The sequence below is a fragment of the Vanacampus margaritifer genome, chromosome 6, assembly GCF_051991255.1.
Source record: "Vanacampus margaritifer isolate UIUO_Vmar chromosome 6, RoL_Vmar_1.0, whole genome shotgun sequence".
NCBI lineage: Eukaryota > Metazoa > Chordata > Actinopteri > Syngnathiformes > Syngnathidae > Vanacampus > Vanacampus margaritifer.
In genome coordinates, this window is record NC_135437.1 from 8,798,526 (window position 1) to 8,860,094 (window position 61,569).

The 61,569-nt window shown below is 40.5% G+C and overlaps 2 protein-coding genes across 5 annotated transcripts in view; both read left to right on the forward strand.

The window, feature by feature from the left end:
• The first annotated feature begins 4,135 nt into the window (after nt 1–4,135).
• rassf7a (Ras association domain family member 7a) lies at nt 4,136–45,495 on the forward strand. Of its 3 annotated transcripts, none has more exons than XM_077568180.1 (6): nt 4,136–4,249; nt 36,287–36,485; nt 38,090–39,006; nt 41,688–41,862; nt 41,937–42,026; nt 45,201–45,495. In XM_077568180.1, the coding sequence occupies exons 2-6, from the start codon at nt 36,383–36,385 to the stop codon at nt 45,230–45,232; spliced, it is 1,317 nt and encodes a 438-aa protein (XP_077424306.1). In that variant the 5' UTR covers nt 4,136–4,249; nt 36,287–36,382; the 3' UTR covers nt 45,233–45,495. The 3 variants fall into 3 exon arrangements, with proteins under 3 accessions (XP_077424306.1, XP_077424307.1, XP_077424305.1); XM_077568181.1 differs by lacking the exon at nt 4,136–4,249 and adding an exon at nt 7,433–7,518; XM_077568179.1 differs by lacking the exon at nt 4,136–4,249 and adding an exon at nt 18,506–18,836.
• Nucleotides 45,496–50,382: 4,887 nt separating this feature from the next.
• phrf1 (PHD and ring finger domains 1) overlaps nt 50,383–61,569 on the forward strand; it is a 12,433-nt gene continuing 1,246 nt past the window's right edge. The window contains exons 1-17 of one of the 2 annotated variants that reach the window (XM_077568682.1): nt 50,383–50,530; nt 51,107–51,162; nt 51,257–51,385; nt 51,489–51,599; nt 52,004–52,200; nt 53,203–53,286; nt 53,588–53,721; nt 54,081–54,172; nt 54,848–55,023; nt 55,291–55,423; nt 55,494–55,594; nt 55,693–55,886; nt 55,970–56,092; nt 56,249–56,403; nt 57,808–59,611; nt 59,699–60,909; nt 60,997–61,067. In XM_077568682.1, coding sequence (XP_077424808.1) covers nt 51,304–51,385; nt 51,489–51,599; nt 52,004–52,200; nt 53,203–53,286; nt 53,588–53,721; nt 54,081–54,172; nt 54,848–55,023; nt 55,291–55,423; nt 55,494–55,594; nt 55,693–55,886; nt 55,970–56,092; nt 56,249–56,403; nt 57,808–59,611; nt 59,699–60,909; nt 60,997–61,067 — 4,668 coding nt within the window. In that variant the 5' untranslated portion in view covers nt 50,383–50,530; nt 51,107–51,162; nt 51,257–51,303. The remainder of the gene's footprint in view (nt 50,531–51,106; nt 51,163–51,256; nt 51,386–51,488; nt 51,600–52,003; nt 52,201–53,202; nt 53,287–53,587; nt 53,722–54,080; nt 54,173–54,847; nt 55,024–55,290; nt 55,424–55,493; nt 55,595–55,692; nt 55,887–55,969; nt 56,093–56,248; nt 56,404–57,807; nt 59,612–59,698; nt 60,910–60,996; nt 61,068–61,569) is intronic. The other variant, XM_077568683.1, reaches the window with a different exon arrangement.

Below are 61,569 nucleotides of genomic sequence, written 5' to 3' on the forward strand. Positions count from 1 at the left end.
CTTTTACAATGAGAAGAAGTGTAGAAGAAGAAAGTTGCTTATTGAAGTCTTCATATAAAACGTTTTTCACACATTGGGAAGAATATGTGGTGTGTTTCTACAGGGTTTGTGTGTGAATATTTGTTATTTGAAGGAATATAATTCCCAAAGTTTGATGCTAATTTCTAATGAGATATTACATTGACTTTAGCATTAAGCAAGACAAAGCAAGGCAGCTTTACCTGTATTTATGTAGCACATTTCATACACACGGTGCTTCACATAGTTACAAAAACAAAAAAACACAACATTTTAAAGCATTTTAAAACAAAAAAAAAGTAAGAAATTTAACAGAAAATGGGAAAAAAACAAAAATTTAATACATTTAAAAGCACAGTAAAGAAATATAAAGTAGTTTACTAAAAGAACATACAGGGCAAGAACAAGATTTTGGATCAAATCGATTATAGGTATTCTTTAAAATACCTTCATTTTAGGAATTGGGGTAGTTTTAACATGCATTGAAAAGCATTTGCACGTGGTGCTAACGTGAATTCTGTTAGCATCTTACTCAATTTGCATGCTAATTCATCATATTTGCTTTGAACTCCGGGCTCCACTTTTGTTTAAATACTTCATTATCTGATTGAATCAATCAGGTATTGTTGTTTTTGTTTTTTCCCTCCCAAACTCGCTTATCGGTGATCGTCCAGAAAACTCTTGATCATGTAAAGCCTAGTTTATATATTAATTTAGCATGTCATTCATGTATTCAGGACCTAAACCATTCAGTGATTTACAGACTAGTAGCAGAACTTTAAAGCAACACTAAGGAACTTTCAGTTTATGTTGATTATGGCGGTCCTATATGGACAAAAGTGGTAATGTTATATCTGAAGAAGAACACATTTCCCATGAGGACAAGCACATTGCGTCGCTTTTGAGCTCACGCCAGCGAGTGAAAGCCAGACCAATGTTGATCCTTGACTGTCTTTTTATCCGGGTAGCTTACCTTTTTTTTTGTCTCCTCAGACAATACTTTTCAGTTGTTTTGCAGCTTCTGCCATGAAAGCAGTAATCGTGTGTCGACATTCAAATTGACTTCCGTCTTTGTAACAAATGGGTATAGGGGGAAGTGATGTATGTCATAAAGCAGTCAGCACATTTGTAGTTTTTTGTGTGGCAGTGTTCTTACCTTACTCTTCAAAGTTGCTTAGTGCCAGTAAAAATGATACAGACCCCCTCAGGCCATGGCAAAGCTACCATTCATCTAGTTTCAAGTCGATGCTTCATCACAAGAGATATGAAAATATTTTAAGATTGAAAAGTTCCTTAGTACTGCTTTAAATTCCGTTCTACAGCTGACGGAGCCAGTATAAAGCCTATATGATTGGTGTAATATTTTGTTGCCGTTCTGCACAGTAATAGTTTTTTCCTCGATTATGTTGCTTTTATGATCGTGAGAAGCTAACATCAAAATCACAATTACATTTCTATTAATTGCCCAGCCCTATAGTAGACTTTGTGAATGTGAACAGCAGCACAAACAGTCAGCAGCAGGGACAGTCTGTATGTAGCATGTATAAAGCAAACTATTCATGCATCAATAAATTGTCTATATGCAGTATGAGAAGTTGAGAATAAAATCAACACCCGGATTAATAATAGCTAACAGCAGTGAAGTAACAGCCGTATGTAAATAAATATATAAACAGAGTATTATACTATGCATACATATTGCATGTGTGAATGTGATTAAAAAGCATCAATAATTGGCAGTGGCATTGTATGTGATGAGTATTTATGGATGAACAGTGCTGTTCTTAGCAGTTGGGAATGATTCCTGCAACTATGACTCTCAGTAGCTAAGTGACAACTATATACAGTATGTATAAATAGTTGAGAGCAGTATTGGTTGTAAAGTCCAATAAAACAATTTGCCAAGCTAACCTTATCCGGTAACATGATTGGCAGTGTCTTCTTTCAGGGGGAAAGGTCAATGAGACTCACGAAGTTTTTATAAGGTAATGCTTTTCAACACAAGATAGTCTCCCAATGCTATGTTTGATGGCATCATAGCCATGATATCATTATATTGCAACAAGACGAGCTCACATTCTGTGACATCATCAAAGCCATGTGATGTGCGGTAATCCTAAATTAAAAAACTAAACAAAAAACTAGCTGTACTGTGTTTTGTAAGATTATTAGCAATGTCTCGTCTTTCAAGAGTGGATATTTTTCAGGCAGGCGCCACCTACAGTATGTAACCATGCTGTAATTCATGAGTCAAAAACGTGCCGTTGACTAGACATCCTTGAGGCACCCTTCTCTGTGGATAAGGCTTGTAAACATGTTCAGAACAGGAATGTTTGAAGTACAGTATGTGAATTGGTGTTGGCTCATTGCCATGACACTTGCTCTTGCTTAACATGGTGCATCTTTTCCAAGAACTCCTTCCATTGCTAAGTATACTTAATTAATTCATTTTACAGAGTGACTTCTTTGTTTGCCTATTTGGCAGTGGCTCTGACAGTGCAACAGGCCTTAAGACATTGAGCTGATATGATAGAATGAGAGAAGAGTCCTTATGGTTGAAAAATAGCTTTGTGTCTACCTACTTGCACATGGGATATTGTTATATCCTATACTCTAGTACAGTGGTGTCCAAACTCGGTCCTCGAGGGCCGGTAGTCCTGCAGGTTTTTGAGGTTTCCCTGCTCCAACGCACCTGTTCCAATCAACAAGGTCGTTATCATGCTTATGCAGAGCTTGCTGATGAGCTTCAGCTGTGTTGGAGGAGAGAAATATCCAAAACCTGCGGGACTACCGGCCCCCGAGGACCGAGTTTGGACACCACTGCTCTAGTATATTTAATGCAGTGGACCCCCACATACTCCTGCAGATTCACCTATATTTTTTACTTTTATTTTCTGTAACCCAGTTTTAACCCTTTTATACTATGTTTGAAAGTCCAGTTAAAGTATGTGTAATCCCCTCCAAATAGTTGCACGTGGTCTTCGATATCCGCAGAAAGCAAATGTATAGTAACATGTCATTGGGTTGGGCATAGCCAATCGTCTTGTTATAGTAAATTTAAGACTCAATGAAATACTGTAGAGGGAAATTTTGGACAAGCTACACATACTTTTCTCATATCATGAAAACAGATGGAATGTGTTTTTGTCTAAGGAAACATTTTTGTTTTGACTTCAGATGAGTCATTTTTATTCAGGAACTTAAAATACCTAGAGATACCAACAGAATGAGTTGAGACAGGTTTGGGATGTGCTGTTTGTAAAGTACTAGTGTAAGATCACAATTTCCCTTAAGGAGGAACATTCCATTCTCAGCCAGATGAGCTTATTTTCTGTTGGCACCTTCATAACTAAGTAAAAATGTATATTGACATTGCAAGTAGTTGTCTTATTTGTACCAGTAATATGCATTTTCTAATTGCAGTGCTGCGATCAAGTTAAAAATAAATAAATAATTAATTCAATGGAAAACTTTATTGCAGTGTTAAAAAATAAGTCACAATCAATTATTTTGTGCATTTTCCACACTGTCAATGTCAAATAATGTTCTTAAATAAAATAATGGATACAAAAAAAAAAAAAATCACATTATTCGAGCAATGGGGGGTGGGGTTAGTCAATCAATCAAAAATTTAAATAATCATAAACTGTAGCCCTATTTTATGCTCACAAGAACGGACTCACTGGATTTCTATGAGAAGATAAAAATTCCTTACATGTTCAGGAAGGCAGCAATGTAAGTAAATAAAAATAATTTGACATTAATAACGAAATTGTAATACATTTTATTTATTTGGGTTAAATACAGTACTCAATAACAATTTTAATTTGATATTTAAAAATACTTGAAATAACAAGGTTCAACTAACTGGTGTTTTAAAGAAACAAAAAATGTGGTTGCCTACATCTGTATGTCTGTATGTTGAAATTCTTCATACACTCTCAATCTTGCAAATTACCTTGTTCGTCAGATGCCGACCGCCTATAAACAGATGAAGAAGACGCTTGCACGTAGTTTAGGACAGGTAGACTAGAGTGACATTCTGTTCCTCGTGAACACATCTGATATTTTAGCCTTGGGGTGCTAGAGTTAGAAATGTTTTATTTTGAAATATCAAGCGGAAATCTAAAATTCACTTCCGGAAAGTCGTGACAACAATGGACCGTCCGGAGACAGCAGGAGTCGGCTGTTAATCGTGTTGTTCAAGGGTCCACCGTTGCTCGATGTCTCTGTAAGTACTTTAAACTTGTCTGCCATTTGGTGTGTTGTGTGTCACTAATATGAAGTACTGTACAGTACTGTTCTGTATAAGTAACTATCGCTCGGTGATGCAACAAGTGATGCACCTGCAGATTCCATTCGGTAAAAACTTGAAAAGGACTCATTTGGAAAAACTGCAGTTGCAAGTCTCGCTTGTAGACAGAGTTGGGAAAGTTTATTCTAAAGTGAGAGCAATCACGTTCAACCTGCAGTTTGCATCTTTCTTTGACTTGCCATGTGTTGATTTGCCATATTCGCTGGTTGTGGCTCATTTGCTATCACGTCATGTTCATTCTATGTAGTGGATTCATTTCAGTTTTCAGTTGCAATTGGAGATCAAGTGGACCGTTACAGGCAGTGTTCATGTGTGCCTTTATATTACAGAGGAAGTAGAGTATAGGCTACTGTAGTGTGTATGTGTGGCTTCAGAGTTCTGATAAGAATTCACACGGGGATTTACTTTTTTCACCGGGAATGTGCTAAAGTAATAAAAAAATTCTGCCCAAATTGTACTGTACTGTTAAGTCGTCTGTCACACATGCACCTTTTTATATTACCTGTCTTTATGTGTTCCTACAACGTTTCAGTGTGAATATTCAAAGCAATGTCGCTCCTTGAAGTCAATGATAATGTATGGGATTTTTCAATGGCTTTAGCGCTAGCACTGGCGATATTTTTAAAATGAAGCAAGTCTTGTTTTTGCAATAAATATACAATATGTTTAATTGTTTTACTGTGTGTTTAGTTATACAGTAAACTCCAACTGGGGTTTCTAAACATCTTAAAATTACACTTAGGGAGAGCAGAATCACAGAATGCTACACACTTCACACTTGCTGCACACGCACAACATACGGCACATTGAGCCCCCCCCCAATTATAATGTCTTTATGGTCGTGAGAAGCTAAAATCACAATCACATTTTGATTAATTGCCCAGCCCTGATTCTGGCCCCAAAGTGGTAGCACTGTCTGACTCACTGCTCCTATCCCATCGTGTCCTGCCCTGTCCTATTTGCAACTCCTTCTCGGTTCACATGTAGATAAAATTCACCCTTGATGTACATTTATTTTTGTATTATACTTATGGGTGGGTGATATGGCCTAAAAATTATATCACGATATTTCAAAGAAATTTGCGGTGACAGTATTTTTGACGATATTGGTAATAATTACTGAACAATAGATTTGTGATTGGTGCTTTGGAATGATAGAACTTTTATTGCAGCACATTATTTAAGCCACCTATTTACCACAATTGAAATATAGCAACCTTAATGGAATGGAATGAAATGGAATTAAAAACAGACCAGGTAGTGTTTACCCTGCGAAGACTAATTGTAACATAACTACTTAAAGCACATAAAGCACATTTACTTAGCAAATACAAATAAAATACAAAGCTTCAGAAGTCAGTGGCAAATTGCAAGAGTCAAGAAAGTCCATTATTTTCTCCTGTGTGGTTGATCCTCATGAAGAGGCAAAAAATAAAAAAATGATACGATAGCAGCCAATTTGTGGCGTCATGCTCTGTACATCGCAGGCAAGTTTATTGTGTAATGTTTTCCACTGCGATTGTTTAGGCAGTGGTTATTTTGCCGTAACCGGCAACCCTCCTGTGAGCGTTATTTTGCCGTGAATGTCTCTGATTGGTCAATAAGAGGAGCGAGACAATGCTGTGATTGTTTGTAGACATGACTAGCGGGTATGAATAACACAAATGTGCATGTTTACGCCGCTGCGCAACAGCAATGCGCACGCCGTCTCGTCGAGAGCACGTTAGCTTAGCGTGAGAGTTACTGTTCACGGTAAAATAACCACCGCGGATTGTTTATCTTGGCCAAACAATACGCGACTGCTTCAGTATTATCTAACCACTGTCTGTTTTTTTTTTCATAAGGAGTGCGTCTAATCACTTTGCTCACAGCCTCACACGCTCCGACATTGTTTATATGCAGCAGCGAGCGACGCATGTACGTCAAAGTGGACACAAAGACGTATGATGTTATGCATTACGTCATCACGTCAATTTCACGATATTTCACATTTTTATCACCCCAAAATATACACCGGTAATATTGTAGAAGGTATGATCTCAAATCTCGTTCTTTCAGATGGCAATTCCAACAAATATTGAACATAATACAGTGAGTAAATTAAACAATCCCGTTGCAGAACAATACAGTTCCAGAATGATAAGGCACACAGAGCCACTATTCTGCATGATTTAAATAAACAACTAATATTCTCTACCGATTATTTCTTTCTATCCTTTCTTTATCACACATAATCAAACATAATTGGCTAGAATTTGAAATGTCACGCAGAAGTGTGTACAAGAACAGTGATCATATCTTCAGTTTTTTATCCAAAAAAAGCTCAGTGGCCTTGTGGTAGTGTGTCCACCCTGAGACTGGGAGGTCGTGGGTTCAATCCCTGGCCGGGTCATACCAAAGACTATAAAAATGGAACCCATTTGCCTCCCTGCTTGACACTTAGCATTAACGGTTGGAATTGGGGGGTTAGATCACCAAATGATTCGCGAGCGCGTCTCCTGCTGCTGCTCACCACTGCCTCAGGCGACAGGTCAAATGCAGAGAACGAATTTCGCCCCACTTAGTTGAGTGTGACAATCAGTGGTACTTAAACTTTAACTTAAAAACTTGAATTATTTTACTGTACTTGACATTTTTGGTTCACAAAAATAATGTTTTACCTTAGTATCATCCTACTTCAATCTGATTTCAAGAATATAGTACTCACTGCACTCACTGTTGAAACAGTATAACGTTTGGCTGCATAAAAAGCTTGTATTCTAAAGCTGCACTCAACAATAATCTTTTCTGTTCCCTCCTTATTTTCATCTCATTTCTTCACATGCCACCCACAAGCATCACACTTGCCTCCCCCTCCCTTCTCAATTCTGCCATTTGGGAGTGGCATGGGAGCTGTCATGTGACTTTTTGTCTGCAAACAATTGCTTATGTTTGCCATTGGATGATTTCTTTGAAAGAGCGTCGGTTGCCCAGGCAACGGGGAATGGCGGCACCACTTCACTTTGCTCTTCAGCTGCCCCCTCCCCTCTGCACTGCTGTAAGCATGTCTGTGTCTGTCTCTCTCATAGGCAGTGGTGGATCAGGTAGCGCAAACTGTCAGTAGCAGGCTTGTTTCACTCTTCCTCCCGTTCCTCTTCTCCTTTTTCACTAGGCAGGCAGACACTCGCAGACATAGACTGCAAGAGGTGAGTGACAAAAATGACCACATTGTCTCCATAATTGTAACGCATTGTAACATGGAATAAAGTTCAGGATTTCTTTAGTTTTTTTTTTTTTAACCCCCGGTTTTGAATTGGACTGTTATATATTGAGGTTGGATTAATATGGAAACTGGAGGAGGATGTGTTATTTAACTGATGTTGTCAAAAATGTAAATCAATTATGCAAATTATGAGGACATGTACCCAGCGGGTGAAAATGGTAAATTTGGAAACTTACCTAGTTTGTGTTTGGGACAAATTCATTTGTTATGCTAAGGCTCCTGAACTTCATTTGACTTCAATGAATAAGCAGTAAGAAATGTTTGTTCTGTGGACTGTGTTCTTCTTTACATGTTAGAAAAGTGATTATAAGCATCCTGTGTTGGTTAATGAAAACACGTGCAGTGTGGATTTCTTTTGCATGGTAACCTAACCATCCTGAAGTGCTACCCTCTCTACTCCCCTTCTTTGGCTCCACCAACCAGGTGGTTCTGTCTGTATTTGGTTTCTATGGAAATGCTAGATGCACATCCCCTGCCCCTCCCTTTGCGTGCACTCTATCAGATGACCTGAAGGACCTTCTGCTATTCACATACGCAGCATCTGTCTGGGAAACACTTCGCCCTTTCATCAAAAGGCACATGTTGAAAGAAGGGTTTGTTACTGGCACAAGTCACAAATTCTAGTGCGAATAATGTACAATGTCATGTCACTTGTCTATGTTCGCTAGCTGGTATTAATTGTTTTCATAGACTACAGTGGACTCTCGGTTCGACACCCATGAATTTGCATACTTTTGGGTTAATTTTTCAGTCTTATGTTAAATATTTGTGTGGGCAACAAAAAGAAAATCAATGACACTAATTTAAAAAATGACTTGAATTTTAGGGTCAAATGCAACCATTTAGAGGCAGTCTGGAGCCCTGCCATTATCGCCCAGACTTATTTTCGTTATTCGTTATTGTTAGTTTTCAAGGGAAAGCAATGTGAAAAATCTACTTTTTTGAGCTTTTTGCCATGTTAAAATGCTAATTCATCACCAAAAACAACACTGAAGTGGTGTTTTCCTACATTCGCCCTTCTATGAGAAATTCTAGGTCATGCTGTTCTCCAAGCACCAGCCCCTCCCAACCTGTTGGCACTTTTTGATGTCATTAGGAGCAGAAACACCCCCGCACTGCCTCTGCGGACTAAACACACGCCCACTTTCTCTGAGACCTCCATGGGCTAGTGACAAAAGTAGCCTTTATCAGTAAACATTCTGTCCAAATGAATTAAAAGCAATCAATTATCCTTCACATTTGCAATGCCAAAGTGCAATGACAATTGGCCGTCTTAAAATCTGTCCGACACAAAAATCTTTGTGCTGCTGAACCTAACTGAAGGGATAGTGTAGCGGTAAGCAGCAGGTCGCCGGTTCGTGACCCGCTCAGGTTTTTTTCCCTCCTTCTTTTCCTTCTCTTCCCTCTCCTCTCCCCCTCCACAATTTCTTGTGGCAAGGAGCCGTTTTGTTTCAAATGTTGATTGAAGAATTGATGGCTTGCGGTGCGTGGCCATTCAGAGGAGTTTTCAAACGCAGATTGGCAATATCGGGCTGCAGCCAGCTCGCCGGGGGCACGGCAAGCACACGAGGAGAGGCGGGGTTTTACTGAACCGGGGGTTTTATTTCCGCGTTAGACAAATAACCAGCAAAATACCTAATATTTCATAAAAAATGACATCGCCATGGTGTCAAAAGTAAGATTTAATCATGATATGCCTATACAGTAGTTAACTGTGGAATATCTTAAAATACCATGGTGTAATCCCTTTAAGTTTCCATAAAATTATTCATTCATTCATTATCCGTGCCGCTCATCCTCACTAAGGCATAGTTTGTCTTTTGTATTTAGATCTCCCTACACCAGTTTTGCCTTCCCTCAGGCTATTGGAATCATTTTGCAAGCAAACAAATCATCACTGTCAAACTACTGACCTTAGACCACCTCAAGCAGGTGACGAGTCTGTTATTACTTTTTTGCAGCCTTCGTAAGAATTTTTTTCTTAATAGATTGTTTATACATTTATGGTAAAAAGCATACTGGAACATCAAATATTGACCTTTTTTTTGCATGTGACGTCAGAGCCCTCATGGGAACGCCCCCTCCGGGACGCTGGACGACAAAAGAGCCACTTGCCTGTATTGTAACTATTGAATCTCATACAGCGTAAAATCCTTTATCTAATCGATTATCTTACAAAATGGTCATATCTTGCTGTGCAGTTGGTTGTACAGACAGACAAAGGAGTCAACCAAATGTTGCTTTTTATTACATACCTATTAATGAAGACAAAATACATCGATTGATAGCAGCAATCAACAGAAAGGACTGGCAGCCCACAAAGTATTCACGGATTTGTAGCGATCATTTTTTGCGAGGTTATTAGATAAATGTTCATACATTTTACTAAGTAAACGTACACTCTAACAAAGATTGTAACAGAGGTGTTGAATTGCGTGTTTCAAATCACATTAACAAGCCAGATAGTTAGCGTCCACTCCAACTGCACAAACACACAGCTTAGTTTCAAAATGCACCTTCTTCAAAACTATTAAGTGCATTTGACTGTTTTAATAATGTGGGAGTTTTTCCACTCTGGAGCTCATATTCATGAAATTACTGCATAGCTTGCCACTACGATAGTAATTTGTTCCATGCTAGTAAACATAGTAACATAACATCATCGCAGCGTTTCAATATAGAACAGACTATTTGAAAATAAGTCAGTTTGCATGATAAACATGTTGTACCTTTTGAATTACGAGATATATTCTGCCCCGGCGTGAGCGTAGCATCTCGTCCCAGAGACTCAGCCAGCGACAAGCTTTTGAATCAGCCCCGGTGTAAGGAGAAGACACGGCATTAACTACATAAAGATATAGGTCGTGCACTGTGAATTCCGACAAAGTCAGCGATTTGATTAACTTGGTAAAAACAGCATGCAACAGAAGGTAAGGGCTGTTTTCAAACTAGCGATCTCCAACTAAAGTAAATATCGCGCTCTATGAGTCCCGACTAAATGTGCAACTTCGACTGACAGGCGACCTTCGGTTAACTTTTCATTTGTAAAATAACAGTCGCTAATTCACTAAGTCGCTCCAGGTCACATCCACTTCCATTCAACAATCATTTCCTTCCGCCGTCCGTCATAGGGCAGTCACGTGATCACGCGACGTCAGTACAAATGGTCAATACTTTGTAATTTGCTATTCACTAGTTTCTGTTGTACTTACTGTGCAACCCGAAAGTATACACAATGCTTCACTTTTTCCACATTTGATGTTACAGCCTTCCAAAATTGATTTATGTTTTTGGTGAAGTTTCTGCAAATATATTTAAAAAAAAAACTACAAATTAATTTATGATTACAACACATTGAGCTGGGACCTATGGGAAAAGTTTTTTTTTTTTTTTTTTTTTTTTTATCTGAACAATATGTTTGACATTAGAGGCCCTTTTTTTTATTAAACATTTTTTAAATAATAAACACTACCAACCCCTATGAATCAACATCAAACTCAATTAGGATTCGGCATTTTTATTCTGATTGAAGTGGCGCATTTTCATTCCATTTGATCATTCCGATTCATTCTAATCGGAATACATGGCTCCTTGTAAACGCATGCTACAGATACCAACTTCTTATTTAGATTGACATCTTCATTTGTGCAAAAATGTGTGGGCTACCGTGTCTGTGTTTAGTCACGAAAGATAAAAGTAGTCATAGTATGTTGTATAATTTTCTAATGAATAACTGAAAATATCTATATCATGACATAAAATGACCTATATTGTGATAGATCTGTTCCCATATTGCCCGGCATTTTTAAAGTGGCCTTCACATGAGCCTTAGTGTAAATCCTGTCGAACATCTGTGGAGGTACCAGAAACATTCCGTCTGGAGTAAGCACCCCTCAAACCTGAGAAAAGAGTTGGCCAAAACACTTGCTTAGAGGTGCAGAGGTTTCATTGAAAGATACACAAATTGTTTGAATGCCTCAAAAGGCTATGCAACAAAATATTAAGTCAAGGGTACATTTTTTTCCAGGCTTGGAAACTGTGGGGTTTTCTTTCAATTAACAGGGGGTACCAACAATTTAGTCACAAATTTAATCAGAGCCATACTGCCAAACACTGCAGTGATATAACATTCGCTTCATTATGAAATGAACAAAAAGGAGCACACTGTTGTGTGTTATTCAGCCAAAGCCTGTTTTCCTTTGGCTGATGTAACCAGGACAAAACTGGCACCAATGCCCATTTGACAAGCTGGCATCATGTCACCAGTGCTGGCCAGACAGTTCTAACATTAGCTTTTGTATGATATGTAGGCATGGCATGTGACAGAGAGCGGCACAAACCTTCACAGACACACATGGCCATTGTCTAAGAGTTGATTAGTAATCAGCATATCTGCTCAAAGACAAATCATTTATTCAGTCTCACGTACGCCCACTCACACACACACTCCAACTCTGAAGAAGATGGTGATGGGACTCTTTAAAATTCAACAGGTCTTTAAGCTTGTAGTTGGGGTGAATCTGTTTTGCATTCGTTCTCTGTTTTAAAATAAAGCATTTGTTGTGATCGTATGATTAGAGCGATCCAACTCTATTATGCACTCTTGTCATCATGTCTCTTTGCACGTGGGCAAACTGTAACAGTAGAAGTATTTTTTTTCACTTTCCCATTCCGTCTGTGCGTAATACATGAGTCAAGCTACGAAGGACTTTCTAACTTTAACACAAGCTACAGCTTGGCTTTGACCAGTGAAAGCTTTTAAATGCTGTTGTTCTTGCAGGTGTTTGCATAGTTCTTTTCCCCTGACACTCAGTGGCAACAATATTATAAACGATGTTGAGAGTAAATGGACAGACGACTGTCCTATGAAAGGACCACAATTGTAAGACCATTTTGACTTGACAAATTCATGCAATACCTCAAAGTCAAAACAAACACACTAAAGTGTGTGTGCAGAGGTAAATGGAGACAAACGGTGAGTGAGAATGTCCGGTGGCCTCTGCCTTGCTCTGTGTGGGGCTTATGAAGCTTTTGTTCACCTCTGACCCCTGACCTGTTACCACCTGACAGCTCCCAGGCCACGAACCCACGTTTCCTGTCTATTTAGCCCCCACCATATGGCTTTTGTTGTTGTTTAGATCATTGTGAAATCAGCATTACTAACCCAAACTCTGGCCACCATTTTGTTTTATGATAGCTGTCTAAGTGCTTGTAGTGCTTTTACTGTGCATTTGATACAAGGTTAGCATATCTAAGCTAAACTTTTACAGCGGGAATAAAAATATACTTAAAAGGAATGGCAAAAATGCCATTAGATTCTGAAAAAAAAAATTATTTAGTATCTGCGTCTGTGCATTATTTCATTGTGTTCAACCAACCAGCCATCTGCTCCCGTGGCTCATGTTTAGTTCTCTTTTGGTTACAATATATAATAGCTTTATATTTTCTTGCTGTATTTGGTCTGTGTTTTCCTTTTGAAAACTGAATTAGATTGCGACTCACCTAGAGTGATTGAAAAAGATGGAGGACCCCTGTAAAGCAATGAAGAGTATGAGTGTTTTATTATCTATCTATTATCTCTTTATATCTAGGTCAAACATTTAACTTGATGGCATTTTTTTCATTCAGCTTCTCAAAAATGCGATAGAATTATGTGGAAGGTAACTTTCCTGTTTTAAGTAGTTGTCAAGCCAGCCTGAACTGGTTGAACTGAAATGGCTTTGAGGAGAATGCCTTTAGCCTTTAGCCTTTAGAAAGTCTTTAGCTTGTGTTGTAAGAGTCGATTTATTACACAAGATTTACAACACTGTTGCTTTTGCCATCAATTATGTGACATGAAGCTTGAAAATGTACACTAAATGCTAAAACAAGTATAAATGTGTGACGTGTTGAGCTTGAGCATGTGTGAGTAGTACAAACAGTTCTGAGTGTTTCTTCAGCGTTGTGCATTTACATGACTAATATAGCCATCTTGGAGTCTGATTTACAGAACTTTGCAAAGTCTTCATTCACATAACATATTGTATATGCCAACAAAGGCTATTCAAAATATATATTTTTTCTGCTTAGTTTCTCCCCCCCACTGTAGGACACGCGGAGGCATGTACAGTCTCTTGACAAAGCAAAGGCAGAGGCATGTGCGGTTTCTTTACAAGTACCATCACTGTCTTGTCGTTCTTGCTTCCACCTCAATAGGGAGGATTTTCAAAATGTTTTTGTCTGCAAGAAAATCATTCTGTGTCTTATGGATTTCATTTTCATGTCCTCCAATTCACCTGCACCATCTCCTGGGAGGTCTTCATTGTGGAATGCACTTAATTTAAATTTCAACAGTGTAATTATCCTCTTTGGTGGAAGTCATAATGAGACACAAGGAATAACTGAAGAAGCAAAGCAATAGTCATGACCTATCTATAATTAGACCGCCATGCTATAGTGAGGCATTTTCCCCACATGAAGCGGCAAACATATTACCTCGCCTTCCTAGCTTAGAAGTGATGTAAACAATGGTTCTTTTGGCGTTGAGTGTTTTGTAGGATATTGCTACTACATTCACTGTCCAGGCTTGGCCGACGTGGGAAAGTTGACTAACTGAGAATGGGAGTTGGGGGTGTCAACAAGGAAGATGGTTAGAGCCGAAGTGTATTTGGACCTTGATGCTATTCATTCATGGTGTATAAAGGCCAACAAAGACACTATCAGCATGCATTCCCCTCTTCCTGCTGCTACTTTCCTCAACCAGTCTCTCACCATCATAGCCTTCTTAGTGGATTTATAGATTGGTCACCACTCTTTGGGCAGATGTGAATACATATCACTTGTTATGCGGCATTGTATTGAGATTAATATAATTCCTTGTGGTGATAAATAATGCAAAAACTGGAATGGAGTCTTACGAAAGCGCTGGTTGTAAAGCTTTTTAGGAGTTGGTTGTCGGTTTTCTTTTGCCTTTCTGTTGAATGAAGAGGGGCGGGCAAGTGGGAGCAAAGGAAGGGGTGTTGCAAGAATGTCTGAGTCACACAGAAAATGAGGGATGATACTTGGGGTTTGACAGAGGAGGGTGGACTGAAGAAGGCACAGCAGTAGGAGGTGCCCCGAGGAATGCCTGGAAGGTATCAGTAAACTCTGGGAGGCTTTGGACTGCTAATCCTACACGTTACTATACCCTTAGCAGCCCTGTTGTGTTTCTATCTTCAGCTCTACAAACCACTGATGCAGAATTTTGGGGAGTTTCACAAAATGCCTTTGAATGAATTCTGTGTAGTTTTGATGATTGACACACACATCATCCAGTTATCCTCTTATAGCCTGTCAGGATTCACATGTGCTTACTTCTCTGCTCCTTCAAAAATGTCACCCCTCAGTATCACCTGAACCTTTTCTCGCTTTGGCCTTTGGTACAGTAATTCCTCAGGAGACTTTTACTCTTGACTGTTCTTTAAGTGGTTTGTCTGACAAGTACAACTTAGATGTGCCAAAAGCATTGCTTCATAGACAACACTACAGTGGCCTTCAGAAGTGAAAGAATTGCCCATGGGGCTAGCTTGACTAAATGTGTGTCTAACATACTGCAGTTTATCATATACAAACATGTTTTGCATCACAGATTTATAGCAGGGTTATATGGTTCTTGTGTGTCTGTCTGGAATATTGCACATCAGATTTTGGGTCAGGTTTTGGCGGGATTTAATCAGCATCCAATTTGCACTACATTTGAAATAATTTAATTTTATGAACAAAAAAAGTCTTCCCATCTGGTTTAAAAATGTAACAAATGTCAAAATTTGCAGAGTAATAAATACAGTATAATAATAATAATTTCCAGGAAACTCTGGTCCTCCATTTACACAAGCATGCACAACTTAAATGTAATTTAGAAAAGTAGTTATAATTGCTCTCGTCTCGTGTGGAGTATGCGGTTCGCTCCATGCCAAATTACCCAGTGGGCTTTACCCAGATTTTGATTTTAACAAAACTTTGCACTGTTTTATCTAGGGCTTGGACGATCCACCTTTTGTCACGATCCAATCCGGATCCCGATACCTTGGTGGCGATCCGATACGTATTGCGATACTTAAAAAAAAAAAAAAAACTTTTATTTTTGGCCTTTTTTTTGTGCTACCTAAATATTAAAGTTATTAACCTTAAAATGTATGTTTAAAAAAGGGATAATCCTGCCAGGATTGCCCATTTTTCACTCATAAACTCATTGTTTGTTTGTTTTTTAATCAGGAAAGTGATATTACTCGTTTGGTCGAAAGTAACCCAACTATGGGTCAATATATTAATATATTATATTAAATTAATATAATTTAATATAATTGAGTTACTTTTGATTCAACTGTTTTTAGAGTATAGCATGCATTTTCAATTTCATCCATCTGTTTTAAAATTTCAGGAAAAAAAAAAAGAGTAAATTGCATGACTCATTGATCATCGACACTTGGAAGTTGTAACGCACCTGTCTTGTCTGAGCGTCACTTCCCCATCCATCCAGACCGGGGCGACCCACCGTTGCAGAACGAGTGCTGGCACGGCCCGTGCTCCTGCAGGGGCACCTCGCGGAAGCCGGTTGAGAGGACCTGTTCTCCCGCGTGCAGCCCGCGTCGCGGAGGCGGTCACCTCGAAGCCTCTGCCGCGCGCCAACCGCCTCTCTTTACTTATCTCCCGCGGGGCACAACGCGGCTGCTGGTGGAGGATGGTGTATTCCTTTGCACACAGCCCGCGGCCCCCCGAGGGCCACCTTGAAATGAGGTGGCGGCAACCGAAGGAATGCTGAATTTAAGCGGCGAGGAAAAGAAACTAATGTAGCGGTAGCGGCGAGTGACGAGGGAAAGCGCCATTCGTCTTTGGTTGTTCCCGGTCCAAGGCAAACATATTAGCTAATATCTAGTAGGCTGCACTCTTGTTCATCTCTTTTTTGAGTTGCATCTAAACTTTGGTGTTGCAATGCTGCTTCCCCTGGGATTAGCAGATTAACATGGCTAATTTTAATGCAGCCGCGCTCCACGGAGGATGCGCTGCACGGCAATGTATGGTATCAATTAAGTATTGCGATACCACTTAATGCAGTGGTGTCCAAACTCGGTCCTCGGGGGCCGGTAGTCCCGCAGGTTTTGGATATTTCTCTCCTCCAACACAGCTGAAGCTCATCAGCAAGCTCTACTAAGCCTGATAACAATCCTGTTGATTGAAACAGGTGCGTTGGAGCAGGGAAACCTCCAAAACCTGCGGGACTACCGGCCCCCGAGGACCGAGTTTGGACACCACTGACTTAATGGATCGATACTGCGGATCGGGTTAACAAGTATTGCGATATATTGCCAAACGTTTGTCCAAACCCTAGTTTTATCTATGGCACATATGAAATTGTAAATATTGTTCAGTGTTAACGCAAAATGTGTTTACTGTATATATTGTATTTTTGTTTTGATGGTGGCTGGCCGGCAGGTGGCTGTGTACTGCTGGCTTGAACCCAGAAGTTGATTTTTCGTCGATGTAAGCTTCTGTGCGAAATTCGGCACTCGTGAAACATTACGAAAGAACCCAACACGCTGCGAGTGCCCAGGCTTGCTAAATTCATTTGGCCCCGCCCCCCATCCCAACCCGCACTTGTTGTAGTGGAAAAGCAACAGAGGCCATGCCGTGTGGCGCGGGGCCAAGTGGAGTGATGCAGTATGAGGCTGTTTGGGGTTAATGGAACAGCAACATAATTGCACTCCATTTACCATTATAGTCAAATAAGATTTTTAATTTGTTGGAACTATGATGTGTTTTGTGGCAAAACTACAATTAGTAACCCATTCAAGTTGACCTGGGACTCACTGAGTAATTAAAGGTGATTTTGGGCATTAAACTATGATGTGGTCCACAATTCAAATGTGTTTGACCAGCGCTGCGATAAAGACTTATAATAGCCTTATCACGTACACTACAACTTAATGAATAAAATATTTAAAATTTGGCATAAATAATATGTACAATGGTGGATGACTGGTTAGCGTGTCCGCCTCCCAGTGCAGAGGTTGTGAGATTGAATCCGGGCTCCGGCATTCCTGGGTGGAGTTTGCATGTTCTCCCTGTGCCTGGGTGGGTTTTCTTCCACATTCCAAAAAAACATGCAAGGTAGGTTAATTGAACACTCTGAATTGACCCTAGGTGTGATTGTTAGTGTTAATGATTGTTTGTCTGCGTGTGCCCTGCGATTGGATGGCAACCAGTCCAGGGTGTACCCCGCCTACTGTCCAAAGACAGCTGAGATAGGCTCCGGCATGCCTAGTGAGGGTAAGTGGTTCAGAATGGATGGCTGAATAATACATATATCCACTATATTGTATACTTGTTCATTGTAAACTAACCCGACTAGTGCATCAATATTTTAGGTAATTCTCTGGAGCAGACATAATCAGTTAGGTTTTCATAATAAAGAAAAGTATTTTTTCCACAGAAAGTCTTGTTTGTGCAGTTCAGGTTTCAGTTTCCGGTTTGGTAGGCGGTCAGGTCCTACAGTTGTGACCTGGTTACCTGTGCTATGATGTCATTCTGGATCACAAGGAAGCAAAAACACCTGACGGATTCATTTGCGTAATCAGCTGCTTATTTCACACAAGGTCAGGGGTGGATATTTGAATGCCTCAGGTTACAGATTGTGTAACCAGTTTTAGCTGGTGTCATTTTTTAAAATATATACATTTGTTTGATACTAAACGAGGAGACAATATGAGGAAGCGGATACAGAGAAAAAACTTGATGCTTTAATAAACACTCTTACCTGAAAAAGGAGGACGTACCTAATCTGTCAACACAGCAGGAAAGGGTGTGGAGAAAGAGTGACAGAGGAGGAGTAACTGATATGGTGTGCTTCTCTGTGGGTGAGAGAGGAGGAGGGGTGTAGACAGCCAGAGAGAGAGAGAGAGAGGAAAGAAAACTCTTCCCGGCTCTCAATTCTTGACTGTGGCGGAGACACCCAAGAGCAGTGCATTCCTGAGGCAGGCAGCCAGACGGAGCGAGAAAAGAGAAGCCGCATCCTTGATATCGCTCGGCCACCACATCTGACTGCCTCGGATCTTTTTGACTGTCATCGCCCTACACGTCAAACACATACATACGCTCACACACTCATGCGCGCAAACACCCTGGACGGATTCTTCTACTGTGCCAGTTTGAAAGGATTTTGCTCCGCAAGGCAGTAAAGAAGTGTGGTCTAAGGAGACTAAAGGCAGTGAAAATCGATTCTTCCTGGTGAGTGGAAAAGCTTTTTTTTTTGTTTGAAACATGTCCTTGCTTGTTTGAATGTCATTGTGGGGAAGTTTCTCTGAAGTCAACTGATGGCTGTGTCGCTGACACTGTAAGCCTTTGCATAGGGAATATTGCAGAAAAGAATGACTACAGTATATGCTGTATATATTTTCAAGCAGATAAAAATAATTGACCCCTGACATAATTTTTAAATTAGGCCCATAGATAATTAAGATGTGTTTAGCTTTCCAGCTGTGTTTACGACAGTTGTATAAACGACTCAAACCTGTTTGGCGAAACTTCTCTTTGTGCTCTCTTGATTTTTTACTTCTCCATGTTTTTTTAGTTGTTTTTTTATTTTGGTCCATACTCCATAGTAGTGTCTGTGCTTTTCAACATTCACTGTTAGAACTATTAGTACACAGTACTACTACTTGTCACACACTGGCTGCTGCTTTTATCACCAAAGGATTAAAGATTAGTTCATTGGAGGCTCGGGCAGAGTCCAGTGCTGCATGCCCCAAACTCATTTAACTGTTAGCTTGCTACATGTGTCAAATAATAACATCATGCAATGCAAGTGTTAAAGCATTTTTAAACATTGACTCATTATTAAGCTTCTCGTTAACAATACTCAGCATGGTATTTGCTACATTTGTTAAGAGCAGTGGTTCTTAACCTTTTTGGAAGTACTGAACCTCACCAGTTTTCTATGTGCATTCACTGAAACCTTCTTTATTGATATTTTTTTTCTCTAAATTAAATACAAAGGTATAAGATTTACAGGTGAAGAAAATAAACAGAGAGAGTAGCCTTTTCATTGAATCGGGCTCTCTTTGTGTTGAATTTAGAAAACATGTTCTTGTATTCCACATCTCCATGCAGCTCAAGTGTTCCTTTAGTTTTGCTAGATAGCTAGTTATGCTGGAATGGAACTGCTTAATTTACCATTGCAAATCATGCCACCACTGCTTTCTTAAAATGGAACCCAGGGATACAATGAAAACAACAGAGGCCCCAGAATTAAACCCTGTGGAACACCATAGGTACCGTTATGCATGTTAAATTTATTTTGAATGAGTCTGGTGTGTGTGTTGACCTCCGCCGAACCCCTGAGGCCGACTCATTTGAACACCTGTTGTTCAATCGAACCCAGAATAAGAACCAGTGATTTTAGAGTCATAGCTATACTGTACCTTGTGTTATCTTCAGATTGGTAATAAATGATTATAGCTAATCGTTTCTTTTGTTTTGTTGTTGTTGCCGTAACCATGTTCCTAGTTTTAGTTTTTTAGTTAATGTGTTTTACCTTGATATGTCTTGTATAAGTGTTGCCACTTATCCCATAACACTCAAGCACCTTTAATTAAAGTTTGATGTAATGATATCATTGGTTCCTAGGACTATTTCCCAGAATCAGTACACGGAAGTATACTTTTTGCACTGTTTACCAGATTATCTCTTCCAAAGAGAAATGACTGTAAAATCACCCCCCCCCCCACATCATTTAAAATACCGGTAATCTTTAGTCTTGGGCTATGAGGTTTTTACATTTTGTGTAACACTGTTATAACAATGTTCGTATCCCAAATTTTATATTGGCACTTAAAAAGTCCTAAGTCTTGTAGAAAAGTGGAAGTTGTTGCAAAGGGAAGAACCAACATATGTTCTTCCATTTTTAGTTCCTGAGAACGTAGCAATGCTTCAGTTTCTGTAATTGACAAGTACACTATTTGCTGTAATCACACAGAAGGGCAATGGTATGTTTTACTGTAGGTGATCGCAATTTTTTATACACCTTAGATTTATTGAACAGCTCCCTCAGTGCTTCGACTTTTCTTTTTGTCCTTGAATGAGCCCGTTTAAGATGGTGAGAGCGGAGCATCCTCTGAGAGTCATTTTCTCTACTCTCTTATTTTACTGTTCCTTCACTGCTTTAATACGTAGATGGATTTCCATCAACTAGTGCGGGGTAGTCTGTCGCTTCTGTCAAAGCGCCTGTCTGTCATTTAGCTCACGTGGAAAGGAAAGCGAGCCCGGCCATGCACGGCACGATATCGTTGGGGATTCTTGATGGAAATTTACAAAGTAATTTTTCATGCTGTGAAGTGACTTCATTTCTTGGGTCCTTATCAGGCATGTTTACCGGCTCCCGCAGATGCACTCAGGGCCGGAGGTAATTGGATGACGCTAGGACATGAAATAATACGTCTGCATAGTTTCAGGCTATGATTATTTTGGGAATGTGGCTCAAACCACTTTCTTTGCTTCTGTACATATCTGTTTTTCTTAAGTGTGGCTCCGTCTAACTCTCACACTCCTTGTTCCACGTGTCCTTCCCCTGCTTGTGCAATGAGACGGAAGGCAGTGCCGTGCTCATGTCGGATCCATTAGGGATGAAAGTACACTACAGTGATAAAAGATTGATCCAGTCCTCCTTGCATCACATTCTCATCTCGCACCCAGCTCCCTCATCCTTCCTCACACCCGTTTCCAATCCAAAGCCAACCCAGCTCACGATTCATGAAATCTTTTCTACTCTTCTAAATAAACCATCCTCACCGAGTTTACTTTTCCAAGGGTTTGATGAACGGGGAACATACTGTTTTTGTGTAGGACGCCACCAGTTTAAAAAAAATGATACAAGCTAGCAGAAATAGTTGACAGCTTTCTGTCCCATTAATTTGAGGGTCCTAAGGGAGGCTTCTCATCTCTCAGGTGTCTCTGTGGAGCTACGATGGTAGAACACACTTGGCTCACAGAACTAGTAAAAAAAAAAAAGAATGGCATACAGCCCAGCAAGCCCCACTTCACCTGTTGTAACTGAAGAGGGAAAGACAAATACAACAAACCTTTGCTTTGTCAGCTGGGAGATTAATTACTGAGAGGAAGGAGGGGATTTAGACTAGGAATTTCACAGTGGTTCTGCTTTTAGACCTTAAGACGTTTTAAGTGCATTTGCAAACACGTTATCGTTGGAAAATTCCTTAGCCGATGACTTGTTGGCATCATATCTGTTGTGAACACACAACACTTGGAGTTTTCGATTAGGTTTTTTTTTTGCTGCCGATTTGAAATACCGATCACTTCAGCCATGAGTGAAATCGTCTAATACCGTTCATATGGACTTTTCACGGAAATCGTCCGATCGATCGGAGCACCACTAACACCACTATGCAACATGCTTCATGCAAAATGTGTCTCTGTCATCTGTGGATCGGGACCATTGCCACTGATACCCAATCCAATTTATTTTTCAATATTGGGAGCCGATACAAGTATCGGAGCATCCCTAATTTTCTCAAATCATTCTTATGGCCACTGGCCACACTAAAACCCTGAAAAATCATTGATGTTTCTTTTATTTCCTAGCTACATATCAGGTGTTCATTTGGAAATAAAAAAACGGAAAACGAGCCTTTATCTGATGTTCTTTTTGTTTATGTAGTTGCTAAACAAAATATGCTGACTTTGCCTTGACCCAAAAGACGTTCTTCTCCTGCTCAGCTATTTCTTAGCAGAAAAAGAGCGTCTTCAGGGTGAAAGCCAAGCAAGCTTGAGTGTTCAGCCATGGAACCTCTTTTGCACTCATAAATTGTATTGTAAGTGTTGGATTTAAACAGCTGGTTATTTATCTTTAACTAACTTGAGGTTTTTGATCGGCGTCATATGCATTGGCGCAAGTCTTCTTTGCTGGTATTAAGTGGGTTATTCATGTTGGCGGTCAAGGCATCTAAATATAGAACGGATTTCTTTCAATGTGAATGATTCTGGGGGAATCTGAATTTTAGTCCGGGTTCTAGTCGATTGTTGACTCTGTGCCCAACTCTACTTGACACACAGCCATCAACACATTGAAACAAAAAGAAAGTTCTGTAGAAAAATACTCCACAAATGTACTTGATGAGCAAAATTTATAGAATAAGGGTTCTTTGAGTTCCCTTCTCGACATCCCTTTCCATTGAACCAACATATGCTGCTTCGTGGTTGGAATGTATCCATGATTCTCAGGATGAACTTTCAGAGCTTTGTCCACCTAAGTTCATGTTCCCAAGTCATTCCAGCTGACCGTAAAGTTCAGCTTTGAGAATGCTGCCATGGCCTGTCACGGGCAACTTGTGGCTGTCTTAATGGGTTCACGGTTCTTTGTTCTCTGGCCACATATCTACTCTTGTCATTTCTCAACAGGAGAGACAACTTATGGTTGAAGGGGTTATGGGTGTCTAAGTCTATTTGCCTCCACGTCCAATGTGATTGTAGTGTAGTAAACATCCATAACCCCCGCCCCCTTCCCGTGGGATGGCCACGTAGCTTGTGAGAGCAGCAGCAGCAGGTTGCTCCCTTGCTCAACCAGCCATGCTGTTTTGACTTTGCGCACACAGAATTCTCTTGGCAGTAAATAACAGGGTGCCTCAGCCAAGAGCCCCGAACAGGGGAGGGGGGGTTGGCATGCGGTGGTCTGCCTTGGGACTTGGAAGTACTAAATCAACCAAGTGGACAAAGGCAGGTGCATTTGACAGACTTCTCCCCCATTTCGCAAAATTTTGTGGTCACTTTGAACATAGACGTAGAGGAGCATTCTAACTTGTTTCTACAAGTAATTGAACAATTTTGAGTTTAATATTTGTGTGTGTGTGTGTGTGTGTATATTCCATGTGATGAAAATCTAGGCTCAGGTGCAGTTGTATTTTTAATGGCTAATTGTTAATACAGTATAAATCCCAATCCTGGTCTCCGCCTTCTCTTGACATGCACACACAAACATGCATGCACATGCAAAACTCCCAACTCACACAGCATTGGCAGGCTCGAAGCTCTCTCTGCCTTCTTTTAGAGTAATGACAAGGCACTGAGTCCAGCTCTGTATGACATGTTCTCATCAAACTATACCAACTATAAATTTGAGCCCAACCTAGCTCGCTTGTGATCCGCACCCTGCACACGACACCCATTGGTTTCTTTGAATTTAAATGGATGGAAACGTTCACAGAGCGGGACGATGTGCCACATTAGATGTGATTTCCAACATATTTCTCTTACAAAATGTTTTAAAGCTCACTCAATATTTAGCCTGTCACCCTACAGTATAATTAAACAGTTTTTGTGCTTGCAGCTGTAATCTAACATATCCAACCGGATTGGTTAAAGGAAGATGGCCTTCTGACCATTTATGGTCAGAGAGCAAACAAAAAAACAAAAACACAAAATGAAAACGAAAAACGATTTGATTTTAGAAAAAGTCCCTAAGCAAAGCTAAGTTGATTAAAAGTACAAAGATATCAATTTAGAGACCTAACATTGTGTAGATATAAAAACGTCATCACTCTACGGTGCAAAATAATACCAACAAATGCTTATATTCTAAATATTTAATATACCAATATGATTTTGACCACATAAGCGTCTTGTTATGACGTAAGTGGTAACCAATTTATTGAGTGTTGAGCTTACTGTGTAGCTGTTTTACTATTTTCTCTCTATAAAGTTATCATAATGTATTTTTCTGTTCACTGCTGGTTGCTCGTCTGTGAAAAGTGTATTGTACACCTAAGCGCTTATTCTGCTCTTTCGTAACTCTACATTTCGCTTTGGCTTCTCCATAATTTCATGTTCACTCTTTTGCTCGGTGTGCTGCATGCTGAGGTACCTCTTGTCTACCGTTAGTATTATATCGTACTCGCCGCCACAGAGGCAAGGATTATTTGCTTAGAGGAGAGGATCCAGCTAGCAATCGCAGCACGTAGCTGGTATGGATAGACAAGTACCAGGCAAGTTAGCTTAATGCCTACTAGTGTTCCCTCCTCAGTTTTTGAGCAGCTGGAACAGTTTTTTTTTAACCAGCTCGGAGCTGATTGGATTGGATGAGCTGACCACGAGTAGAATTCCGCTTGTGATTGGTGAGCTTGGGGTGATAAAAGCACTGGAGAACAAATAAAGCTTTGGCAATCACATGATCGTGCTGTGCTGTCTGCAATCACAATTTCGATCAGAAAGTGACAAATCTGCTCTGCCTTTAATACACATGGCCTGAAGATCTGTCTTGGTTACTTTATAACTGTGTTTACCTGATGTGTCTCTCCAAGGGCCAAGTGTGTTGGAACTCCCAAGGTAAATATTACATGGATGTGAGACGAGACATTCTACGGAACAAATCTTTCTTAGCCATGGAGTAACATTTTAGACTTGAGGACCTGTAGTTTATTTTTTATTTTTCTGAATTTGTTTCAAAGAAGTTCAATCAAGTCAAATCCATCTTGCCATGAAGGTTTTTAAACATCCCTCGGGTGGAGTGGCAAGAAACCAGTCGAATTTTTGCTTTCATCTTGAAAACCATTGAATCAGCAGATAGGTCACATTTCTTTTGATTAAATCACTTATTTGGAAGTTAAGCAAAATGTTAGCCCACATAATATGCACCTGCTGTCTTAGGGTGATACCTGTCCTAATACTGAACCTGAGACTGATGATAAGAGGAATGCAGAGTGCTCTTTAAAATGTTTATTTGACATGATAAATGTAGCCAATTTTTGTTACTTTAGGCAAAGCAAAGCACATTTATTTGTACAGAAGCATTCATTGGTGGTCAGTGTGAGGGCTGCCTAACATCCTCAGGGAGATGATTCCAAATTGTTGCTGCATCGTAGCAAAAAGGTTGCTTCACCATTTTTCATTGCTCTTGGGATGGCTAGAGGACCAGTCCCAGATGTTCCCGTAGATCTTGATAGATATGGCACAAGCATGTTAAAGATGTAAGTGGTTGCTAATCCAGAAATAGATTTATAAACCAGTAAAGCAATTTTGAAGTCAATTCTCTGACTAACAGGTAGCCAGTGTAAAGATTTTAGAATTGGCGCTATGTGGTGGTATTTCCTGTTTTTGTCAAGACTCTTGCAGCTGCATTCTGAATAAGCTGAAGCTGTTGGATGGCTTGTTTTGAAAGTCAGAACGTTGCTTTAGTATAACCAGTTGTGTAGAATTCTACCATGATCAAAATTAGCTGATAACAAAAACATACTACATTGACTACCTTGGAATTCCACAGATGCCAACGTAAAAATAATAATCTAGTCCATCAATTTAATTGTTAAGGCACTGAAAAGAAAACCCATCCCCTTCTAATGAGTTACTTTTGAGTATTAAACAGGTATAGCTGTCAGGCCGACTTGCCATTAACTATGTGTGATGCTAAGTGTCTGAAAATGTTCTTTTAAAAAGCATGTTGTGATCATCTGCCCAAATGAAAACCAAAGCACCTTTCATATCCTAAAGAAGCGGACACTGATTAAGGTCCTGTTGGACTCACAACCATGGAAAACAACTGAACAAAGAGAAATTCTGTGTTTCATAGTCAAACTTGATTTTTACTATGAGCCTGGGCTTCCCTTGCTGTCTTTTAGGATATTCTGTAAGTCATAAACTGAGCTGTCTTAACAAATGTATATTTTCTATGCAGAAACAAACTACACCCCCCTTTCAATTCAGTTAGACAGTTTCAATGTTCAAGTATACACTCAAACCAGGTGTGTGCATAAATCCTGCATCTTGAAATTCATCTAATGTAACTAATGTAAATCCAAATGCAGTAGTCTCAGCAGTATTGATAAATAACCATCACTTTTGTCACTTGCTTGTTTTATTATTATTTTTATTTTATATATATATATATATATATATATACAAAATGGGTTTTAAAGAGTATTTGATAAGAGTAAAGACAGAAGTTAAATGAAAAAAACAGTGGTGAATAATTCATATGAGAAGACGCGGAGGAATGTTTTAAATTACTAATGAGTTTAAGCTTCCAACCTGTGACACTGGACGCTGTGGCAGACGTGAATCCCCAGTGGCAGATGCAAGCACGCATACAGGGAATGAGTGGTAGACACAGTTGTTCACCTGCAGAAAAAAAAATCTATATTTTCTGAATTTTAAAGTTACCAGTGACCCTACAGTCATTTTTTCCTCATTGATGACAACTGTGTGTAATTTCATGTTTGGCACACTTACTGTATGTTTGTCAGTTTGTGAGTTTGAGCTTGATTGGGAAAGAAGCAGTGTCTTCGTTCCCTGGCAAGCATTGCTGACTCAGATTGGTGGTGTATAATTACACATGGGTGCCCATCAGCAGTCTGAGAACTACTTCGGCTCATCCGACAATATGAACTCCTCGCGCTTGGAGGGCTAAGCCTGCGGCTGGCCAACCCATCTCATCCTGAGCCCAGCTCTCTGTGGAGGCCAGCGCTGCCTGTGCAATCTGCCGTTATCATTCTCACCATTTGCTGTTAGCTTTGCATGTATGTGTGTGTGTGTACCCATGAGTCAGCACAAACAAAGTCCCTGTCTTTGATATTCTCTGCTCTGCTTGGTTTCCCAGCTGATGCAAATAACCAACTGACGAGCCAGGTATGCGTAAGTCTCTTGGTCAGATGAATTATGCAGCGGTATTGAAGTGACAACTGTATATTAACTATGTTGGCCACATGCTCTGGGGAGTCCCCTTATGATTTTCTAATAGAAAAGTGTCATCCTTCAACAATGAAATCCTCCATTGCACCTTGTCCTTTGCTTCCTGCTCAGGCCAGTTTAGCATCTTTGTGAAAATGGCTGGTGAGGATGTATGGTGATTGACACTGCTCAGAGGTGTTTTCCACAGCTAGACTTCGCTGAGATTCAAATGACAGTTAATTGTTATATAGTTATGGTAAATGGTAGGTACTTCATTTATTTAGCACTTTTCCACCTTACAAGGCCTTTAAAGAGTTCAAATACTCATTCTCCTTCTGATGATGCAGCAGCAGGAGCAACTGGGGTTTAGTATCTTACTCGAGGAGACTTCAAAAATGGTCACAATGGCCTGGGATACAACCCACAACCTCAGGGTTGCGAGCTGACCACTGATCCACAGCGCCCGAATTAGCCCCTGTTAGCTAATTTCTTTGAGTTGACCTTAATGAAATCTGTTTTGTTGAAAAACTAGTAAAAATACAGCCACACTATGCTGTGCTCACCAGAGAGACCAACTCTCCTGCTTTTTCTGGTCTCCACCCACATCCTATGCCTTACTTTTACTTCTTTGGAGACTATTTTTAAATTTTGGAAGCAGAGAAGTGTCAATTTTGAGGCTTAGTTACTAACTTTGGCCACACCATTTTTTGGGCAACCGCGAAGATCTTTGACTGTTTTGACTTTCCGACCACCTTTGCTCTTGAACCGCCATTTAACTAACCGTAAATATGGACTCGTGTACCACTTGCACCACCCCCTTTTTCTCAAGAGACTTTCACTGCTTGAGGGATGTGTCCGACAAATAGAGCAAAATACTTTGCTTACCGCAGATGAGGCGGCCACACTGGATAGGGTAGGTTGTAGCCGACCTACAAGTTCGGTTAGCATTAGCCCTAAGCGGTTTTCCAATCGCAGCGAGCCTTTTCAGACAGATACCAAAAGGATTAACAACTTGCTGCAACTATAGTCACTTGAAATACAGTACAATACAAGTTGTGGTTGACGGCGAAATATTATATGGCTTAGCTCCTTCCTACCTGGCCGACTTAATGGTACCTACAGTTTGTTCCACCTGAAACCTTTAGCCGCAACATACTGAGTTTTTAGGTGACTTTGAGAACTAAAAGAGGTCTGTAGCTGCTGAAGCATTCTCTTTTTATGTTCCAATACATGAGGAAATTAGAGTTTCTCCATCAGTAGAAATGTTTAATCCTCGATTTAATACTTATTTTTATACTCATGCCTGTTTTACTGTTGTTTCTCCTCTTCTTCCCGCCTCCTCTCTTGCTTGGTGAGGGAGTTGGGTGGCGATAACTGAATCTGTTGCTTTCGCGGTATGAATTTTGCACTGAGTGACTGGGACAAAATCTGAAGTGGACCACTGCCCTGGAGATGTTGCTATGGAGAATTATGCATTGACTGACCGGGCCAGGCCCTGAGGAGGAACCACTTCCCCAAAGGCATCTACCGGCATTATTTTAACTCACTAAATGGACGCTCATGCTGTTTTAGTTCATATGTAGAGCACCATGCTATGTGTTAAATGTTGCCTATGTGACATCCATTGCATCCTGAGCATCCTGGAAGTGGGAGCCCTCTCTGTGGTCCCTTCTCAATGTGTCTTCATTTTTCTCCCCTTCAAATGGGGTTTTGCATAGTTTTTTCCCCCCTTGCCCAGTTGGGGATTTAGTTAAGGGAATTTCGCTCATCATTGTCAGCTGCGGCCTTGTGAAGCCCTTTGAAACTCTTTCATGATTAAAGGCTATACAAATAAACTTTATTTGCTTTAATACATTGTTGTCATCTACGATCATGCTTTTTAAAATTAGAATAAGACTTTGCTACATCAGAGTACTAAATTGTCTTTTCAATCACTGTATGTGCCCTTGATTTTATGGCAAAAGTGTTATAATGAAGCAGTAATCCACTCTTGATTGAGATTTCACACTTGGTCAAGCCAATCATTATACTGCGCAGGTTAAAGACTGCAGTGCTTGATACTGGGCCTCTATGAAACTATGACGACTAAAGCTTATTAGTGCTGTTTTTGATTCCCTTATTCTAAATCCATTTCCATACTAATATAAAGAGAAGCTCTTTCAGACTGGGGACATTTTCAAAACATTTGTAGGTCATAAGCACATAAAAAAAATAAAAAAATCCCAATGAATGTGCTGTGAGAAAAATGCATTATTTATCACGTGTGTCTTAAAAGTGAGCTGATAGCCTGATAATAATTGGTATTTTTGGAAAGCTAAACCTCGATCCTAAGACGGATTAGATCTTAAAATATACAACTTTTAGTGTGTATGTACTATTGTTTGTATGCAAATTGCATAGCCTCATGAAGCACAAACAAAAACCCTTGTGACCCAGTTTCATTTTCAAAACCACTTTTATAGTTGTACCCCCTGTGTTTTGGTGGCACATTCCTGCTTAACTATACTATCCAGCTGTTATTTCCCCACCATTTATTACTGTCATACACTTTAAAAGTAATTTATTGAGAAAACATGTATTCTGGACCATCAGCTCTCTGATTTAGTTTCCTGAAACAATGATCCACTTCTGACCCACACATCGGAATCCTGTTGTTATTGATTTGTTTTTGTGGACCAGTTGTGCTATTCTTCTTCGCTTGTCGTTGCTCAAACTATCACAAATCTGGAATACTGTATTACGACAGAATTATTGACTATAACTGCCAGTGTTTTAACAAAAGGTTTTCTCATTATCTCCTGTTCAATGACGAACACTGAGTCCTGAGTTACCCTCAAATTATTTTTAGGTTTGCCCAGAGTGAAAGTACACGTGATTACACGAAAGAGACTTCCGAGTTTCACCAAATTATGTGGAAGGGTGAATTCTGAAATGGAAGAACCTATTACATTTAGACGAACATGTAGAAGCAACTAGACCATGTATTTCCTTGGAATGCAAATCGGATCTTCGTATCCATCTGTAACTAATGTCTTGCATAATTTTTCATGAACCAGACAAGAGCTAAGTAGTACTCACTTTTTCCACCCACTTTTAACAATTGTACCTGCACCAAGGTTGAAGTATTATTATGTTGGTATTTGGAGGAATGAACTTGAAAAGAAAGGATGAGTTACTCCTGTTGTCCATGAGAAAAGATGTATATTCAGCATTTTCCCACATTGGACACCGCTTACCTGGGGGGGTGCTACTGCTTTAATACCGTCCCAAATGCTGAGGAAAAAACAGAGCTCGCTCATGAAAATGCAATGGGTTAAATTGTGAAAGTAAAAATGCTGGAAAAGACTTGGTCATTTAATGGGGGGGGATTTATCCCTTTGGGCTCTGAATAAAAAACAAAAACATTCATTAACGTTGTCTTTGCTGCAAAAAGATGTGCTTTAAAATGATACTCTATAGCAGGTATTAATAACTAATTATGCATTGATATGCATAAGAAAGAACATGTATGACTCATTCCCCCAATGAAATGTCTCAACCAAAATGGTTTTGTGGATGATAATTACTGCTGCTCTTGACGACGGGCATGTTGTGGACTTAAACTGTTTGTTTTTGGTCTCACGGGTATTTGAACACAGCAACTGTGTTCTCCCAGCAGGCTGAAACTTTGGATGACAAAGGAGGAGGGGCAGAATAAAGAATGCAAATCGGGCGTCAGGGAACACAAAAGCAAGCACTTTATTAGTTTTATCAGTTATAACATGTGGACGCAGCAGAATGGCCGCAATAATTGGCACTGCACACGACCCAGTGATACCAGAGGCCACAAAAGAGGCAACTGCCTGCTTAGAGTGAAACCACAACAACAATAGGGTGTCTGCAGTTCTGATGAGAGGGCTGCTCTGTGCCAATCTTTGAGTGTTGTCTGTGCCAACCTCGAACAGAGCGACACAGAGGTTCATGCACTGTTCATTGTCATCAAGCAACAATGTCTAACCTACTACATACTCTTTAACCAGCCTGGGCCATCGTCCTCTGTGCTCTACTCGTACTCCTAGGGATTTTGACCAAATGCAAGTGTAGGGTGTATGCGTGTGCTCATACTGCTGCTTTGTGTTGTATGAATGAGTACCCATTTGTGGTTAGGCTCAGATCCCGAGTGTGATGCACACACGGCATTGTTTCTTGGCCTCCTGTTGCTGCAGCGATAGCACTGCGAGGTGGAGCACCCGGTCATAAAGATGAGCATTAATGGCTTTTCTGCTAGCACGTGATTGCAAGCATACCCAACCTGTGACCAATGCACTGGCAAAGCTCTCGTCTCTGATACGTTTTAGCATGGTTGACTGTTTTTGTCATGACTAAGAAAAACAAGTGGTTTTATAAACCCTTGATAAAATACAGTACAAACACTCACCTGCCGAAGTATTATTTACACCTGCACTGGGTCCAGTTCAAGTATGTGTCAAACAAGGTAATGATCAATGTCGTGTCACAATGTAGGAGAGGTATTAATTTAACGTTTATAGTTGTGTTTGTAGTTCCCATGTGCAGTAGATACTGTATACACAGAACATCATCTAAATGCAACACTTTTGTTTTCGCTTCCATTTCTCATGAGCTGAACTTCAAAACTCACTTATCCGGGGTCAAGTCACAAAGGGCAGCAGCTTTTAGCAGGGAAGTCCAGACTTCCCTCTCCCCAGCCACTTCAACCAGCTCCTCTGACGGAATCCCAAGGCGTTCCCAGGCCAGCCGAGAGACAAAGTCTCTCCAGCGTGTCCTGGGTCGTCCCCGGGTCCTCCTGCCGGTGGGACATGCCCGGAACACCTTCTCTAGGGAGGCGTCCAGGAAGCATCCAAACCAGATGCCCGAGCCACCTCAACTGGTTCCTCTCAACGCGGAGGAGTAGCGGCTCGACACTGAGTCCCTCCCGGATGACCACGCTTCTCAACCTATCTCTAAGGGAGAGCCTGGATACCCTGTGGAGGAAACTCATTTTGGCCAAAAAGTTGGGTGAACTTAACATTTTAAGGCAACTGAGAAAATATTAAGTTAGGAAATTCAACTAAATATTTTAAGCTTGATGTGAAACTTCAACCTTGCCTGCAAGATGAATTCTCGCAGGATTTGTGAATGCACAACCCCCCAAGAATCCTTCTTGTACAGAGCCCGCGGATTTTCACCGATTGAACCAATCACAAAACAGCAATGTGTATGGGGGCGGGATATGCGGCTGTGACGAAAACAAGAAGCGCCGAGGCCGTGGGAAGCAGACAAACCTAGCATGGACGAATGCATGGATGCTGCAATTAATTCCGTTCTCAGTTTCTTCCTGTTTCCTTGTTAAATGTAGTATTTTTACAGTGTGGTTTTGGCAGGTCTGTGAGTAATATTTGAAGGAAATGGACCGTTTGTGTACATAGAACAAGTCTTAGATCTTTGAGTTTATCTAGTATCGTATACTGTATAATGTTCCGGTGTCTTTGTGTGTGGATTCATCCCCCATAGATAGATTATAGAAGTGAATTGACTCAAGTGTCATTAAAAGGAAAACAAAAAATATGATTTCTGCAACCTCAGAGTGGCACACAGAAGCGCTGAAACATGCCCCGTGTATATGCAGGGATGTGAGTGGTGGTTTGGCCCCTTTAGACTTCAGTGGAATTCACAGAGGAGCCGGCAGACTGTTTTTGAAGAAAGACAGAAGGAGGCGCAGACGGGACGATAAAAGACGCAAGGCAGTTTTGCTAGATGCCTGATGAGAGGGGAGACAATGGCAAACACATGGCTCCAATCATAGCTATTTTCTTAGCCGCTCTTTATCTATATTTCACATGTATCTCCCCAACCGCCTGGTTCCTTTTCTCATTGTCTGTCTTCCATTCGCACGTTTTCTTTCCCTGCCTTTCATCATACATTCAGCAGTGTCCTCAAGTACTGTAGTTTTTATTGCAAAGATGGAGTTCGGATTGTTTGAGGTTGCTGATTAGCCCAGTGAGAACATTTTCTTCATTCCTTTCTCTGAGTCAACATGCAACGCAGTTTCAAGTGAAACTGAGTGTTGGATTGTTTTGGTGGGTGGGGCCGGGATGTATAGTGGCGGAGGAGATGATTTATTTATTTATTTTTATTTTCTCAGAGTGCAATATACAGTAATGTCATGTGGATGAAATTATGAATTCCTGATGTTTGCTAGGTTTTGTTCGAAGGGTATGTATAGCATGTTTACTCCATATTTCACACAGGGAGCTTTGCAGTCATTTTTTATGTGAAACTTCTGCGATATTTTCTATTATTTCCATATTCTGGATCATGGTAGGGCTATGGTGTTTTTTGTAAACAGACAACAGGCAAAACAAGCAGCAATGGCAACTGAAAACATTGCGATTTTCATACCAGTCCACTATGTGCGTTTGCTCCTGGTCTTTTTTTTTTATTACTATATTATGGATTGAATTATATTGCGTCTCCGTTTTTCATAGAAAACCTTTGCTGCAGAGGTGAAGCACTATCAAGTACATTTGGAATGACATGCCTACATGAACTGCCCTGGTTCCGCCATTCATGAATGAATGTGACGTATTCTTGTATATACACTTCCCCAATTTTTAAAAAGCTGAAGCTTTTCACTTCTCTTTTGTGTAAATGAGTGGCAAAAATGACTTGCGTTAGAAGCGACCCTGTTGCAAATGTCCATTTTAGGTGAAAGGTCCTGGACTGGTCAATCTCAGGGAAACTGTCAAAGAGCAGATATGTTAGAGTTGGGGTGGCATGGCGCAGTGGTCGAGTGGTCGTCTCCCATCCGTGAAGGTTGTGGGTTTGATACTCACCCCTGGTGTTGAAGTGTCCTGAGCAAGACACCGAACCCCGATTTGCTCCCAGTGGACCTGGCAGCGACCACTGGTGTGTGTGTGTGTGTGTGTGAATGGGTGAATGTGAGGCATTGTAAAGCGCTTTGGGCACCATGTAGTGTAGTTAAAGCGCTATATAAAAAGCAGTCCATTTACCATTTGATCCTACACTAGCTTCAAGAAAATCAGCAATGTGAACCTGCACACTACCAATGGCGGCAAACATTAGACTCCGCAACAGCGTCAGGTTCTCTGTGTTGTTGCCTGCGAGAACGGAGCTGATCGCAACTTGAAACTCACAGTCCTGTTTGATTCTTGTTAGTGCAGTTTATCATATTTCACAAACAATGAGTGATTAGACCTAAATAACATGGGAGAATGGCATACTAGTTTGTGTTCCCTTTTAAGTTGTTCTGGTGCATAGAAAACTTGTATAGCTACATGTCGTAAAAAGGTTAAAATCTGAAACCTAATTTAACAAGTTCGTCCTCTGTTCGGACCTCACTTTGTACATGTCATCTGTGGCTGTGGGAAGTGCTTTGAACTGAGTTCAGGTGAGGCACTTTCCCGTGACGTGGCTTGCAAAGTGTCATTCCACTGTTGATGGTTCCAAGATTTGAAATGTTGCTTCCTGTTCATCAGATTTAAAAAAAAAAAAAAAAAGCCTCTCTACCAAAGTAGATTATTGTCTTACTACTCACTCTATGACTCAACCAGTCAGGTTTAATTATGTATTGCAACACTGCCTTCTGAAGAAAATTATTGACATGACGGCAGTGCCGGTTAGTTTTGCTAAGCACTCCCATTTCATAGCCTTTTTTTATTATTTTATTTATTTTTATTTTTTTTACAGATTCTTTAGCCGACATCATACTACAATTTATACCACACATTATCACTAATATTTGCCAAAAGAGCCGGCAGATCCAGTCTTGTAGCAGTGATGTCAGACTTTGTGTGTGATGTCATGTTGGGCTAAAGCATATGATGTTATTGCCATATCAGTGTGTTTGCCATCTAAACAAGTCGAGAAGTAATGGGGGCACAGGGTGGTGAGGTCACGGGGGTTTGCTGGGCAGGGTAAGTGTTTTGTTAGGGAAAGTAGGAATTCTTCCGGCTGGTTGATGACGTCTGTGCATTCCTTGGAGGCATCTCCTTATTGGCAGCCAACGGAGCACGGCCAGGCACTGAAAGAAGGCCAAGATAAGGTGTGTGTGTGTTTTGGGGTTGGGGATGGGGGGCCTAGAGTTTAATCACCTCCCACTGAGAATTAGAAAGCCAGACGGAAAAAGAACACCATCTGTCTGAGTGTTGTGTCTTACCCACCTAGACTACATAGTTTCTTTCTTTGTGCCAACTTTTGTAGATAATCCTTCATTGCCTGAGGCTTATCACTTTTTATGAGCATTGCAGTATTTTATTACCTTGTTTTGAAGCTTGGCTGTAAATTTACAAACTGACAGAGGCAGGAGTCAACATCATGATATTCATTTTGAATCAAACCTGCTGCCGGTAGAGAGTGTGTTGTTTTACCTGCTCAAGTCACTTTTGGTCCTGCTGAGTGGGCTCAAATTAGAAAGGCACATACAAACACGCGAAAGCGCCTTTTTTTTCTGGATGTTTTGTCCACCTGTACAACCTCCACCACATGCATACAAGCTTGAGTTGCTCCACTTTTCCTGTCCGTTCCCTTTAGCAGTAAGCTATCATAACGGCTTTGAAGGAGGGTAGCAGAGCGTTTAATTGGGTTACAGATTGGCATTTGTGCTCTTAGGTCCACAAGATCTTGCCTCAGCTCTTAACAAACCACTAGGATTGCTGCTACCCCATTTTTCTTTTGGCGTGGTCAGGAATGGTCTGTCCGTATAGCTTCTTCTTGACATCAATATCAATTAGTAATCATCCATCCATCTATTTTCTTCACCGCTTATCCTCACAAGGGTCACGGGGGGCGCTGGAGCCTATCCCAGCTGGCTTCGGGCAGTTGGCGGGGTTCACCCTGAACTGGTTGCCAGCCAATCGCAGAATTTGTAATCATATGAAGTGGAATGTTAATTAATTGTATATGTCAACATCACTGCGTTGTGTGTAAGATGGACACAAACTGTCTACAACTGTCAACAACTGTGCGTCTCTGTGATTCATCCCATACAGATTTGGGGCCATGTAATGCTGAGCTGAAGCAAGCCGAACAATAGAGATCCATTTGGAAGGCCATCTTACCAAACACCTTGCTCCGTTCAATCGCAAATGGAGCTCAAAGTGTGGGTGGATGGAGTGGTGCGGGTGGTATGCGGACTATCAGAAGAGACATCTTGTCAGGATGTGGTCATCGCTCTGGCCCAGGCAATAGGTGAGTATCCACAGCTCTTCATAGTTTTTTTAAAATCACGTTTTTGAGAATGTTATTCTTGTGCTGTATGATCTTTTAGTAATTTTAGTAAATTTTTTTGCTTTTAATCTCTTTAACTCTGTTTGTAGCTGCTTCTAAATGTGAACTTTTAATGATAGTATGTGAAGCATATTGAGTTACGTTGTGTATAAAGCATATGATGCATCAGTGATTCTATTATTATTAAAACAAATTTAACGACCCCAGTCTGTAGTACTGGTAAATATCTATGTCAGGGATAGGCAAGTTCGGTCCTAGAGAGCCTCCTGCATGTTTTCGGTGTCTCCTGCCTCCAACCCAGGTGTTTCAAATCATCAGCTCATAATTACGTTCTGCAGAAGCCTCTCAGCTGTGTTTGAGGAGGGAGATATCAAAAACATGCAGGATTGCGGCTCTCTAGGACCGAACTTGTCTACCCCTGGTCCATGTGAAAGAGTTTTTTTTTTAAGCTCACTTTGTAATATTCCCCACCCCACAATTTTGAATTTTTTTTTGTTTTGTTTTTCTTTTTTATAATAATAATAATAATAATAATAATAATAATAATAATAATAATAATACTATCCCACAAGGGTCAAACTGCCTCATTCATAAACCTTTATTGTTTGTAAAATAAATAAAGTAAAAACAAGTAGACCATTGTATCATGTAAAAACGAAGTCTTAGGAATTGACATGATTCAACAAAATTTCCATGACTGATTAATTGTTTGTTATCTCATGTTGGTCTACTCCAATTTGCCAAATTTATAATCATCCATCCATCCATAATCTGAACCGCTTATCCTCACGATGCAACCGTAATCAGCTATACACAAGCAATTAATTCTACTTGATTGTAATCATCACCAACCAGAAGTGAAGTTTGTAGATGGCATCCTACCTTTGACCTTTTGACCGTCCCTTTTTTTTCACCTCGACTCCTTTTTAACTTCTGTGACATCCTAATTTTAACAATGAAGCTGATGAACAAACTTTCACTACCCTCAATCGAAACTGTACTGTGGTGAAACCAACAGAACTACTGCTTTATGGAAACATGGCTGGATTAAAAAAAAATAAAAAATCATGCGGACAAAACAAAGAGCATAATGTTTAATCCTAAAATTGCAGCTTTGCACAAAGTTAAGACCTCGACTGGGTTGTCATGAAGTCTTTTTGGATTTGAGCCTGCCCATGTATCCTCTGGCTTTATTCAAGCCATACGCTGCAGAAGCATTAAACAACATAAAACCAGATTTAGCACTCTCTTCCTTCCACGAATGAGCTGCTTGCTGAGCCATAAGGGACAGTTTGTCCTAATTTCAAGGTCCTTGTGGAAACTTTAGTTTGAGCATCTTTACATGTTGGGAAAATCGTACATTCTTCGTATTCTCAGAGGCTAGTATTTAGAGGTATCATAATGTTTTTGATGTACGGTATTGTGTTTACTTAATATTCCTCACACAGTGGAGTCAGTCGAAGAGGAATCCACTGACTTTGAACAAACAAAGATGTTCAATGTGAATTTGCTGCAAACATTTCTTGTTTCTTTTCAGTGAAAATAATTTTTTTCTTTGTTCCCAGGTCAAACAGGCCGCTATGTTCTAATCCAACGTCTGCGGGATACAGAGCGACAGTTGCTGGCCACAGAAAGGCCTCTTGAGTCTCTGGCCAAGTTAGGCCAACACGGCAGTGAGGTTCAGTTCTTCCTGCGTCGCACTGGCCCGAGCAGCAGTGATGGACCTGGCTCAAAACATGATAAACTAAGCCCTTTAACCCTCCCCAAGTATACCGAACCAGACCTTTTAAAACGCAGCCAACCCAAGAAAGCGCTTACATTCAACCTAGGCCCGTCAACTTCTCCCAGATCCAAGCAGTTTCAGAGGTCTCCTCGGGACTCCCCGGACCAGAGAGCCTCACCTTCTTCTTCTCCCATCCCTGCATCCCCTCATGCTCCATCTCCCTCGCCACCAATAGGTCCTTCCAAAGAGGAGGTCTTTAGGGCGGTTCTTCAGCAACAAGAGAGACTAAGGGCCATTGAAGCACAACTGGAAAGCCTAGAAAGGGAGTCGGATACTTGGGAGCACCACTACCCATCTCCATCTCCTTCGCCTGTCTCTGATGCTCACTACCAAGAGGAGTTGGACACACTGGAACAAACGATGCGGATGAACCAGGCTGAGCTCGCACACGAGCAGTACTGGCAGGAGGAGTTTCAAGCTGAGACGGAGCGGGAGCGAGGAATGAGGAGGAAGCTCGGGGACCTCCATGCTAAGCTAGATGACTGCGGAAGGCGGCTTCACGAGTTCTCGGTGCGCTCGGCTCAACTAGAGCAAGAGATTCAACGAGAAAGTCAGATAGAAGTCAAAAACAAAGGGCCAGAGGATTCCCTTGATGTCGTGAAAGCAGAGCTCCAGAGCCAGGAGAAGCACGGAATCGAGTTAGAGGAGCACCTTTCTGAGACTGATAAATCTCTGGGGAAGACAGAGTCTCTGCTGCAGGTAAGGAGAGAGGCTATAGTTCTGGAAAAGGGGTTGTAAAGCCATTGCACTGGTCTGCACCAAAAATAAACAAGAACAAGAATGACATAAATATCTTCTAGTTCTGTTTTTTTGCACTGAAGACAGCGGTACCATTCATTTGCTCCGTACTGTATGCTTCACGACCAATCACGGCTCACCATTTTTCTGGGTTTGGCCAGCAAACTGAGCCATGATTGGTCATTACCTACTTCCTCAGCACAAAATTAGTTTTTAAATGTATTAATTGTTCATGGAAAATAGTGAAGTTATCACATTATTTATAGATAAAATATGATCTTCTTACTGTTGAAAATGGCTCAATGAGTCAAGTATCCCTTTAATGCCGAATGCAAACTATTGTCTATCTCCGGCGCCATTTTGCATGTTATATGAGGATAGACTTCCACCACCGAAGAATAACGTTATTCATGAAGAATACGTCACAGAAAATACAAAATTTGATTGCATGGTTCGTTTTGAACTGAGCCAAACAGCGGTCAATTGAAGCCCTCTTTCTTTTTTTCTTCCATCCTTCCTTCCTTCCATCCATCCATCCAAGAAAGTGGGTGTGGCTTGCCAGGCTAAAGTTTATCCTCTACTGGTTGTAGGTACAATCATGCACCCCTAGACAATCTGAGGTTTAGTTGGTATCTGAAGGTATATTTTAATGGGAAAGCATTCTTGGTTTAATTTGTGGCTTCCTGGCATGAACATTTGTCAGCTTTGTTTTGACAAAATAACATCCGTGTGTAGTATTATGTTATTGTTATTATCGTATACTTTTTTAAAATATCAAATTACCAACAATAAAAATGGGAGCATATTGAGAAAAACTAACGAGATATTTAGATTTTACATCCAAAACTGTCCTAGTTGTTGGCTACTTTTTTTTTTGTTTTTTTATGCAGACCAGTGTTATAGGCCAAGCTCTTTTTTTGGATGGTGTAGAACAGACCCTTTTCTACCTAGATTGTGTAATGGATCCCTCTCCTCCATGTGCACTGCAGCAGTTAGTACCAAGAACAAAGTGTTACTCAGTGAAATTAAAACGTTCTGAATTCACCTTCATGTATTAAACTAACAACATTCCACCAAATGTTATAAATGCAGAATCAAACCTATGAAAATGTTGTTGCAGGAATATTAGGAGGCTTAGCAACTCTCATTTTGTATTCATGTTCTTAACATATACACATAGTGATTATATTACAGGTCACAATGTCTGACTATACTTGTACTGTATAGAAATGAGATTAAAGAGACTTATTTTGTAGCACACGAGCTTCACTTTATTGAATCAACTGGTGCTTATCTGAAATTAGTTATTTATTTAGTGAGGAAGGTTGTCTTGGGTGCGGCTATGTCAATAACAGCCTAACCCAGTTTAAAATTTTCCTCTTCATCCACGTGAAACCAGAGACTGTGGTATCCGTGTCGATGAGCTCACGCATTTGAGGTCATGTCATTTGGAATGTTCCGCTTGGAGGAACTCGAGTACAGGGACAAGTTTTAGTCAGGTGATTTGATGGCGACCATTGTGTCCTGTTCCAGTGAGCTCCAAGTCATAGCTAAGTGGTTGCAAAACTGATTAAAGAATAATTATGAGCTCATTTGCCTTTCAGCAAGTCATTCTCTTGGAGGAGTCTGATTGATGTTCTGAGACTGGCTCGTTGTCATAGTCATCAGTGTCACTATATACAGTACATTGCCTACCAAGATCAACATATTTGGTTTCTGGTTTTTCTATGTGCAGGGTTATAGAAACATCTAGAATGTAAATATGCATTTATTGCCCTCACAACATTTGAAGTGTATTAATTATAGTACTGATTTATCACTAAAGAAATATGTATATTATTGACAAAATATAAATAAATAACAGAACTGTCAGCTATCTGATGGGGCCATGGCCTGCAGTCTATTTACTGCTTTGGGTGTGATGAGCTCAGCTTTACTGCCATTAGGTTAATGGTGACAGACCTGCAGGTGTGAACTGCAGCAAGCTGCCACACCACAGTCCAATTAGACCCCCCCCCCCCCCACCCGACACATATACACGCTCACAGATATGCACACAAGGCAAGGTTGAAGGATCATCATGGCTGGCAACTGTTTATCCCCGTGCATACACCAAGAGTGAATCAGTTGATCGATCTCTGAACTTTGCGTTTTCAATAATTGGATATTTTTCCTGCGTCTCCACTATGGGTTTAGTAAGGGAAAGCAATGTATGACACTGTTTCTTTGGCCTCCGATCAGTTAAAAGAGCAAGCAACTGAGGTAACGGTGCATGTTATATGTTGACATGATGGAAGCTAATTAAAAATTGTAGTTGCTGAAATGATTCACTGCAAATGAATGTGCTACTGGTGAGCAGTGGCTGATGATGACAGAATGGCAAACCGAGCAGGCTGAGCAGTTTCGACTTGTTCACTCTGATGCCCCCTTATGGCAGAAAATACCACTTGCACCCGTAATAAGATGAGTCCTGAATGACATATTATTTAACAGTTCATGTTAAATAACTTAAATCTTCTGCACCCTCAAGAAATTTTTCATTTGCCATTTGTGTTTGGCACTATGTGCCAACTTCTCTTATATTACCCTCTTTTTTTCTTTCTTTTGTTGTTTTGTTTTGTTTTGTTTTGTTTTCATGTCAGGCCAAGCAGGACGAGCTGGAGGAGTTGAACAAGGAGCTGCGGCAGTGTAACCTGCAGCAATTTATTCAACAAGCCGGCGTCTTGCCTGTACACAGCCACTCACGCACAGACCTCCAAGAGCAACTGGAGCAGTTAGAACTGGCACATCTTCTCCAGGACGGATACAGGAATGGCAGTAAGGCCACGAGTCAGGAATATTAAACATTGTTTTTTGTAGATTAAGTCTTTACGCATGTTTTTTTCCCTTAGCGGAATCACCGCCGCGCCCTACTGCCAAGCAGTTCCTGGGACATCCACGCAACTTGCAAAACCCCCTCGTGTCCAGCCTCAACCCTGAGGGTGTGTATGTGTGAGACCCTGCCGCCTTCCACGCCCATCCCGCTCTGCCCCTCTCCTGCCCTGCCCGCACCCTCCTGGTCCCCAGGACTACTGCCCCCCTCCCCCATACTTTCCTCCATCCCGGCTTGTTTGGGGTTTGAGGCTGCTGTTTTTTGGTGTTGGGTTGTGGAAGCATTTGTAAGGTGGAGGTTCCTAAAACTTGTCAACTGCCTTCCTTGTGCTCTGCCTTTCTTAGCTGCACTGAACAACCCTGACTGATTCACCGTTGATTTTGTTTGAAAAAATTTCACATTCCTTCTTCCAATGACTTCTCATTTATTTTGCCTTCTCCTCCCGTCTGTCTTCCTTCTGGACTAACTATAGTAGTTTCTGGCTTATTTTACTTGTGTGTATCAGCACTTAAAGGTCTCATATTATTCAACTTTTCATCATACTAAAATAGTTCTCAAATGTGTAAAAGCATTGCATTGGTCAAAATTGACTTTGGAGCTAATATTTTTGCTGTCCCTAAATCAGCCCAAAAAAAAACGCTCTGTCCCCATAGCCTGTGTCACTTTTATGTAAATAGCTGCACCAGGCCACGCCTAGGCCATACCCTTCTCTCTGGAAACGATTGGCCATGGGAGCAGAAGAAAAGAAAAATACAGACATGTCTTTTACACATTTGAGAACTATTTTAATATGTGGGAAAGTGGCATAACGTTTTATCATAAGAAAAAGTAGCATAACGTTACTACAGAGACTATGTTGTAGCGTTAGTTTGTGATTGTTTAGGAAATGGTTATTTTGCCGTCACCGGCAAATCTCCCGTGAACGTTATATTGCAGTGAATGTCTCCGATTTGCCGTGAATGCTTGTAGACATTTACAAGCGGTTATGAATAACACAAATGTGCACATTTAAGCCACTGCGCGGTCGCAACGTGCAAGCCGTCTCGTCGAGACCACTTAGCGGCCGGTTAGCATCACAAAGTCATGTCAACTAAGTGGCGAGTTGCCAGTCACGGCAAATTAACCACCGCGGATTGTATCTTGACAAAACAATACGCAACCGCTTCATATTATCCAACCACCGTCTGCTTTATCATATCTGACCTCTTGTAACCAAACAACCTCCACACGACAAATGTAGCTCCCACTTTAGGCACTAAAAGTACACCAGTAATATGGTAGAAGGTGCACATCTCTTATTAGAAAGGATAGGAAGGAAGGCTAAATCAAAAATTGCAGTCGTGTCACAGTATTGGGACCAATCCATTATGTTTAAACGTGTTGCAAATCCAGCTCTTAACAGGCTTTCACTAACAAACCAGTGCTTTGAGAATTGATCGGTGGCGGTTGTAGGAGCAGCCAGCTTCTTGAATTTCAGTGGGCGGGACAAACCTTTACCAGAGGTGGTGCCACTGACCCGAAGGGGCTGGGCCGAGTGCACTTCCGTGTCTTTTTGACATCACTAAGTCACGGAAGTTTCATCTGCCCGTTTGAAGCACACATTTTAGAAAGGAGGAGAAAGCTAAAGAAGTCGCGGACGGATTTTTTTCATACCTGGTTTGATTGTAGACAGGCCGGGGATGCATATTATTGATAGAAGGCAGAAAGGCTAGAACTGAGATTCAAACCCAGAACTGAAGAACTGTGAGATAAACACGCTAATCACTAATTCAGCGCATTGCTTGAAAATGTGCTACTTGTTAGCGATGTTCGATACCACTTTTTTCAGACCAATATCAGTACGAGTACTAGAAATCAAGCATCAATACATTAGTACTTTTGATACAGAATTTTTTTATTAAACCAATGACAGATCATTTTAAAGAAAGACCTCTATATTGTATACCAAAATTGCATTATATTAATGGCAATTTTCTATGATCTTTTTTCCATGTATTTATAAAAGTATAGAACACACAATTAAATGAATGAATGAATGAATGAAATTAAACACTCCAGTGGCCAGAAATAATCCCAATAAAAATATGTGGTTGTACAACTTCTTTCAACCGATACTGGTTTCGGCTGCCATCGCGACATACCGATACCTTGAAATAAAGGCTGTTCTTGGCCTGATACCGATACCTGTTATCAGTACATACCCATCCCTAATATTTATTTCCATAACAATTAATGTCCAAAATGGCAAACAGCATTATTAATATTCCTTACTACAGGCATACCGTGCAATAATGCTTAAGTCATTCATATCCATAATTAAGCCTTTTGATACTTAAAAAAAAATAATCTAATTCAATCCAGAAGGTCCTGTTTTAAAATAAATGAAAATATGTGGCCAGGGTATTAATAATTTGGGCCTTTGTGCATATCTCCTATCAGGATTCCTACCATATCAACAAGTCTCATTATCTCCTGACAGCTGCCTTTTACACTGTATCGCCACATTGATGACACGTCATTTGCCTTTATTATTATTTTTTTTATAATATGGAAAGTTGTGACTCACTTTTATGTATGATGTATACTATTTATGTGTAAGGAGGTGTATGTCAACTCCAATGCCACTTGTACTTTGGTGACTATCCAAAGAGCAAAGAGCCTTTCTTGGAAGGCTCTGCATGTTTTGCACTGTCCCATTCTTATCATGTGTAAAACCTTGACCTGTTTGCACACCACTAAAAATTGATTTCTACTGTACTTGTTAACTGGAGCTTACGCATTTGTCAGCTTCTAAACTGAAGGGAATTGGTCTGAAAAGTATGCAAAGAGGCCAAGGTATGATACTTTTTTTCCCCTGCTTGATATGAATATGCCTGGTTGTTTGCCGTCGTTGCACGTAACATTTGACCTGACATTACTTGCACTGTTCCTCAGTGTGTACTGTAGCTTTAGGCGGTGTTTATATAAAGCAAACGAGTTGAAATCCCTCAAGCCAACGTTGATCATATGCTAAGCACTTATGTTGTGGTGACGGGTCAAAATGAAGTCTTACTCTTAGGACTGCTTTCCTGATTTTGTGGGATATTTTCTTCCGGTTGAATCTATTTTTTGACCTTGTGTTTTACTCCTACTTTGTTCCATAGTGGAAGAATCAATCTATCCCATCTTGTGCTCTTACTGGCATGTGTGACTATCCTGATGGCATAGTTTTCTCCTGAAGGTTTTTTTTTTTTTAAACCAACCAAGGGATCATTATCCCTACTTGTTTTTGTGTGTCTTGCAGTCCTCACATCCAGAGAGTCGTCATGGCGATAAAACATGGACCACAGGGCCAAAGGAAACTTGTTCACTTTTTATGTCACCATCACCTCCTATTTAATCCCTTTCTTTGTAATTCTCATTATTAGTACCATGATATACATACTGTAAATACATAAGACAAATATATTTACAGAGTTTTGCTACTGTAAGCGATACAAATTATATGTGTAAAATGTAAAGTTTAGAAACCTTTTACTTAGAGCAATTATTACAATGCAATTAAATGTAATAAAAAAATGTCTCAATGTTTTAGAGAATCTTTTGTGCTTTTATTGTTTCATTATCCACATTGAATCGTTTATACAAACAAACTCATGTATTCGTGACCTCTAGCTGTAAATAAATAGTCAACAGACATTCCAAAAACAAAATGAAATATGAATATATCATAAGTTTTGAATTATTCACGCTCCTTGTGGCACAATGAGTCCGGTGATGCGTTGTGATTATTTCTTGGCTTTTTCCGGGAAGCACTCACAGGTGATTGAAAAGTGCACTCTACCATGCAGCAGCCCCAAACGTGGCAACTGGGTTGGCCTCGCGAGCGTGTGCGTGCGCACGCCTTTTAGGAGAACACAAGTAGTTTATTATCTTGGGTAATGTTCCTTATGATGTGTTTGTTTGTGTGAGTGTGTTGGGAGACTAACTGCAAAACTCGTATGTAAGCAATTCCAGGTTTAGCCTTGCTGTATGGAGTTTGCACATTGTACTGAGGTTTGCGTGGATTTTTATCTGGGCACTCCTGCCTTCCTCCCACATTTCAAAAACATGCAGGTTAGGTTCACTGATGACTTAATTGTTCTGAGGTGTACCGGTAGTGTAGTAATGATGTCACAGAAAAATTAGAGGGTTTCTTATAAGTGTGGTTACACCATAATGAAGTTATTTATTTAAATTCTTAACAAAATCATGGAACTGACATTTTCCAAGTAGTTTACGCTCGCTTAAGTAAGGCCTGCTGTTGCATAATTATGTAGCTGTGCACTCAAATTCAGCAGAAACCACAGCTCTTTATCGCCACCCAAGGATCTCCTCATTAAAGATGATCTGACTGCTAGCTGACCTCAGTGATGTTGAGCAATGAGCACGTGCCACAAGAAATACCCAAGCATGATCCAAGGTATATTTGCTTAAACACACTACCTTTTTGCCTGAATATGAAAATTGAATTTTATTTGTGTGCTGAAAATCACAAAACTCCACTCACTTCCTGATGTTTTACCCTTGGTGTTCAAATATAAGAATTGATGTGAGTTTTAAGAGACAGCCTACCTTTTGATTGAGAACAGGACCTTGACAATTGTCACTCTTGATCTAGGGAACATCAATTTTTTTTTAACTCCATACATTGTGTAAATGGTGAATTTAAGTTTCACAAGATGGTCAGTTTAGATATAATGATTACTTATGTAGAATTGGATTATAGTGAGAAGATTTAGAGCTGTCTGGCAGGGGTTATATAATCTCCCAAATCCATGTGTTGGCGCCACTGTCTGGAAGAGACCCCGGTGCACCTCTGACGCCCTCTAGCGGACGAGAAGAGTCCTACATGCCGTCAACTTTCCATTCAAATGTTTAACCTAACCAGTTGACGCATTTGAAATTTAGCAGCGAATGAATTGTCTCGATGCTTTATGTCCCCCTTGAAACAGAAATCACCACATTGTTTCAAGGCTTATGATGTTTTATTTATTTTTCAAATATAAGGTAAACTCACCCAGTTAACACTAATTGGAACATAAAGCTTGACCTCCCTTTGTCCCTTTAAATTAATTGATGACGTAGCCCAGCAAAGAGACATCTAGGGAACAAATAGTTTTCTCGTAACCAAAAGGCTATCAAGACCTACAATTCATGTAAATGTTTCAATTTTTTTTTTGTAAACTTATCCCCCCTGGCATGTTGTTTTATTTGTTTTATTTTGTTATGTATAGTCAACAATTGTTTCAGTCATTGGTTTGTCAATTTTAAGTATAGCTATTGTATGTTTTGCAAAAATCGGGGAAAAAAAGGGAACAAATCACGCTTGCCTTTTAAAAATAGTGTCACTTTACAAACCACACATCGTTTCACATAATATAAGATGACCTACTCTAATTTGCAGGCAAATTGTATATATATATATATATCAATGCATTTGAGTGGGAGGGTCACAGAGGTCGGACCTACAAGCCCATGGTGCATTTGCCGTGCAGCCATAAATAAAGTACAGTAGGTGGACAAGGGAGGGGCTGAGGGGCTGGGGCTGGACACCCCCCTAAAAGCAGGCCAGCCTGGCAAACAGTACTGGAACATGGTGAAGGCGTGCTCGTTGAATGATGTCTTATCTGCTCCATGAGAGGCATTCCCAAAACCAGGTTAGCCGCTGTCACACGCACAGTGGAACTGGCATTGGGCGCAATGTGCGTTAGTCAGTGGCTTACCTGCTTTTAGAGCTTTACAATCACTGCCCTGGCAGCAAAAACACACAAACATTATGAATAACACACGTAGATTGTACAGTCAAACAAGACATAAAGAACCAGGGCCAGTCGACAGTGACACGTGGTCACTCAGAGCATGTGTAAGAAATGTAATAATAATAAAAAGAACAATAAACTAGTACAAATGACCCACTGCAAACGGTGTACCGTTCACTGTAATATTCCTAATTCAAATTCTCATAATATGTAATATAGGGTATAGGCACTCCAAATAGACCGGTGGCATGGAGGCTATTTCATTCATTTCAGATGAGGAAATAACATATATCCATCAATCTTTTCTACCGCTTAAAAGTGGTGTATAAATGAAGCTCTACTTACCGGTCACATTTTTTTTCTTCTGGTATTCCTAAATACAAAAAAAAGCCATGAAAGGACGTTATGTGAACATATCATCACCTATTTACAGACATACTAGGGTTTTTTTCCTAGTTAAAAAATATATCACAGCGCATGGTAAAACTTGGGCGCATTTACAGATTATAGCAAATCCAACACAGCCGAAGTTGAGTTCACTTGCACTGGCTCGACCCAGCCCACTCCCGTGCATCGACAACCTGACCTGGTTATGCAAATTATAAATATACAGGCACGGCGTCCAGCCAATGAGCTCACCGTTAAGCATAACACGCCCCGCCTATGAGACGTTATTGACGAATGAAATCATTTGAAATATGGTCTTCTACAACTAGCATTTACTTTGACGTTTACACTCTAGTTGGGGTGCGGTGCGTTCAGTTTCGCACGTCTTACATTAGGGATAAACCATTTCACTTTTAATCAATTTTCTATCATGTTACTTTTTACTCAGAATTTCAACCCGAATGGGCGTGTTTGTATTTAAGAAAAAACTTTGAGTATTTACAACTGCTGTTATTTGCGTAATACGTAAAGTTCGAACCTCTTTGAACAAATGACACCCCCACGCGTACAGTGCAAATTGGTTGAACTCGACTCGCTTGTGTACAGTGTTGCCATGAGCAGAGGGAGGTTGTGCACGTAGCAAGGATGCTGCATGACAATCTGATCTGACGATGACGACCAGGAAGAAGAGCACTTCATTATTTACGACGTGACATTCGGGAACATTCTGAATCTGAAAAATGCTCATTAATCATGTGATAACAGCATCACATGTTCTTAATGCTGCAACTGTATTGTACGTGGTATTTAATTGTCATTTTTACCGCTGCCTGCATGCAGTAAAAATTGAAAGAAATATCATATTGAAACAATAAAGGTCGAGTTTGTCTAAAGAAAACACTGACATTCCCCCTTTCCCAATTTTTCACCAAAACGATTGTGTTTGTGAACAAAGTTGCCAGACACACATCCGGTTTGAGACCTTTATTTGAACTTTTTTTTTTAAACACTATTTGGCTATAAACCCCTGGCGGGATTATTCCCATCCAGGACACACATAACCTCATGGCATAGACTAGTACCAAATCAGGATTACATTGCATTATGTAACAGATTATAGTACACGTAGTTGGTTTGATTGAACACGAGGAGGCGCCACATTAACAGGAAAAAAAAGGAAACTGAATGGACGCTTTGCGCAAAGCACCGTGACGTCAGCAGTTCACTGCCAGGGTCGTGCAGAGGGTGAAGTCAAATGGTGCTGTGACACCGGGCATCCACCCTGAATTTTTCCCAATGGGCCTGGTACCTAATCTGGCAAGAGATAGATTGATAATATGAATAACTCAAAGGCGTTCTCCACAATATCAATCTGGGATCGCTCCAATGTGATCTGCTCGGGAAAGGTGGGCCATTCAGTACAATACTTCAAGCTGATTGGCCAATGTGGCAACTTGTGCACACATGTCATCTTTGTTGTCGTCATAGGCAAAAATAAAAAAAAACACAAGTATCTTTACCAGCTAAAAATGCACGAAATGTCTCTCGCTGTTCTTCATTCAACAAGGAAACTGTGAGAAATTCAGCGTTGATGCATTCATCCATGTTAGGTTTGTTTGTTTCCCACAGCCTTGGTGCTTCTTGTTTTCGTCACAGCCGCATATCCCACCCCCAAACACAATGATCCAAACGATCGGTGTAAATCAGCGTGCTCGGTACAAGATTGATTCTCTGGGATTTGTGAACTCACCTATCCCGCGAAAATCCATCTTGCAGGCAAGGTTATGTAACCTGTAGTCAGGGCTGGACTGGCACAAAAAATTGGCCCTGGCATTTTGACATAGGCCTTCCGGTCAATGCCGACTCTTGAGCACATCTGGCTACCACATATCTCTGCCACTGCTGTTGATGTTTGCTGTCTATATTGTAAATGGAATAATGGGCTGCTCTTTCTAAATTGTAGGCGAGTCTCTTGGGGTAAAATGTAGGCAAAATAATTAAATAGCACTGCATCTACCCCAAAAGGTTCACCAGTCATCTGCCCTGTATGCCAGATGGCGAGTCTAGCCCTGCCTGTATTACTGTACAAACGTAGTGGCGGCCTATGTGTGTTTTTCCTGTGTCAACTATTTATTTGATTTTAAAATAAGGTCATAGCTACACATCTTTTGAAAAATCGTTGCAAATGTGGATTGTTACAGGCCTACTATTTTGAAATTGGCAATTGTTCAGAACAGTAATCCTTTATTTGTGTGTTATGCTCCACACCAGTAGGGGGTGGTAATTTGTTTAAACGATAGTTACCAGCCACTATTAAACATCAAAGAAACAAGAAGCTTCACTTGCCCATTTCCGTCGAAACAGCCGGCGGCGTCACTCAACACCCCCTTAGAAATGTCAATTACTGTCAGCAGTCAGCGTAACTTTCACTTCGCTACTAACTATGGTAAGTTTGATTGAGCCTTTACTTACCTGATTGTGAATTGGAGTTGGTGCTTGTAACGATGCAGAAGATATTTCAAAGGAGTCAAAGCGCAATGCTAAATTTAGCTTATGCTAGTCGAAGGTAGCTAACAACATGGCTTCATGCTAGTGCAAATGCCGCTTGCTTGTTATTGTTGGTGTTTTAAGCAGGAACGTATAAGCATGTTTGGGTTCACAATCGTGTTAGGGCACACACATCTGTAATAAAAATAACTCTGTTCACTGTCTCTGTTTACAATTCATGCAATACACGATGTGATTTGAGTGTCGTTCAATGCTGAGTTTGCTTCTTTGTTTACATATAGCTCCCGTCTTAGAATATGCACCTTCCAGCATGCATGGTTAAAATATTCTCGTTTCTGACACTCTAAATGCTCACACTTTCGTTTGGACCCAATGATGTCATAAAGTGTTTTATTTAAAAAAAAAAAATTAAATTGCTGTGTATATATACAGCATATTAATGATTTATGTAAGTAATGAACTGTACTGTAGTTGCATCCTTCATGCTCACTTTTATGTTTATTATTTGACACAGGCAACAGTACGGATATAAACTACTGCCTTTGATCAAATCAACTTGACCTGTCCTAGGTAAATAATCTGTTTTTCGATTAATCCAGTTAACCGTCACTTTAAAAATAATGATTTATAATTTAAAGAATGGGTCTCAATATCATATCGCCAGTGTTTTGTAGACGAGCTTTGGAGTGAAGATTCTGTTAATGATCAGTCATGGACGATGATGACAGTCCAGATGAGCTGATAAGGCGCAGCAGCGTCCACAAAAAAAGAACTGCGCCATGGGACATTTCAGGTAATGTGTGATCTGTATTCATCACAAAAGCATGACATGCATGAATTATTTGTACACAAAAATAAATCATTTATTATTTATACTTACACTTATGTCATTTTAGACTCTGATGATGACATTGATGGGTCTGAAGAGGGAGAATCAGAGAGCAGTGATGAAGAAGATGATGAGGATTTGGGGGGAGAGGAGGGAGAAGACAATGAAGAGGAGGATGGTAATAGTAACGTCAAACTCGTTATACGTATGTTTTTGAACAGTCACGTTGGTAACTCCACATCGTCATGCCACTGTCTGGTGTAAAACGTGTCATTTCATTATCACAATTAAAACAATCCCCCCGAAAAACAAATACTTCATAATGTACCGTAAAATGACTATCATGGACAGATTTAATATTCGTGTAAGAGTTCTTCAAAGAACTGACATTACATTTTTAATTGAAATCATCACATTTCATAGTAAAATGGGTAACTTTGCCCATCATAAATTCTCCTATTGAGTTAAGGGAAAACATGACAGACAGTAGTAGTAGTACTTGTTGATATATCTTCTTGACTGTATATTACTTTGTATTTGTATTAATGATCAAGAACCTATACTGTGTATTATGCACATAAGATGAGGATGAAGAAGAAGACACTAAAGCTGGGGATGGAATTGTAGGCGAGGCCTCAACAACTATTTCAGCTATGAGCTCGGATGAGGATGCAGATAAATGTCCCATCTGTCTCAACACCTTCAGCAACCAGCCCGTGGCGACGCCAGAGAACTGTGAGCATTACTTTTGCCTCGACTGCATCCTTGCTTGGTCCAAGGTAAGAAGACAATTCATTTCTCAACCGTAACACTGTTAAATGTGCGGCTCGTACCACAGTTGTACCAAATGTTTGCATTGTCAGGTTATTATTAATTAGATAACAACCTCCAAATGGACATCGGAAAATTCAAACAAAATATGGGAGTTAAAACCATTGTGCATGGTGACTCACATGAGCTTCTGCAAATCTTGTGAGGCTTATAATCGCTCAACTCAATTCAGCCTTACCGTATTAATTTTTACGGTATTTAGAAAGTGCTTTCACAGGTACTTACAGGACACATGACATAAAACATTAAAAACCAACATGGCCACCACGTTGGCACGAAAGCCTACTCACTCTAGTCTACTTTGTTTTGCTTAAATTTTATTACAATGTAGTTTCATTTTATAGTAGCTACCTTCTCTAAAACTTGCACGACAATTATCTCATGCACAGTTAATGATAATGAATGATTTTTTTCCTCTTTTTTTGTGTGCATTATTTCCTTTGTTTGTTTGTTTTTAATTAATTTGAGAACTATGAGGCACAGAGCCAGTGTCATGGTACAACAACTTGGGTTTAAATTCAGAAGTTCCACTTTTAGCTTCTAAACTATATTTGAATTTTTTTCCTGTTGAATGGCATATGCTTAACAGAGACATAAATCCACCGCCCTCTGCATTCCACTGAAATTGATGTCAAAGTGCCCAATGGCTCGCTTTGCATTTCTGGGTTTGATCATGTGATGTTCACATTTGACATCATAGGACGATAGAATGTTAAAATGACTGCTCTCTTTGAAGATGAAAACAAGTAAATTAATCTAAATTATAATTATACCAATGCAATATTAATCAGAATGCCATCACCGTGATTAGACTGCTGAGGGCGGATTAGAACATATTAACGAAAAAAATATTTTTGATTTAACATACACTTAAAAATTGCATTCAAAATCTTTGCAAGTAGAAGAGAGAATGATCTAATCTGGTCTGATGATTTTATCCCTCTTTTTAGAATGCTAACTCATGCCCTGTGGACCGTATTACATTCAACAGCATATATTTACGGAACTCTTATGGCGGCAAAGTGCAGAAAATGGTAAGAGTGTGTGTGTGTGTGTGTGTGTTCATTGCTTTTCCAATCATATGCAACAGATCCAATCCAAAATCCAAAATGAAAAGAGTAAAGTTAAATGTGTGACAGTCACAATCCATGAAATTACCTCACTTAAATCTTTACAGTAGACAATATATCAAGTTTGTGATGTGGTATGCCTTGTTGACAGTATTATCATAAGTCTCTCAGGGGTCAATAAAAAAAAAAAAGTACACCAGAAATGACTTGCTTGTCTGTATGTACTGTATCTAGATTTAGTTTGTTGTACTTATGATCCATACAGATTACAGTACAAAAACCGGTGAGGAAAGACGATGTTGAGACGGTTGATTTGGACTTGGAACAGACCAACTGTGAGGTCTGTCAGGGCAGTGATCGAGAGGACCGCCTTCTCCTCTGTGATGGCTGTGACGCAGGGTGAGATATTCATCCATTTAAGACTCTTGTAGCACTCTGTGGCAGTAGTCATCCGATAGATGGGCCACCGATCGTGATCTGCCATTTATGTGGAATAGTATGTGATCAGCATATGTGGATTAATGCCTTTCATTGTCAATTACAAAAAAACAATCATTCGCAGCTTGAAGTTATGACTCTTACTTCGCAGGCATTAACCAATTCCGTAAATGACAAGGGAACACAATGACCAAAAATACTGCACGTTAACACAAAATACTATTGTTGGGTTGACTGTTATACTTTTTTACTTCCAAAACAAATATGGTTGCACACTAGCAACGCACTTGAGTTATTGGTCAACTTCCCTTTGTTGACAGCTACCACATGGAATGTCTCACGCCACCGCTGGACACTGTTCCTGTTGAGGAATGGTTCTGTCCTGAATGTGTTGCTAATAACAACAACTCAGGTCAGTTACCCGGTAGTCATCATTTGTTTTTTGGCGTACAACCTGTTTCAGTTTGTTTTTGCTTTTATATGTATTCATGTATAATTAAGTTTATTCAGTTGGTCTCTAACTATGTTGTCTTAATAACATGTCTGTGGCATGAGTTTACCTAAATACATCGAGCATTATCAATTACAGAGCACATATGTGCACTATTCTTTAAGCCTCCGGAATTGTACGCTGTTTTGGGCGGGTGGTCCTGTCTGTGGAAAAGTAACTGCTTGACCCGGCCCGTATACTGCTGCTTTTGACAACCAGGGTCAGAGCTGGTGGCTATGAAAATAATGTGGAAAAAGCAGCCCCTTTAAAGATATTTCACTCACAGAGGCAGCGATTCATAGCCTACACTTCATACATCTATTAACCAGCTTTCTTACACATTCACTGGACACATTGTTTAACCGAAATATTCTATTTTGTGACGTGACATTTTTGCAAAAATAGAACGGCTTTTTCACAGACACATTTTAAGAAAACGGCAGATAACAAAAGACATGGTTGTTGCATTTCATACTTGATGGGAACTCCAGAGATCCAACTATTTGTATAGAATCAATTAAACAAAAAATTGCATTATATGTTATAAGTGTGGAGGCTTAAAAGCTTTGACGCAATCTTTTTTTTGGGGGGGGGAAGGATCAACAGAAGAACAGAATCAAACCCAAAGGCTCCCATCTACTGCCCAGGCGACCACCAGTCATTCCCAGTCCCGAGCTGCAGGTCCAACACGAGCCATCGCCCGCACTCAGCACAGTGAGCGGGTTCGGGCCAATGTGAATCGACATCGCATCACACAGGCACGCACATCGCAGGTTTGGCATGATGGCGTGATGCTTCTTCCTTGTGTTATTTATTTTTTGCTTTACACCAGTGTGTGCGCTGATGGATATGTGTGGATCAGTGTGTTGTTAGTTTGTACAATATTTGGTGTAAAGGAAATTTACTCACCCTAAGGTAATATTGACAACAGGAGAGTGATGCATGTGAAGTACTAAATATGCATGTGTTTGGTCCTGTGTCCAGAATGGACTGATAAAATAAACCTGGACAGTGATTCATATACTGCCGTTTTTTTCTAGCTTGCTCCCACATACCAGATCCAGTCTAATTGGCTGGATGACACCATCAATGCAGTGGTTGCTGGGATGAACACAGCTATATATGTAAGGGACCTCACACCTCGTGCTCCAACCAGACACAGGCGCAAGACTGGTAAGGTTTACATAAATCCAACAGTGGCAACAATTGTACCAGAAAAAAGGTAACACTTTTTATTGAACAGGAACACGTCGAAAGGCACATTCGGGTAAAAAAGTTGGTTCAACAAAGCCTAAAAGAAGACGAAGACGTAAATCAAGGAAGACTAAATCCAAAAGGACGCAGGTGAGTCTGTCATCAGCAATTGCAAGCCTTGCACAAAATATATCATTCAGTGCAATGTGAAATGACTAATGCTTGTCTGTATTTTTGCTTTATCATAGGTGGGAAAAAAGGTAGCGACTCCACGGAGCCGCATTGCCAATAGTCTTGGACTGTCAAAGGACAAGAACAACTGTTCACTTCCTACAGTGTGTCGTCCCTCAGAGCACACGCTAAGCAGCATGCGAGCTGACATAGGTGCTGCATCCCTCTCTATCTACGGGGATCCCTTTGACCTGGATCCTTTTGTAGATCGGTATGATCACTGATCCGTTGTTCTGTGATAACCTGCCCTTAATGGTTGAGTAGTTTGTTACCTGTGGAACTGTTTTTTGGCAGTGAAGGAGATGAGCAAGGAGAAACTGTGTCATCATTGCTGGAGGCAAAGAGACGAGGGATCTCTCATTCTGCTTTTCGCTCACATCAGCCTGTTGCTCGACCTGTCAGTGCGGGTATCTCAAGGTAAAAATCCACTTTGGTGTATAGTTTTTTTCTTTTCTTGACTTATTGGTGATGTATGTATATATTTGATTTTATCAATCGCAAAACTATATAATCTTAACAAAAAGATGCTGTAAGTAAAGAGGGGGACAACCCAACACCTTTGTGTGATACCAGGTGGGGTATGGATGTTCCCCAAACTGGAGGTGTTGTGGAGCCAGCGCCAATGCCTGATCTGCTGGGTAACATTCTATCAGGGCAAAACCTGCTCTTGATGGACAGCTCTGATGTCGTCATTAGTCGTGATGGTTCTCTTAAAGCCTCTCAATCAGGTAAGATTCTAACCATAGAGCCAAAAATCATACCCCCTCCTTCTTTTTTTTTTAATTCACCTTAAAGGGGGGAAGAACAGTTTTCTAAACAGAACAACTCACTTTTGGCTAATTATCAGACTATTAGGAGTTGCCGTCTTCTCAAATGAGGTAATCATTTGAACTTCCACTTAGTTCTTCCAGATGAAAACCTGCTACTCATCATTATCTTTTAATCTATTAATTATGGATGTTCGATTCCACTTTTTTTCTGACCAATGTTATAAGAGTGCTCAATTCCTGAGTAGTCACTGATACCAAGTACCGATATCACTTGTACTTATGATAAAATTTCCCCCAAAAAACAATGACATTTTTGAAGACCTACATATCCCAATATAATTTAGCGCCATCTAGTGGTAAACTAGTAATTCATTCATTTAAAAAAAACAACTATTAATTCTATAATATGCAAAAAAATATGTTCTATTATATCAACGTACATTTTTTGTTTATATAAACCGTAGGTCTAGTAATCGTTAATTACATTAAATAGGTCGTGCCGCGCCTTACAGGAGGCTGAGGTTTTGCCATCATCGTTCCGCTAACAATACCGGAAGAAGAAGAACTATGCGAACGTAGTTAGCCTCTGTTGGTGCTAGCCAGTGGGTCGACTGCCGGTTACCTTCCACAGCTGAGTGGGGCCTGCAAGTGGTCATCGCTGAATCCCTTGATTCAGGCTCCCACCACCTGTCCAGCTCTGATTTGCTCTTGCTTGCTTTTGCCAGCTTCTCCCGCTATCCGCTCAGGTTAGCTGCTCTAGCTGGTTCTTGCAAACCACTCTTGCTTGCCGCTCCTGCTCGCTCACTTACGCCAAATAACAATTGGTAGTAATTGGTGATAGGATTGCCAAGTGTGGTCTCTCTGAGGCAAAGTACGCGTGCTTCAAAATTGTTGCATTCTATTAGTTCACCCCTAGATGGCACTAATAATACACACTGTCTCTTTAAAATTGGATAAAATGAATGTCAATTTTCTATTCTTATAATTTCTAGTTCTGATCATAAAACGGTCACAAAAGGGTCGTGAGCACTGATCCCTTGAAATAAGACCTGTTATCAGCACAATATCGATCTGTACTCGCCTATCTAATTTTAATGCACAAAGATGACATACCTTCTATTGTCTGACAAGGGGAAATTTTCCTTTATTATTTTTTTTATATCTAGTACATGCCTACTGGATAGGCTATATATGCACAACAGCAATTGTAATTGTATATTGATGGAAGCACTGCAGCAACTCTGGCTACTCTCAAGTTCATACACTTTAAAAGAAAGAGTTATCAATCACTATTGATTGCATTTCTTCTTCGAGATGGCCGTTAATGTGAACCCCTGCCTTACATTTTGCTTTAATTTTCAGCAACAACTTTGTCTACATTGAGGCCAGAATTAAGAAAACGCAGTAGCTCAGAGGAATCCGGTGGTCTTGCCCAGCCAGTGGTTTCAGCCAGCCTAGGAGAATGTTCTTCATCTAATCACGATGACAGACATCTACCAGGACCCTATCCCCACAGCAACTTGAACAGACCTCTCCCCCAGCGTTCCTCTCGAGTACCTTCAGATGTGAGCCATATCCAGCCTCCTCACTATCCTGATTTGTCCTCTAGAGGTCACTTGTCTTTCCAGCCGCCTCTTAAAAACCGACCATCGCCATCATTTGGCATCCAGAAAGCCAATGGAGCCTCCATGTTTGACACCCTATCCCCATATAAGGACTCAAAACCAAGCTCTTCCAGGAAAACAGCACTTCTATCACAATGTCAACCCATCAAAGCACCTACAAAGCCCACATGGGTAGATGTGGACATCCTCCCCAAAATACCAAAAATAAAACGAGATGCCACAAATAATGGTCATGGTGGCACTAATAAAAACAATAGTAAGTCTTCCACCAGTATTAAAAATTCTGGCATGCCTGAGACAGCCTTGGTCAGCTTTGCGGGAGACAAAAACAGGCAGCAAAATGTTGCCCAGCAAAGCAACACTGACCGCCAGCCTCAAAATCAAGGAGCTGGTTCCTCTCAAGCCTTCTCCAACTCATTCTCTATTTCCTCTTCCACGGTCTCTCCTTCCGCGCCACTGTGCAATTCCTCAGTGTCTTCCTCATCTTCATCGTCCATAAGCTTCCGAATTAACACCAGCGGGAACTCGTGGCATTCACGACGACTCATCCTTCCGTCCTCATCTGCTAGCGGAAGCAGCACACAGGGTGAAAGGGGAGAGAAGATGGATGAGGCAAAGAAAAGACTAGAGCACAGAGAAAAACAAAAGCTGTTGGCGTCACGCGCAGCTGACTGTAAGAAAAAAGATGTAAATGTCTATGACCCCTTTAATCCAACTTGGTCAGACTCAAGCAGTTCCGACATTGAAGATGAGAGCTTGAGCAGTGGATTTCATCAATTTAATTTTGTTCCCAGTTCAGCGTTCACTCATGATGTAGCACAAAGTAAGCAGAAGATGCTACAAGTGACAATTGAAACACGTCAGAGTGAAGTCGCACAAGAAGAACCGAGGAGTGCTCATTTACAGGCTTCATCACTGGTGGGCAGTTGCACTTCAAGGGTTGTCAAAGTTAAAAAACAATCAATATTGGTGGGAACCAAAACTGAAGAGCTAACAGCACTTAGTAGCATCAAGGTAAAGAGGGAGCCAGCACTTGCTGATTCAGGAAAAGACAGCATGTTTGGAGACAATTTGAAAAGTTGTTCCAAATTGGAGACACCAGTCACGTTTTTACCTGTCCAACACAACCTGGACCGTTTAAAGACAGGGGAGCGAAGTGGGCACAGTGCCAGTAGTTCCAAAAATGTCTCAGAGGACAAAAAGATTGAGTCTTCTGGTTTTGGGTCGTCTTTTTTCAAGGTCAAAATAAAGGAAGAAATAAAATCCGAACCCACACCTCCAAGAAATTTGAGCCATGAAAAGAAAACTTCCACCACAGCAGCTCCATCTCAACAACAACACTCTACTGCAAACTTCTCAGAATCCAACAGAGGCAAAACTAAGGACCATCTTGTTTCAAACCAGGGAGACCGGAAAAAGAAAACAAACAAAGATGGAGAGAGGCGGTCAAGGTCACGACAGAGAAGGACTCGTTCATTGTCAGAAAGTTCTGATTCCAATTCTCCGAAGAACACTCGTAAAAAGGGACAACGAAGATCAAGGTAAATTGACGTCAGCATATATATTTTTTTCATTTAAAAATCACAAATTGTGTTGTTAATCGTTCCTCTATGATTTTTAATGTGAAGGTCTGGCTCCAGATCAAGCAGCAGAGAGCGGTCAAGGAGAAAAAGACGTGAAGAAAGCAGCCAGGAAAGAACTGATAGCAGCAAAAGTGGCCGTGAGAGAAGAAGGGTGTCAAAGGATAGGACATGTCGTCGTTCTCGGTCCAGATCACGGTCCAGAGGTAGATCCAAGGACCAGAGACGTAGACGCTCACGTTCTAAATCCCCATCCAAGTCACCATACAGGTCCAAATCCAAGGAACGACGGAAAGAGCGCACACACTCACGCTCTGATGATGAGAAGCCTCAGCCAAAAGACAAAAGGAGACCTCGGTCCAGATCAAGCTCGAGAGAGAGAAGGAGAGTGGATGGCTTTTCTAAAAGTTTACAAAAAACTTCAGTGTCCTGTTTTTCATTTACAAAATATCACAAGGACGCTAAAGAAGAAAGCGGAGTCACACAAAGTTCTGTAAAAGAGGGGGGGAAATATGTAGTTAGAAATATGTCATATTCTGTTGCAAAAGGGGAAAAGGAAGATGACATTGACACTAAAGCTTTATCTATGGGAATTAAGAAAGATATAAAAATCATTGCAATAGAAAAGAAAGATGAGCGACAATGTATAGATATGTTTCAACATTCTCCCACTCCCCCACACACTGAGAAAGAAGATACACCTTCAACCATCCAAGGACGAGAAAGAAAGCCCATCGAGATGGAAGTATGTAAAACAATAAAGGTGGAAGAAACTTGTGAAAGCACTCAAATTAAAGCGGAGTCCGCATCTTCAGAATTGCCAGTCACCTCGCCTCTCACCTCAGGCGGTCACAAGGAGTCACCTAACCGCTTTCAGTCCCATGTCAAGGCCCCAGTGGACCAGACAAACACGATTGAGCTGAAAGTCCCAATGGAGCTGGCCCCAGAATCTGATGAGGACTACTTTATGGATATGGTTCTTGACAGCCCCGATCGTGTGACGCAAGAGCAGACTGAGGACATCGGTGCCAATATCAAACAGGAAGACATCGGTGCCAATATCAAACAGGAAGACATCGGTGCCAATATCAAACAGGAAGACATCGGTGCCAATGTCAAACAAGAAGACATCAAACAGGAAGTGAAGACTGAGGCAGAACAGCTGTTCACTGCATCCAAAATGAAGATTCAAGGGAAGAGGGTGACATGGAATATACAAGAGCCTGACGGAACGCAACCAGACAAGTGTGTCAGCAGCAGTAAGGGATGATTTCTCCTTTCCACATTTTGCTGTCCAGTAATTGTTCCTGCATCTGTTTGATTTCTTTCACCGCACTTTCTTTCAGAGATGGGTTTGTATAAAAAAATGCTGAAGCAGGAGGCAGCTCACAGACCCTCATCCATTACAACCAGCCAGGTAAGACCTACTACAGTTAAGTATTTGGGTATGACAGTACTTTTTTCTTTCTTTCTTTTTGCCTGTGCACACTACCACACTGGATTCAAAACATGTTTTAAAAGCGATATTCATAAAATCCAGATGAAAATTTGACTGAGGGATAGCCCATAGATAACACAAAATATATTATTTTCTTATACTTCGGTGTCTTGGGTTATGAGTGCCCCAATTTCCGAGATATTAGGAGCTCCAAGCCGTCGCTTGGTTGATTTATTTATTTATTTTTTGTGTGTGTTGCAAGCCAGAATTTGTAAAGCATGAGCTTCACATCCATTGCCACTTGACTAAAATAAGAGTAATGAAAGAACGGTAATCAATTGCATCAATACATTTAAGTCATATACTGTACTATTAAATAGAGTTAGGAATTAAACTCACAAGTCAAATTAGTTCCAAACATTTCCAAGTTCTTGAAACTGAAACTGAAATGGATTTGTTTTTTCAAAATACCGGTAGTACA

What these genes read in the sequence shown, in the direction of transcription:
- rassf7a (XM_077568180.1), top strand. Translation starts at nt 36,383, where the DNA reads ATGGAGCTCAAAGTGTGGGTGGATGGAGTGGTGCGGGTGGTATGCGGA. An exon ending in CGCTCTGGCCCAGGCAATAG is followed by an intron (nt 36,486 to 38,089) that starts GTGAGTATCCAC and finishes CTTTGTTCCCAG; the next exon opens with GTCAAACAGGCCGCTATGTT. An exon ending in GTCCAGCCTCAACCCTGAGG is followed by an intron (nt 42,027 to 45,200) that starts GTGTGTATGTGT and finishes TGTGTCTTGCAG; the next exon opens with TCCTCACATCCAGAGAGTCG.